At 47.9% G+C, this 72,089-nt stretch overlaps 1 protein-coding gene across 1 annotated transcript; it reads left to right on the forward strand.

The window, feature by feature from the left end:
* Positions 1 to 11,917: 11,917 nt before the first annotated feature.
* On the forward strand, positions 11,918 to 18,500 carry LOC138520065 (acidic mammalian chitinase-like). Its single transcript, XM_069632592.1, has 9 exons — positions 11,918 to 12,098; positions 13,421 to 13,477; positions 13,572 to 13,737; positions 14,884 to 15,008; positions 16,013 to 16,136; positions 16,282 to 16,467; positions 16,895 to 17,014; positions 17,122 to 17,263; positions 17,826 to 18,500. Exons 1-9 carry the CDS (start codon positions 12,022 to 12,024, stop codon positions 18,083 to 18,085), a joined length of 1,257 nt encoding a protein of 418 aa, XP_069488693.1. The 5' UTR covers positions 11,918 to 12,021; the 3' UTR covers positions 18,086 to 18,500.
* Positions 18,501 to 72,089: the final 53,589 nt, after the last annotated feature.

A 72,089-nucleotide genomic window follows, 5' to 3' on the forward strand; every position in this document is an offset into this window, starting at 1 on the left:
AGCGATGCAGTCGTGTGCAGAGCAGCCAAGGTGAACAAAAATCACAATGGCGTTTCGGTGGGATGGATGAGTTCAAGCTGCCTTCTTCAGGACCAAAAACCACTAATGGACCCTATAGAACATGAAGGAAGCATTGTCTGGGTTTGATGCAGAAATGGCATGAATACAAAAGAAATGGTTTTCCAAGTGCAACATGACACATGCAACCATGAGGAGATAAATTACCAGGCAGCGGGGAGAATCGCATAGCGCCACCTCAACCAAATTGACCCTGTGCATACTGAGCCACGTGTAGGTTCACTAAGATCACCTAAAGAGAAAAGGTGTAAAGAAGGAAGGACCTTAAAATGTGTACAAACTCATGTTTACTGTGACGTCAGGTAATTTCAGGGAAACATACAGCGCATGCATGTCCTGCTGCGCACGTGTTATGGCAATGACACTGCAAAATCAAACTCACCTCAGTTGCCATGGCGCTTGCTCTGTAATGTACGCATGTGCTGTATGTTTACCCGAGTCTGCCCGACAGCAGAGAAAACATTTGCGAAGCTGCAAGCTAATGATGGCTTCTCGGCATACAAAGAAGCACTTCAGCCTTAAAATATGCTGTTTGAGTGTACCGTGGTGCCACCACTACAGGGGGTTTTCGCAACACAGGCCCAGCAAACCCCGGCTCTGCTGTATATGAAAGTGACGACAGAAAGAAGAAACAAGATGGAGGAGGCACCCCGATGACCGGCGCAGGGTCCTCCTCCTCCCTCCTACATGGGTAAGGGGGAGGGATAAGCCTAAGCGCGCCAAAGCGTTGGGAAAGCCTGCGTAGGGCAACAAAAGAAAGGGGCGGGCCAAGCCCCATATAAGCGGCGGGTGCCTGCTGCAGGGAACTTACACACCGCAGCAGAAGGACACCTGCCGCTGCAGAGAAGGATTTTCGTTTTACACCCACCCACCCTGCATGAGGAACAGCTACGACAAGGCCTGGCCGTTGACATCGCGGGACGGCGAGGTGGTGTTTTGGTGACCAGTGACAAGAGACAGGGCCTTCGCTCTTCTCGGGACCAGTGTCTCTTGGGAGCCTAAGCGGCGGGGGCGTCTGGTGGTAGCAATGAGGGCTCAGCTTCCCCTGAATAAACAGCGCTCTCTCAGCCCAGGAACACCTCCAGGAGCAGGCGATGCTCAGACACAAAGGGTTGGGGGAGTTGGGCCTACTGTGGACTTTATTGGGAAAAAGGGGAAGCCGGTTTTGGACACGGAGCAGTCGCCAGACCTTCAGAACGATTTTCACAATTGTTTGCTGTGTTTTTTATTATGTGTGACAATAAATCTGCAGCCTTTTTATGCCAAAAGAAGACATGTCCCATTCTGCACCTTACTGGTTGGGAAAGGAAGGGGCCAAGAGGAATGAGCAAGAGTAATGAGTGTTGGCATAGTAATGGACAGATACCCAGGTTATGAACTGTGGTCATGTCTACAATGCTGATACAGTGCCCTTAGGACACTTCAGAGCTCTTCCGCAAGCTGAAGAAAGAGGCCAAGGGATGAGGGTGGAAGCAGTAAAGATGGCGTTTGCAGGAAAAGAGGAGAGAGCTTGCAGCTAGAGATTGGCCCTATGCGAGGGGAGAGGGGCTGTGGAGTACTGACGCTGCTGCACATTCATTCAGAGATTGCCCCTGTGTGAGGGGAGAGGGGCTGTGGAGTACTGACGCTGCTGCACATTTATTCAGAGATTGCTCCTATGCAAGGGGAGAGGGGCTCTGGGTACTGACGCTGCTGCACATTCATTCAGAGATTGCTGTTATGTGAGGGGGAGAGAGGCTGTGGAGTACTGACGCTGCTGCACATTCATTCAGAGATTGCTCCTATGCGAGGGGAGAGGGGCTGTGGAGTACTAATGCTGCTGCACATTCATTCAGAGATTGCACCTATGCGAGGGGGGAGGGGCTGTGGAGTACTGACGCTGCTGCACATTCATTCAGAGATTGCCCCTATGTGAGGGGGAGAGGCTGTGGAGTACTGACGCTGCTGCACATTCATTCAGAGATTGCTCCTATGCAAGGGGAGGGGCTGTGGAGTACTGACGCTGCTGCACATTCATTCAGAGATTGCTGTTATGTGAGGGGGAGTGGCTGTGGAGTACTGACGCTGCTGCACATTCATTCAGAGATTGCTCCTATGCAAGGGGAGAGGGGCTGTGGAGTACTGACGCTGCTGAACATTCATTCAGAGATTGCCCCTATGCGAGGGGGGAGGGGCTGTGGAGTACTGACACTTCTGCACATTCATTCAGAGATTGCCCCTATGCGAGGGGGGAGGGGCTGTGGAGTACTGACGCTGCTGCACATTCATTCAGAGATTGCTCCTATGCGAGGGGAGAGGGGCTGTGGAGTACTGACGCTGCTAGACATTCATTCAGAGATTGCTCCTATGCAAGGGTTGGAGGGGCTGTGGAGCACTGACGCTGCTGCATATTCATTCAGAGATTGCCCCTATGCTAGGGGGGTGGGGCTGTGGAGTACTGACGCTGCTGCACATTCATTCAGAGATTGCTCCTATGCAAGGGGATAGGGGCTCTGGGTACTGACCCTGCTGCACATTCATTCAGAGATTGCTGTTATGTGAGGGGGAGTGGCTGTGGAGTATCGACGCTGCTTCACATTCATTCAGAGATTGCTCATATGCGGGGGAGGGGCTGTGAAGTACTGATGCTGCTGCACATTCATTCAGAGATTGCCCCTATGTGAGGGGAGAGGGGCTGTGGAGTACTGACGCTGCTGCACATTCATTCAGAGATTGCTCCTATGCGAGGGGAGAGGGGCTGTGGAGTACTGACGCTGCTGCACATTCATTCAGAGATTGCTCCTATGTGAGGGGAGAGGGGCTGTGGAGTACTAATGCTGCTGCACATTCATTCAGAGATTGCTCCTATGCGAGGGGGGAGGGGCTGTGGAGTACTGACGCTGCTGCACATTCATTCAGAGATTGCCCCTATGTGAGGGGGAGAGGCTGTGGAGTACTGACGCTGCTGCACATTCATTCAGAGATTGCTGTTATGTGAGGGGGAGAGAGGCTGTGGAGTACTGACGTTGCTGCACATTCATTCAGAGATTGCTCCTATGCGAGGGGAGAGGGGCTGTGGAGTACTAATGCTGCTGCACATTCATTCAGAGATTGCCCCTATGTGAGGGGGAGAGGCTTGGAGTACTGACGCTGCTGCAAATTCATTCAGATATTGCTCCTATGCGAGCGGAGAGGGGCTGTGGAGTACTGACGCTGCTGCACATTCATTCAGAGATTGCTCCTATGCGAGGGGAGAGGGGCTGTGGAGTACTAATGCTGCTGCACATTCATTCAGAGATTGCTCCTATGCGAGGGGGGAGGGGCTGTGGAGTACTGACGCTGCTGCACATTCATTCAGAGATTGCCCCTATGTGAGGGGGAGAGGCTGTGGAGTACTGACGCTGCTGCACATTCATTCAGAGATTGCTCCTATGCGAGGGGAGAGGGGCTGTGGAGTACTAATGCTGTTGCACATTCATTCAGAGATTGCCCCTATGCGAGGGAGGAGGGGCTGTGGAGTACTGACACTTCTGCACATTCATTCAGAGATTGCCCCTATGTGAGGGGGGATGGGCTGTGGAGTACTGACGCTGCTGCACATTCATTCAGAGATTGCTCCTATGCGAGGGGAGAGGGGCTGTGGAGTACTGACGCTGCTGCACATTCATTCAGAGATTGCTCCTATGCGAGGGGGGAGGGGCTGTGGAGCACTGACGCTGCTGCATATTCATTCAGAGATTGCCCCTATGCGAGGGGGGTGGGGCTGTGGAGTACTGACGCTGCGGCACATTCATTCAGAGATTGCCCCTGTGTGAGGGGGAGGGGCTGTGGAGTACTGACGCTGCTGCACATTCATTCAGAGATTGCTCCTATGCGAGGGGAGAGGGGCTCTGGGTACTGACGCTGCTGCACATTCTTTCAGAGATTGCTGTTATGTGAGGGGGAGTGGCTGTGGATTACCGACGCTGCTGCACATTCATTCAGAGATTGCTCATATGCGACGGGGGAGGGGCTGTAGAGTACTGACGCTGCTGCACATTCATTCAGAGATTGCTCCTATGTGAGGGGAGAGGGGCTGTGGAGTACTGACGCTGCTGCACATACATTCAGAGATTTCTCCTATGCGAGGGGAGAGGGGCTGTGGAGTACTGACGCAGCTGAACATTCATTCAGAGATTGCTCCTATGCGAGGGGAGAGGGGCTGTGGAGTACTGACACTGCTGCACATTCATTCAGAGATTGCTCCTATGCGAGGGGAGAGGGGCTGTGGAGTACTGACGCTGCTGCACATTCATTCAGAGATTGCCCCTATGTGAGGGGAGAGGGGCTGTGGAGTACTGACGCTGCTGCACATTCATTCAGAGATTGCTCCTATGCGAGGGGAGAGGGGCTCTGGGTACTGACGCTGCTGCACATTCATTCAGAGATTGCTCCTATGCGAGGGGAGAGGGGCTGTGGAGTACTGACGCTGCTGCACATTCATTCAGAGATTGCTCCTATGCGAGGGGGGAGGGGCTATGGAGTACTGACGCTGCTGCACATTCATTCCGAGATTGCCCCTATGCGAGGGGGGAGGGGCTGTGGAGTACTGACGCTGTTGCACATTTATTCAGAGATTCCTGTTATGTGAGGGGGATGGGCTCTGGAGTACTGACGCTGCTGCACATTCATTCAGAGATTGCTCCTATGTGAGGGGGGAGGGGCTGTGGAGTACTGACGCTGTTGCACATTTATTCAGAGATTCCTGTTATGTGAGGGGGATGGGCTCTGGAGTACTGACGCTGCTGCACATTCATTCAGAGATTGCTCCTATGTGAGGGGAGAGGGGCTGTGGAGTACTGACGCTGTTGCACATTCATTCAGAGATTGCCCCTATGCGAGGGGGGAGGGGCTGTGGAGTACTGACGCTGCTGCACATTCATTCAGAGATTGCTCCTACACGAGGGGAGAGGGGCTGTGGAGTACTGACGCTGCTGCACATTCATTCAGAGATTGCTCCTATGCGAGGGGAGAGGGGCTGTGGAGTACTGACGCTCCTGCACATTCATTCAGAGATTGCTCCTATGCGAGGGGGGAGCAGCTGTGGAGCACTGACGCTGCTGCACATTCATTCAGAGATTGCCCCTATGCGAGGGGGGTGGGGCTGTGGAGTAGTGACACTGCTGCACATTCATTCAGAGATTGCCCCTGTGTGAGGGGGGAGGGGCTGTGGAGTACTGACGCTGCTGCACATTCATTCAGAGATTGCTCCTATGCGAGGGGGGAGGGGCTGTGGAGTACTGACGCTGCTGCACATCCATTCAGAGATTGCTCTTATACGAGGGGGGAGGGGCTGTGGAGTACTGAAGCTGCTGCACATTCATTCAGAGATTGCTCCTATGCGAGGGGAGAGGGGCTGTGGAGTACTGACGCTCCTGCACATTCATTCAGAGATTGCTCCTATGCGAGGGGGGAGGGGCTGTGGAGTACTGACGCTGCTGCACATTCATTCAGAGATTGCTCCTATGCGAGGGGAGAGGGGCTGTGGAGTACTGACGCTATGCACATTCATTCAGAGATTGCCCCTATGCGAGGGGAGAGGGGCTGTGGAGTACTGACGCTGCGCACATTCATTCAGAGATTGCTCCTATGCGAGGGGAGAGGGGCTGTGGAGTACTGACGCTCCTGCACATTCATTCAGAGATTGCTCCTATGCGAGGGGGGAGGGGCTGTGGAGTACTGACGCTGCTGCACATTCATTCAGAGATTGCTCCTATGTGAGGGGAGAGGGGCTGTGGAGTACTAATGCTGCTACACATTCATTCAGAGATTGCTCCTATGCGAGGGGGAGGGGCTGTGGAGTACTGACGCTGCTGCACATTCATTCAGAGATTGCCCCTATGTGAGGGGGAGAGGCTGTGGAGTACTGACGCTGCTGCACATTCATTCAGAGATTGCCCCTATGTGAGGGGGAGAGGGACTATGGAGTACTGACGCTGCTGCACATTCATTCAGAGATTGCTGTTATGTGAGGGGGAGTGGCTGTGGAGTACTGACGCTGCTGCACATTCATTCAGATATTGCTCCTATGCGAGGGGAGAGGGGCTGTGGAGTACTGACGCTGCTGCACATTCACTCAGAGATTGCTCCTATGCGAGGGGAGAGGGGCTGTGGAGTACTGACGCTCCTGCACATTCATTCAGAGATTGCTCCTATGCGAGGGGGGAGGGGCTGTGGAGCACTGACGCTGCTGCACATTCATTCAGAGATTGCCCCTATGCGAGGGGGGAGGGGCTGTGGAGCACTGACGCTGCTGCACATTCATTCAGAGATTGCTCCTACACGAGGGGAGAGGGGCTGTGGAGTACTGACGCTGCTGCACATTCATTCAGAGATTGCTCCTACGCGAGGGGAGAGGGGCTGTGGAGTACTGACGCTCCTGCACATTCATTCAGAGATTGCTCCTATTTCGAGGGGGGAGGGGCTGTGGAGCACTGACGCTGCTGCACATTCATTCAGAGATAGCCCCTATGCGAGGGGGGTGGGGCTGTGGAGTACTGACGCTGCTGCACATTCATTCAGAGATTGCCCCTGTGTGAGGGGGGAGGGGCTGTGGAGTACTGACGCTGCTGCACATTCATTCAGAGATTGCTCCTATGTGAGGGGGGAGGGGCTGTGGAGTACTGACGCTGCTGCACATCCATTCAGAGATTGCTCTTATACGAGGGGGGAGGGGCTGTGGAGTACTGACGCTGCTGCACATTCATTCAGAGATTGCTCCTATGCGAGGGGAAAGGGGCTGTGGAGTACTGACTCTCCTGCACATTCATTCAGAGATTGCTCCTATGCGAGGGGGGAGGGGCTGTGGAGTACTGACGCTGCTGCACATTCATTCAGAGATTGCTCCTATGCGAGGGGAGAGGGGCTGTGGAGTACTGACGCTACGCACATTCATTCAGAGATTGCCCCTATGCGAGGGGAGAGGGGCTGTGGAGTACTGACGCTGCTGCACATTCATTCAGAGATTGCTCCTATGCGAGGGGGGAGGGGCTGTGGAGTACTGACGCTGCTGCACATTCATTCAGAGATTGCTCCTCTGCGAGGGGAGAGGGGCTGTGGAATACTGACGCTCCTGCACATTCATTCAGAGATTGCTCCTATGCGAGGGGGGAGGGGCTGTGGAGTACTGACGCTGCTGCAAATTCATTCAGAGATTGCCCCTATGCGAGGGGAGAGGGGCTGTGGAGTACTGACGCTGCGCACATTAATTCAGAGATTGCTCCTATGCGAGGGGAGAGGGGCTACGGAGTACTGATGCTGCTGCACATTCATTCAGAGATTGCTCCTATGCGAGGGAGAGGGGCTGTGGAGTACTGACGCTGCTGCACATTCATTCAGAGATTGCTCCTATGTGAGGGGGAGCGGCTGTGGAGTACTGACGCTGCTGCACATTCATTCAGAGATTGCTCCTATGCGAGGGGGGAGGGGCTGTGGAGTACTGACGCTGCTGCACATTCATTCAGAGAATACCCCTATGCGAGGGGAGAGGGGCAGTTCAGTACTGACGCTGCTGGAGAGTTGAAAGTGTATTAACAGTCCAATGCTGAGTGACCAATGGCTGTGCACGTCCCTGCAGGGCCTTAACTGACAGGGCACATGAGGGACAGTTTAGATAATGCTCCTAGCATGAATTCCAGGGTGTAACCCATCTTTTTACTCAGGGATTTCTACGATGACTTGTCTTTAGTGAGTTTACACTAGAAAACAACAGCGATTCCTTGATGGGGGCATATTGGAAAACACTGATAAACACAGATTCTGAAATATTTAGAAAACACTGGAAAAACACCCCCAGAAGTAAAACGAAAATAAACTCCTAAAACTGGAAACCCCAGTGATAGCTTCATCTCGGTGCAACCTGCTTATTGGGGTGTGCTGTGCTGACACATGTGTGTAAACCATTAGGAAGATGCGAGTTGAAGGGTAAAAGGCTGGGAAGAGAAACCTTTAGTGGGATGACAGCTGATGAGGGGGGGGACAGTTGTGTAAGTCATATTCCATGGGCTCCTGAATCTTACCTTGTATGTAACACTGAAAAGCCATTCTTGGCTCTGCTACAATGCACAGTGTGTTGAGGAATTAGTAGACTCGTCAGCTGTTCCTGTGGGGCCCTCCCATATACTATGAGCTCAGGCTGGTGGCACAGACCATTGGCAACCCTATTGCTATAGTGTTGTGTGGGGTTATGCTCCAGGTCCCGAGTTCCTCAATGCAGACTGAGCTAGTATTAAGGAGTCTTGGTCCTACTACAAGGCTTTAATAATAACACGTTGACATCCTTGGGTCTGAGGACTAGTTAACTTCCTCCAATCGTGTGTCCTCTGGGCGACCGCAGCATGTACTACAGAACTCCAAGTACACACCATCGCCAGCCAGAACAAACAAATGCTTCTGTGTAGCTGATGGACACCACCATGCGATACAGCACATAGAACAGCGATAGGACCAGAGGCGGACAAGGGACCAATCAGCTGGCAAAGCTCTTTGGGTACCTAAAAGAAACCTCGGTTAGGAGGACCCAAACACTGCCAAAAAGCCTCGTGATTGACTTTCATACACAGCTTTAAGATACAAACCTGATAACATTACTTTTAGAGTTATTTAAAGGTATTAATTACACAAAGAATTAAGATAGCAAGCTACCAATTCCATAACTAATCACAAATATATCTTTGGTAAATGTTACTGCATGAAGATTAGGGGATGTGGGTGGAGCCGTGTGGTATATAGGCCGGAGTCGCCCGGCTCAGGAGCAGTACAGAGGCAAAGATGGCGAAGCTACTCTTCCTAACGGGTAAGTCCCTCCTTCCTCTGTAGCCTCTCATGAGTGCCTCCTTCCTCTGTAGTCTCTATTGAGTGTCTCCTGCCTCTGTAGTCTCTCTTGAGTCCCTCCTTCCTCTGTAGTCTATCTTGAATTCCTCCTTCCTCTGTAGCTTCTCGTGAGTGCACCCTTCCTCTGCAGTCTCTCTTGAGTCCCTCCTTCCCCTGTAGCCTCTCGTGAGTGCACCCTTCCTCTGTAGTCTCTCTTGAGTCCACCCTGCCTCTGTCGTCTCTCTTGAGTCCACCCTTCCTCTGTTGTCTCCCTTGAGTCCACTCTTCCTCTGCAGTCTCTCTTGAGTCCACCCTTCCTATGTCATCTCTCTTGGGTCCACCCTTCCTCTGTAGTCTTTCTTGAGTCCACCCTTCCTCTGTTGTCTCTCTTGTGTCCACACTTTTTCTGTAGTCTTTCTTGCGTCGACCCTTCCTCTGCAGTCTTTCTTGAGTCCACCCTTCCTCTGTCGTCTCTCTTGAGTCCACCCCTCCTCTGTCGTCTCTCTTGAGTCCACCCTTCCTCTGTAGTCTCTCCTGTAGTCTCTCGTAAGTGCACCCATCCTCTTTAGTCTCTCTTGAGTCCACCCTTCCTCTGTAGTCTCCCTTGAGTCCACCCTTCCTCTGTAGTCTCTCTTGAGTCGACCCATCCTCTGCAGTCTCTCTTGAGTCCACCCTTCCTCTGTCATCTCTCTTGAGTCCACCCCTCCTCTGTCGTCTCTCTTGAGTCCACCCTTCCTCTGTAGTCTCTCCTGTAGTCTCTCGTAAGTGCACCCATCCTCTTTAGTCTCTCTTGAGTCCACCCTTCCTCTGTAGTCTCCCTTGAGTCCACCCTTCCTCTGTAGTCTCTCTTGAGTCGACCCATCCTCTGCAGTCTCTCTTGAGTCCACCCTTCCTCTGTCATCTCTCTTGAGTCCACCCCTCCTCTGTCGTCTCTCTTGAGTCCACCCTTCCTCTGTAGTCTCTCCTGTAGTCTCTCGTAAGTGCACCCATCCTCTTTAGTCTCTCTTGAGTCCACCCATCCTCTGCAGTCTCTCTTGAGTCCACCCTTCCTCTGTCATCTCTCTTGAGTCCACCCCTCCTCTGTCGTCTCTCTTGAGTCCACCCTTCCTCTGTAGTCTCTCCTGTAGTCTCTCGTAAGTGCACCCATCCTCTTTAGTCTCTCTTGAGTCCATCCTTCCTCTGTACTCTCCCTTGAGTCCACCCTTCCTCTGTAGTCTCTCTTGAGTCGACCCATCCTCTGCAGTCTCTCTTGAGTCCACCCTTCCTCTGTCATCTCTCTTGAGTCCACCCCTCCTCTGTCGTCTCTCTTGAGTCCACCCTTCCTCTGTAGTCTCTCCTGTAGTCTCTCGTAAGTGCACCCATCCTCTTTAGTCTCTCTTGAGTCCACCCTTCCTCTGTAGTCTCCCTTGAGTCCACCCTTCCTCTGTAGTCTCTCTTGAGTCGACCCATCCTCTGCAGTCTCCCTTGAGTCCACCCTTCCTCTGTCATCTCTCTTGAGTCCACCCCTCCTCTGTCGTCTCTCTTGAGTCCACCCTTCCTCTGTAGTCTCTCCTGTAGTCTCTCGTAAGTGCACCCATCCTCTTTAGTCTCTCTTGAGTCCATCCTTCCTCTGTACTCTCCCTTGAGTCCACCCTTCCTCTGTAGTCTCTCTTGAGTCGACCCATCCTCTGTAGACTCTCTTGAGTCCACCCTCCCTCTGCACTCGATAGTAGATAGATAGATAGATAGATAGATAGATAGATAGATAGATAGATAGATAGATAGATAGATAGATAGATAGACAGGAGATAGATGGATAGATGGATAGACAGACAGACAGACAGGAGATAGAGAGAGAGATAGACAGACAGACAGGAGATAGATGGATAGATGGATAGACAGACAGACAGACAGGAGATAGAGAGAGAGATAGACAGACAGACAGACAGGAGATAGATGTGTGCAGCATCCGCTGCTTGCACTGCAATCAGTTAAAGCTCTTCCCACACTCCCTCAGCAGCCTAGGGCTGGGCACCCACTAGTGCCACACTCTCTGGTAGATTGCCACCACAGCACAGCCACTGCCACACCACTAGTAAACCTGCCTGAATGTCATGACTTTTGAATGTATTCACTTTCTGATCTGTTTTCTTGCTTCCTTAGGTCTGGCGCTCCTGGTCAATGCTCAGCTGGGTAAGTTTCCCCTGTGAAAATGTGCTTCCATTTCCCTGGGCAGGTTTTGGCCTAGAAATCTAATCTAATCAATAAACTCAAAATCAATGAGTAACAAAGCAGGTGCAATTAAGTGCTCAGGTGTAATCTGGGCCGGTAGATCCTCCAGGCAGACAAGATTCTCGCGCTAAATTAGGAGATGAGCCAGACATGCACCACAATCCTTGATGATGTATCGTGCAGGGAAATCGGTGGCTGGGCGTCTGCCTGATCCCCAAGAGTCATGTGCTTATCCTGCCAACCTTTACGGGAACCCAAGGTTGGCAGGATATGACTCCTCAATGAGGATGTGAGGGTAATTCCAGGGGACACCTGCTGCATTACCAGTCGAGGCCCCCAAACCACAAGCTCTTGGCTCTATACCTAAGTGGCTTCCAGATAAAGAGTTCCCCGGCTGTGGAGAGACTGCTCTCGGCCGTAATGTTCCACCCGGCATCTACACTAGCAGTCGAGCGAGAACGCTTACATCTGCACAGATGTGGCCCCTTCTTTCCCATTCCAAGTGTTTTGCCACCAATGGCTTCATCACAACAAAAAGGGGAGAAGAGCAAGACGTGTAAGGGTTGTAGCGTGTGGGTGGGTTCAATGGTCGCGTAGAAGACGTGTAATTAGAATATATACCTCTGAGAGGAATATTGATCCAATCACTTCCTTTTCCCATCTCTTCTATCCTATTCTGGGAGCAGAACTATGTCAATGCTTAAACCTTGGAGAGCCGGTTTTCGAATCTAGGATTTTAACTTTGCCGTCCAATAACTCTCTCTTCTTCTGACCGCAGGCTCCGCCTACCAGCTGACGTGTTACTTCACCAACTGGGCCCAGTACCGGCCCGGCTTGGGGAAGTTCAAGCCAGACAACATCGACCCGTGCCTGTGTACTCACCTGATCTACGCCTTCGCCGGCATGTCCAACAACCAGATCACAACCATTGAGTGGAACGACGTGACCCTCTACAACTCCTTCCAGAACCTTAAGAACCAGTGAGTCCTCCCTCCTCTTCTACTGCTTGCCATTTGATATCAGCACAATTGCCTTTCACAATCATGGACCAATGCACCCTCTAAACAGGGCTAAGAAAGTCAGTACCAATCGGGTCACAGGAACAAAACAACATCTATCAGGCAATGGGCGGGCCACATTTTCCCATCAACCCACATCCAATGCTTTCCCTCTATGGCATCTGATATGTATAGAAATCCTACCTCCTGACACCAAGATGCCCTCACTTCCTACAGATATGGGAATGCACTCCTTGGAAGCCACAGATACTATCCCGATTTGCATACCCCCCTCGTAGATTAATTTCAGACATTTTTATTTCGCAAAAAAATCGATTTCTGAGACACCAAACAGTCATCACCACATTCAATTTCCAGCATAACTACCCTTGACCTCCAGCTGTTCGCGCAATCAAGTGGACAACATGTGCACGAACAGCAGCACCTCAACTTCTACTGCCTCGAGACCCTGATAAACGCCCCAGTCCCCAATAAGCTTGACTATATTAACAACACTCTCCAAGGCCAACGGCTGCTACTCTCAACCTTTGAGAAAGTCCTAAACGTAGCCACCGCCACCATGATCAACGTTCCCGGCCGACATCCACCCTTCCGTAGACACCAGCCTGCTTACAGTGCAGCCACGATACTTACAGACGCTCCACATTCACCCACAGTCTCACTGGCAACAATCAATCTGCAGCGTCCAACACAACTACACCTCTGGCAACCCCACCTGAAACACAATCCAACACTGTTTATCCACCGCAAAACAGCATGCACCTTAAACAGGGGCAGGCATTTCCCTTCCTAGCACCCTAACATTTGAATACCCTTCACATAAGTCCAGGGGAGTTGCTAGGCCTGGAAAAGACCCGGGGCTAAGCTGATGTCGGAACTGTTGGGACTGGGGGCTAGCTAGCCTTTTGGCTGTAGCTCCTGAGATTCTATCCGGGGATACAACCAAAAGATCAGGGGCTATAGTCCCCTTAGCCCCCCTAGCAACGCCCCTGCATAAGTCTCACAACTGCCACCCCCCCGAGTCCTTTGGAAATAATCCTGACGCAGCGCCAACACCTGCACCTCTGCAGAAAAACACCACTGCCTCCTGCAGAGTAGGACATAGACTTCCAATCAAAGTACAACGGGAGACTTGGTAACTTTCTATGGATGGCAAAACCTTTGCAGAAGTGATGCTAAATTCAAAGCCTGGCACAAGTACCCACATGAATGTCTCGGCCCTGCTGGCAAGCATGAATATCAACAAGGCAAGCTCTGGTTTGATTGGTTGCTATTTTTTCCAGGAACGGAGCACTGAAGACGCTGCTGGCGATTGGAGGCTGGAACTTCGGCACGGCACCGTGAGTACCCACTGTCTGGAGACAGACCCTCAGGCTATTTCTAAAGACCACTCCTCGCGGTGGGCCTCCATGACACCATTGTTCTCCTCCTTAGATTCACCGCCATGGTCGCCACCCCTCAGACCCGCCAGACCTTCATCACGTCCGTCATCAAGTTCCTGCGTCAGTACGAGTTTGATGGGTTGGACTTCGATTGGGAGTACCCAGGCTCCAGGGGAAGCCCCCCTCAGGACAAGCAGCTCTTCACCACCCTGGTCCAGGTGAGAAAGCAGAAGGGCATGGAGAGGGTGCGCGAATGTTTCAGGTAGGGCAGGGACATCCTGTAGAAGGCAAAAGAGTGGTGCTGCACCCCCACCCCCACATGTAGCCGGAGCATAATGAAGGACGTTAGATAGTCCCAATGTGACCTGGAAAAACCTACATGCAATAGTAGGGTCTTGGTTAAAAGAGGGGATCAAAGACAGTTCCTCTGAACAGAAAGGGGTGGGAGAGGTACAGGTAGTGGATGGAAAAAGCATAAGACCAACCACATAATGCAATCCATGGGTTTGTGACTTGCGAGCCAAGCGGCCATGACATTGGAACACGCAGTCACTGTTTCCAGATTTTTGGGAAGCTGAGGGATGACGGACGGGTAGTACTTTGGGTACGGCTGTCTGCAAGACATACATATTTGACATATATATACAGTTTTTGTAGTCTGGATGGGTTCTGGCTAAAGGTTAAGTGGGAAACTCTATATATTATATGACAAAGGACGATTGTAGCTGGTTTTGAAGATTGCCTGCACCAAGGGCTAGTTTATATGAATTGGACCAGTCAAAGTTGCTCTAAGATAATACAATATTGTAGATTAGTACCTGGTGAGGGACAAGGCGCTTGTAACAAGAGAGCCCATTGGCCCTCGCCAAGTCGTTACCAGCTCAACAGAGCGCTTCCCCGGGCCTCATTCAATGTTCGAATGGCCGCCATGAAAAGGAAGAAGGGGATACGTGTAGTCCCTTCTTTCTGTTCCATGGCGGCCATCTTCTTTGTTTACTTTTTTCCCCACTTTTTAATGGCCGCTATGGAAAGGGAGAACGGACTATGTATCCTGTTCCATGTTTTTTTGCTTTTCTTTTTTTAGTTGCTGAACGCCAGAGCGTCTGACAACTCAAACAACCCCGGTCTAGTGGGCTGATTTACTAATAGCAATAAGCCCCTCTCTGGGGGCTTTTACCGCTTCTGATAATGTCAGGGCCTGTGTTAAGGCTGTAAATATGGGCCCCAGTGCATTACCAAATGCGGTAATGGCCTCCCGTCGCGGGGCTTGTTGCTTAAGTGGGAGACAGATCAGGAGCTTGCCGCGGCGTCTAGGACATGCTCTGGACAGGCAGTCATATGGATGTTCTTGTCGCCTTTCACAGGAAATGCTGGCCGCCTTCACACAGGAGGCCTCTCAGACCAACAAGCCCCGTCTCCTGGTGACCGCTGCGGTGGCCGGGGGCATCTCCAACATCCAGTCCGGATACCAGATCCCTGCACTCTCGGCGTGAGTATGGCTCAATGTATGGGCAAGGCTCTATCTGGCCGCCGCGGGCACGGGGGGGGGGACTCTTAACAGCAGACCAGAGAAAAACAGCAATGTAACATTGTTTGGGAAATGTCAATCAAGCCACAAAGAGAACATATAGAGCACATAAAATATACGGAATGACGCTGCATGGCAACTCTGGTCACCTAAGTGGACATTAAATAAATAAAGAAAAAAATCCAGCACTGATCCCAGCCTCATCCGAGCATTGCTCCAAATATCACGTCAGCAGTTACATCATCGACGACATCATCAGTGGGTTTATAGACAGAAATACTAACACGCAGGACCTCCTTATTAGGAATGTGTCGAAGGCGGTATAACACATTGACTGTTTTAAATGCCACTTGTTTTTTAAAATACCACTTAAGTGTGAGTTGGGTTGGAACAGGACATTTAATGTCTGAGGCCCAGAAAATTCTGCCTGGGGAAGATATAGGGAATTTACCCTATACAGAACTTTATATGTACCCCATGCTGTGAACATCCATGAGACCCCAACTCATGATCCAGTGGTATTTTAAAATAGGAAGTATTTTAGTTGCTCGATGCCTTCCTGTGTCCCTCGGCACTCATAATGAGTCCTTGATGCGGTGGGATGGACTTGATATCCCCCTGGGGATCCGCATTTAAAGAACATTTGGGTAAATAAAATCAGACAAGCCATTGAGGAAATGGAGAGGAGTAAGAAAGCCATTTGGAGTAAGTCACTGTGCTTGGTAAGAGCATGGGCGCCCCAGCAGCAAGGCTGCTCCTCCACCTGTCCAAACACATTCACACCCATGGGGAAAGTTCCTCATTCAGATTCCAATGTTAGCTCAAAACAGATTCATTTCCAGAGCAAGTGTCATGAAAGGTTCTGCCGGAGGGGAATTCCCAACACGCCGGCCTTAGATGCACGTTTCAGAGCCGAGTTGCACATGGTTAATTGCTGTGACAATAGAGGCGTATTTCCTGCACAGGGCTCTGGACTACATCCACGTCATGACGTACGACTTGCACGGATCCTGGGAGGGGTACACTGGCGAGAACAGCCCCCTGTACACCAACCCCGCTGCCACCGGGGCCAACGCCTACCTGAACGTGGTAAGTGTGATGTCCGCCACCAGGTCGGGGCACGTGCAGTGGGTGGCGGTGCCCACTGTCACGCACCCCCAGACATGTCTATTACATGATACTGACATGTCCCCTGACATGGAAACTGACGCGCGCCCCAATGCTGTCTTTGCAGGATTACGTCATGAACTACTGGCTGAGCAACGGCGCCCCCGCTTCCAAGCTCATCGTGGGGTTCCCCACCTACGGGCACACCTTCATCCTGAGCAACCCGTCCAACACCGGCATCGGGGCCCCCACCTCTGGAGCGGGTCCCGCTGGCCCCTACACCAGGCAGGCCGGATTCTGGGCCTACTACGAGGTAGGTGATTCAGGGTTAAGTCAACAGCAGACTCTGGAGCGATTGAGAGGAGGCCCTGGTTATGCATAAACACCAGGAGCGCCTGAAGGCTCTGAGCTCGGAGCTATGTATAAGAAGCCTGTACCCCATCATAATACCTGCCTGACATGTTCGCCCCTCTCTCTAATATCTGCCAGGCTAGCCTTTTAAGGTTGCTGATTGAACTCTAGTTATTGCTTCACCCTCAATATGGGAGCACTTCCTTTCAGAGCTTGTTATAAAAAGCAGAACTGGACGCTCCTTATCTTCCTGGTATTTTGAAACCGTTCACTGGTTTGAGGGTTGTGTCTGCGCCAGGCGGTCCTGTGCTACGTGGTAGGTGCGGTGCTGCCGTGGGGTTTTTCACCATTTTAACCAGAGGTGTTTCCAAATTCTCCAATTCCTGCAGATCTGCACCTTCCTGAAGAACGGGGCCACTGACGTCTGGTCCTCTGCTGAAGAGGTCCCCTACGCCTACCAGGGCAACCAGTGGCTTGGATACGACAACGTCAAGAGCTTCACCCTCAAGGTGCGCTACATCGCTTGACCAGCTATCGGGATATCTGTGTTAATGGACTGGTCCTTAAGGTCGATAACCAGTAACATGACCTAACCCTGCCCCCCTTCTTCCCACAGGCTCAGTGGCTCATGAAGAACAACCTGGGGGGCGCCATGGTGTGGGCCATCGACCTGGACGACTTCACCGGCACCTTCTGCAACCAGGGCAAGTTCCCGCTCATCAGCGCCCTGAAGGCTACGCTCGGCGTGCAGGCTTCAGGTGAGTGGGAATTGAAATATAGTGTATTCGCTCCCTCGGCCCAAATATTTCTAAACAAAAATATCAACCTTTAAAAAACCCTAGGAAGTTAGCAAGGTGACGTCCCCTTTGCCATGTAGCTTATAGCATGCCAAGCCCTTTCATGCCAACAGAAGTATGTGCCTCAAACTTCATGATTCCCTCCATAGCTCCCCAAGGTCAATCACCCTCCATCGAGGCGCTCGACTACAGTGCGGGAGGGTAGCACACATAGGATAGCTTTTAAAAGTCTCTGTTATGGAACAGCCTCCAATCTGCTCCTTTAGGCAGAGGAGACAGCCAGCTTGTGTCCTGGTGACATGCCAGTGGCATGCCGTAAGGGGAGGATAGCTACCACCCTGAGGGCAGAGAGCCACAGGTCTCTGGGAGGTTTGTGGATATATCGCTCTGCGTGCGCAGGAAAAGACGTAGGGGGCAGTAACTGGCTCCCTGGGCACTGGAGACATAACCCCATCATAAGAGTTTTAGGATCCTTGTGTTTGATAACCAAAGACATTACTGAGAGGGTCTTGGTTTCTTGCAGGTTGCTCCGCTCCTGCGGTTCCAGTGCCTCCAGTCACGGCCGCCCCGGCCCCTCCAGCCACAGCAGCGCCCTCTGGTGGTGGCAGCGGTGGCAGCAGCTCCGGCGGCAGCGGATTCTGTGCAGGCAAAGCCAGCGGACTCTACCCAGTCGCCGGGAACAAGAACGCCTTCTGGCACTGCCTGAACGGAGTCACCTACCAGCAGCACTGCCAGGCCGGCCTCGTCTTCGACACCAGCTGCCTCTGCTGCAACTGGGCGTAAACCCACACACCCACCAAAGCGAGTGAGACCAGTGGACTCCAAGGTTCTCTGATTCAACTGTGACCCACACAACCACCCAAGGCAGAGAGACCAGTGGACTCCAAGGTTCTCTGATTCACCTGTGACCCACACACCCACCCAAGGCAGAGAGACCAGTGGATTCCAAGGTTCTCTGATTCACCTGTGACCCACACACCCACCCAAGGCAGAGAGACCAGTGGACTCCAAGGTTCTCTGATTCAATTGTGACCCACACACCCACCAAAGGCAGAGAGACCAGTGGATTCCAAGGTTCTCTGATTCAAATGTGACCCACACACCCACCAAAGGCAGAGAGACCAGTGGACTCCAAGGTTCTCTGATTCAAATGTGATGTTACGATGGAAATGTCTGAAATAAAGCAATGCAGCATCCATTTATGGCTTCCTGTTACTCGGCACAGGGTCAGGCACTGAATACTTTGCTTGTTAATTATATTTCTGGCTTTTATCAGGGCGAAAAACACTCCAGCACGTTCCAAGGTAAATGGGAAACCCATTTATAGAGGCACAGACACAGAGTTCATTTTTACAGACAAAGGGGTACTTTTACCAAGTCTCCTGCCTGACTCTGGGACATCGAGTGGGTGGCAAAAGGGCCCAGGGACTTCCCAAGCTAGGGAATGTTGGGCCCTGGGGCTATAATGGGGGGGAGGGGGTGGCCCCTCTGTGCCTGTCACTATGTCCACCCCCTAAGGCAGGAGAACGTCACATGGGCAACCACCAGGAAGCTGGGACTTTAGATATCTCAGTGGCAGCCGGGTTTAAAGAGGCCTCACCCCACCCCACCCCATTACAGCAGTGCTAGGAGGCCCACTGCCAGGCACTCCCTTACTGTAAGACAGCCTCGTGATAGGGTTCGGCCCCTTTAAGAGATACATACCAGGCCTGTGGGAATGAAAGGCACCCTGCCCGCAAAGATACAATGCTTCTCACGACCCTTTATCTCCTCCCAATGTCAACTTTGTTTATAGTACTGCCCCTTCAAGGGACTTGAGCTTTGAAGCTCTGGGGGCCCTCATAGACCCCAGAGATGCGTTTAGAATTTCTCTACATGCACCGGGAAGACCTTGCATTGATCCAAACTGAAAAGGTAAATCTTTCATGCCGCCAGCTCCAGGAGCCCACGCAGGATTGTCTGTCAGCACAACTCTGGGATCTTGGACATTAACTCGCAGCCATTTCCTCCAATACTGTTCCCCTGGATGTTTCTTTTAATGAAGCAGCTTCCTAAATACATATCCTCAAACCTCACCTACATTTTTGTGGTAAAATGTCTTAACAAAAATTGAGCAGAAATTGCGAGCAAAGTGGGTAATACCATCAGCTATACCCTGATCAGGTGGATCAAATCCAACTTCCCCAGTGACTGCAGGTGAGTTGCTTAAGCCCCACTAATACCAGCCCTGGAGGCGTCACAGGGCTACACAAACAGAGGTTCGGGGTCTCACTCAGTCAGGAAAGGTGTTGGGAGGAAGAGGACGAGGATGGGGGGCTGCAAGGAGCAGGAGGGACAGCTCAAACACCACCAAGAGACCACGCAGTAGACCAGAACAGGAACCAGATCCAGCTCAGGAAATAATTGAACTATTTCTTTATTTATTTATTGTGCATTGCAGTTTAGAATACATGTTTCACACACATCAACAGCTATACATCTTCACACAAAACACTTTCATAAAACTTCTTTTAAATATTCAATTACAGCAATAATCCTAGAAATCTCACTGACATTTGAGATACAAACCCAAAGCCACTCAGTCGAAATATTATCTGCGACTGCACAAATCTAATACATTTTCTCCATTAAAACCCAACAATCAATACATGCATGTTTTAAAGTTTCTATTTTCATGTTACAGCAGCGACACCATTTATTTTCCTTGGGAATGCAAAGTCTAGCCCCTGCCACATAAAAAGTTAAAAACAAATTTACTTTAAATCCTACAACCCTAGTTCTAAAATCACGAGAGGGGTGCTTGGCTAAATACGGCGCAATTACATTATATGATTTAATTATCCACATAAATGATCATTAAAACTGTATTTTATTAACATTTCTCAACTTAAAATCCAGACTGCTCTAAATAATGTCTGCTTAGCTTTCCCTGGGGCCGTCCACAATTCTTTGGTGGGTGGCCCAATTTGTATCAAAAGCATATCACATTTTTCTTTGCATGTTTGCACCCCGTTACTAGAGGCCTCAGCTAGCCGATCTGAAGCTTTGTAAGTAAGGTTGCCTGTCTGTGGTGGTGATGAACTACGCTCGTACATTTGCACTGCTTTCCAATCCACCCAGGGTTGCAGCGAGATAGTGCCAAGCTCGAGCCGAATCGCAGCAATTGGTACAGAACCCGGCAGGGACAAAACCTTCCTCCAAATTATGGCCTCTTAACCCAAACCACCCCTTGATCAGCTGTTTCTGAGCCAAAAAGCAATTTTGGCACCAACCTTTGATTGTAGTAGCTTAAAACTGGTATAAATGAGACGTGACCAAATTTAAAGTCAATTTGTCCTACCTGCCTAGCCGCCACTTAGAAGGATGCTCGAGTTGCTTTAAAGAAGAACAATTTCCCCCTCTTAGAGTCTACATAACTACCCAACTATTTGACTTGGCTGACAACTTCAAGGTATTGACCCCAAATATACCATGTCATCTTTTTGCTTTTTGGCTTTACAGCATTCAAAAACAAAATTATGGATTTTACAATATTGAAGTGTAAATCCAAATCTAACACACATTAAGGTCCTGCAAAGACCTTTGCAGCGCAGCGGGGGTCAAATCACAGAGATCCACGTCAGCCACGCACTGTAAGGACTGCACGTGCAGGTCCCCCAGTCTTGGTGGGTATGCCTGCACCTTCTGCAAAATGTACCCTCAAATATAAATCCTAAATAAAAAGGGGGGCCAGGACTCACCCCTGTCGCAGTCCAGGATTATTATTAATCCAGCTTGTACCTCCCCCCTGCCTATTTCGTCAAATTTTAATTTGTGCCCCCTTGGCCAAGCCAACAGGACCGCCCAAGGCTAACAACTTTTACCAGAGCCTGGTCTGGATCACACACTCAAATGCCTTCGAGATATCTAAAAAACGCTGCATGGGTGCGTCTACTGTGGATTCCATTTACTAAAGAGAGATACCCGGCATCAAACCCTCTGATGGGTTCACTCTTGCCAACTTCATCAATCATGCCTTTCACAATCATCTGTCGGTCAAAGTCTTTCGACTGTACAGAGGATTTTGCAAGACCCCTGTAAGACCACTTTAACCGTTCCATTACACCTTCCCAAGGCCTCCTGGTATTTGTAGTTTCAACAAACGTGGGCTTGACCAGAGTCTCTCAAGTTAGCACCCACGTGGTGCTTGATTGTTCTGTAGCTGGTCTTCCCTTTATTCTTAGAGTTCTTTGAACTTCCCCTCAATTGCTACTTTGTGGTTCTCATTCAACACAGTTCGGTTTTTATCGGTTCTCCCCTCGACTCACCGGCTGTGGTTAACCGCTTGGCCTTTCAGCATAGCTGGAGTTGAGGTCGATACCACGGTAGTAGGTGTATCCCTCAGTCCTGCTTATCAGCGTGGGCAGGCTCCGTGTACCGTTGACATCTGTTGCAACACACTTGGGCTATTGTCCATGGCCTTACGATTCCCTCTGTGGAGATTTTGTGGGTCTGAGTCGAAAAGGGCACGTCTCTCCTTGTCTGCCTCTCGATATTTTCCACCTTTCTCCTCCTTTTAAACTGCTGGTGCTGGATAGCTGTCTCGTTGTGCTGTCTGCTGCGCTCTTGTGGAGGGAGTGTTTTTGAATGTTCTTCATCGTAGGATGGAGAAAAGGTGTTGAAAGAAGGGGATACCGCATCTCACCCATCAGTGTCCCACTCCCATTCCCCGAGGACCCCCGACCCAGGTGATCATCCCTCACTGGTCCACCTCCAGGAACTGGATCCAATAGCGATGGCTGTGTCCTGGCCCGCTGGATGACAGATCCTCAGGGTTTAGCCAGGGAGACACCTTCAGTTTCTCACATAGTTCAAAGACATCAAAATTATAACAGTTACATTCACAATATAACAACAGTCTCTCCTTATAATAGTATCCAGTCATTTTGTGGAAAGAATTCAGAGTGGTAAGTTTCACCGAGGTACAAAATACCCAAAAATACTGAAATTTGTAAATATATGTATGATATTGGGGTAAGGGGTTAAAATGGGTGGGGATGGGGTTAAAAAGGGTCGGTTAATGGAGGGATTGTGGAGGGACCCCCGACAATGAAAAAAATAAATAATAATTCGGAATTCTTTTGGTATTTTGTACCTCAGTGAAACTTACCACTCTGAGTTTTACTTTGGTAAAATCACATATAACTATTATAATCTGGGTGCATTCCACTTTTCCAGATTCAAGCAGGATTCTGCTCCACTGTTCCAAAAAGAAACAAGGAAATCCTAGTTTGCAACAAAGTTCCAACACGGTTCTTTGTGACTCCAACTTGGCAAAAGACATTGCCCACACACTTCTTGGCGGTTCCAACTTGATAACATTAAGTCTTCACAATAGAAAGTTCCAACACTCTAGTGGTTCAAAAAAAAGGTTCTTTCTCTTCCTCATGCCATAGTTAGATTCAAAATTATATTCTTTACATAAATGATATGTTCTTAGTTCATTAATAGTAAGTGTCTTTGTCAGGGTGTTTTGCCACAACCTATTATTTCTGAAGAAATATAACTCCTCTTTAGCAGTTATACATAGTTCTTATTTCAGCAACAAAATTCTGTCAAAATAACTTGCTAGCACTACTTTGCAGTACTTCATCAACTTCTACCTGGTTTACTCCCATGCCTGGCCTACTACTTCAAGCACACCTGGTGTACTCCCTTGCCAGTCCTACTACTTAAATGTTTTGCCATTCGGGTATACTTCCCTGCCCGAACAGCGATTCAAAAACATCAAGTGCCTTTGTGGTTAAGATCAGCTTACAACAGCTTCACAGTGTTCATTACTTTGCAACCTCAGGCTTGTAGCAATTCTGCAGGGAAAACAAGATTCACATTGGTGCTCTCTAGTGCCCTTTTGCACTTTCCAAAACTTATGCAAGTTATGCTCACAACCTTTTGAATAATCTTTTCCAGTAGCAAAGCCTTCTGGCCACTCTAATTTCCCCACTGCATAAGTGACCAAATACTGACAAGGATAAGGTTTTATTCTGCTTCTTCCTCGGCTTTGGCAATGTGAGTTTATACCAGCTTTTATTATATGCTTCTTAAAATATGGGCAATAAGCTTCACAACCTTTGGACCTTTCATTAGTCCCCTCCTGCCTTTGGCAATATCTGTTGGTTTTAGATTGTCTTGCATTCGCTGTCTCTTGGCTTGGGCAATGGTTGTGTGCATTAGGTTCTAATAATATAAGATCCCACAAACTGCAACTCTGGATGTTATCGAGAAACTACTATTGGCTAAACGTGTCCCGGGCATGACACCCAATTCTTTCATCTTGTGGTGCACCGTGCTGTCCCTTACTGAAAATGATTTCCACTTTAACGGACACTTTTACCAACAGGTCCACGGGACCGCATTGTGGTCGGCGGTTGCCCCGACTTTGGCCAATTTATATGTTGACTTTTTCAAACAGATGAGTATCTACAGTGACAATTATATCTTCAAGCAACATATCAGAGTCTGGAAAGATACATCGATGACGTGCTCCTAGTGTGGCACGGAGATGAATCCACTTTATTGGCCTTTTTCAATGGTTGAATGGGATTAACCCCTTCTTGAAATTCACCTTGAATTATCATAGAGAGCAGATTGAATTTTTATATCTCACTATTTTTGTCAACTCTTCTACTAAAAAACGTCAACTGTAACCATTTGAAAAGGCTACTGACTATAATTCTCTTCTCAGGTATGATAGTTTCCATCCTAAGGCCCTGAGAGACAATTTACCGTTTGGCCAATTTTTGAGGTTTAAGCGTATCAGTAGCAACAGGGAAGTTGTTTTGTCTGAGGCAGCCTCACTGAGTCACAACCTTATCCAGCGCGGCTACCCGAAGAAAATTGTGAAAAGATCTCTGAAGGGGGCATGTAACAACCATCGGGAAGCTTTGCTAGAATATAGACCCAAACCCATTCCTGGGAAGGCGTATTCATTAGTCTTTGTCAGTACCTTTAACCATCTATCTAACCAGGTCGTCAGGATTGTGAAAAAACATTGGCATATTCTGGCAAAGGCCAAGATACCTATTGACATTCCCCGGTGTGCCTTTAAAGGTGGGCACAATATTAAAGAACTGATAAGTAGGAATGATGTGAGTAACAAATGTGATGCCCAGATTACCATCACTGAGCAATGGGGTTACCCAAGCTGAGAGGTCATGCACCTTGTGGGACATGTGTTTGCAGCCAGTTTATGAATAGAACCACAGAGGTAGACATTGGGTTACCCAGACCTTGGGCAGAAGATGTTCTCGAATTGTAATTTGATGAATGTGGTATATACAGTATGGTGCCGTGCCCAAAATTGTATATTGGGAAGACTGAACGCAAAATCAAGGTCCGCATAAACGAACATAGGAGCTGTATCAGAACTAGAAATCTAACAGCTCCTTTGGTGGGACATTTCATCATACAAAACCATAGTTGTAATGATTTGAGATGGACGGTGTTAAAGAAGATCCCGACAACGAATAACATTGCAGCAGACAAACAAATCCTGTCAAGGGAAGAAATTAAACTTATTTTTTTAAGTAAGAGTCACCTGCTGGGTTTGAATGAACAAATGGACTGGAATATATAAGTGCAGCCCGGTGCTGAACAGACAGTCTCATCATGGGTGATTTCTATGAGTAGGTCTGGGCATGTGCGCAGGCTGCTTATGCTGTATGGTACAGACATGTGTATACATCACGCAGACCAGGTGCCTTATGAATATCATGTCCACACAGGCACTGGTCTCTATAGGGTGAATTTTTATACTCACGCGAACACGTGGGTATGGTGTCGTTAATCGCACCAATAAGTCATCCAACGGTGCAGGAACAGATTCACAGCTCCGTTCCTATTAGTTACTGTTAGGCAGAATCCTGTGCAGTGCCCTTAGGGACCACTACACACAATTAACACTACAGGTGGCATTACAAGTTTACCTTTGGTACAAGCCTGTAGTACTATGTTAAAGTGGTAGCAGTAGCGGAGCAGCCAGGCTTATCTCAAGAGTATATGAGCAGTAGCAGAGATTACACAAAGGGAACACAATTACTGTGACTCAAGCAAACACTGACTCAAGGTTTTAGGTAAAAAATATAAGTACATTTATTTTTAAACCATTTGTTATAAACACAAAACTTCTATTAAATTCAAAACCCCACGTAAAATACACTACAACTAACCAATTCACTTTGTATGGTATAAATCAAGGTACGTCCCTGTGTTCAAATGGACCGGTGTTATGAAACAAGACACGTTACTGTGAATACGATTGCGATCACTTTTTGACAGTTCGGTCTACTAAATAAACGCGTATCCTCGGCAAGAAATGTTACCGGGGCAAAAACACACTTAGCACCTGAGATACCCAGAGGGAGTTGGGGGCAAAAATCATAGGCAATATATGAGTTAGGCAGACAGAATCGAAGAACACTCATAGACAGGAATTCAAGAGTCAAAGGGCCGGAGCCAAAGTCAAGTGACACCGGGTGCCTGTTGTCGAGGATCACACAGTCGGACAGTTCACGATTCAAAGTAGCCAAGAATACTTTGATATTGTCAATGGTCGGAAGCAAAAGTTATAAGAAAGAGGGAAAAGTAAGGACCAGCCGTAAGGAAGAGAAATAGGGATTCACCCAAATTCCTCAAGCAGGACACAGTACCTGTCTCAAAGAATGAAGCTGGTGCCATGGCAGTTGTTCTTTTGTAATTTCCTGTAGACCCACTATTCCTGGAGCTTCGGCACGAAGAAGGATAACGAGGGGTTCTACACCACACAGGGATGAGGCCGGCAGCAGCGACAATGAATAAAAGGTGCGCTCCTTTAAAAAAAGAAATGGTGAATAAACCGCACCGGAGCCAAAAAAAAAAGTATTTGGTCAAGCGGGTTTAAGTTCGAGGCTAATACAATAGCCTACAATACTACCACATTTATATAAGATAACCGCGGTAGAAAGGTTTAGGGTAGATACCACTTCCACCAGCCAATTCTAAATGTTAACAGAGCGAAACAATGGAGGTACAGATAAAAAGGGCTAAGAGTTAACCCTTCCAGTACTCCATGTAAAATGGGGTGCACTGGATCTGTGGTCAATTTGACTAAGTAAAGTTAATGGCAACTTTACTCTTTTCTGGGGACAGTAGTCATCCTCAGAAATGGAGTCGATGGGAAGTCTGCACGACATCCCTGTGTCACTGCACTGAAGGTTCTGTGTAAGACACAAAAGAAGGGGGCCACTGAAGTGGTGCACTCCAGAGCCCACAATCATACAAACAGGTAAAAGACACATAGCAAAACATGGGTAAGAGTGGGGGAAAAGCTCACACTCTTACCAAGTGGAAAGAAATAACTCAGAGATCCAGCAAAGCTGCTGAGGGACTCACTAGGTAAGGGAAGTTAGCCATGAAATGAGAATTCTCCCTAACACTCGCCCACCACCCCCAGACTAAGGGACAGGAGGATTTAATCCACTCCTCAATGGTTCTCATACCTCTAGTCGGTTACAAACATCCTAGAGAGACCATCAGCATTTCGGTGGTGATTTCCTGCTCTGGGCTCAATGGAAAAATCAAATCCTTGCAGGCAGATCGACCATCTAATAACTTTGGGTTTTCCCCTTTCATTTGCATCAGCCATCTCAAGGGTTGGTGGTCAGTGTGAATGATGAAGGTAGATCCATGCAAGTATGGTCTAAACCTCTTCAGTGACCACACAATAGCAAAACCTTCACATTCTATTGTTGCCCATCTTGTCTCAGGATCCTTTAACTTCCTGCTGATGAAACAAATGGGGTGTTCCCTATCTTTCTCATCCAGTTGACTAAGGACTGCACCTATACCTACATTTGAAGCGTCAGTTTGTACAATGAAGGGTTGTGGTAGTCAGGAGCTCTTAGGACTGTAGCTTGACAAAGGGCTTTCTTCAGACCTTCAAAGGCTTGATTGCACTCCTCATTCCACCTGACCTTTTAGGGAATTTTGGAGAGGAGATGACATTCAAGGGAGACGCTATGGTCCCATAGTTCTCTATGAAGTTCCTGTAGTACCCAGTGAGACCTAGGAAGGCTCTCACTTGGGTTTGAGTAGTGGGGGTGCCCCAGTCTTGTACTGCCTGTACTTTGCTAAGAAATGGCCTTATTTCACCTCCTGCTACCCCATGTCCAAGGTAGACCACTTGGCTCTCACCAATTTGACATTTACTTGCATTTATGGTCAAATGGGCCTGCCCAAGAGCCTGCAAAACATATCATACGTGATCAATATGTTCTTTCCATGTAGGGCTGAAAACTGAAAATGTCACCCAAGTATGTCGTGCAGAAGTCCTCCATCCCATTCAGAAATTGATTGACCATCCTCTGAAATGTAGCAGGTGCATTCTTTAGTCAAAAAGGCATTACCTTAAATTGGTAGAGGCCTGCTGGGGTGGAGAATGCAGTTTTCTCCTTGGCATGGTCTGGCAGGGCTATTTGCCAATAGCCTGATGTTAGGCCAAATGTGCTGAGGTACTTGGCTGCACCAAGTTTGTCCACCAGCCCATCTGTCCTAGGCAAAGGATGGGCATCAGTCATGGTGACTGCAACTCCTTGGATCCTGCCTTTGGTACAAGCACAACTGGGCTAGACCATGGACTAGTAGAGGGCTCTATAACCCTGAGATCAAGCATCTTGTTTACCTCATTCCTTATATGGGATCTTACATTGTCTGACATCCTGTACCCCTTGCTTTTGACAGGCACACAGTCACCAGTGAGTATATCATGCTGTCCCCAAAGGGTTAAGCCTGGTGAAAGTGAGAACAGGGAGGCAAACTGATTTAACAGTAATTTGCACTCAACCTGCTGGTCAGATGTGAGACTGGAAGAGAGATTAACTCCTTCTACTTGCTCATCTAAAGGTAAACCTCTGAGGAGGTCAGACAGAGGTTCACTCTCCTCCTCCTCCTGAGCTGAAGCTAGAAGTAAAGCTCCTATATCAGATCTAGAGACATAAGCCTTTAAACGGTTGGTGGGAAAGACTCTGGGAGCCTCCTTAGGGTTGCCTAAATCCATCAGATAGTTCACCTCTCCAGGTTTAACCACAACCTCGAAGGGTCCTATCCATTTATCCTGCAAGTCACTCTGACTTGTGGGGACCATAACAAGAACAAGCTGGCCTTGAGTAAACTCAACCATGTTAGCCTTCTGGTCTTGCCAATGTTTGACCAGAGCTTGACCAGCCTTCAAGTTATCAGTAGCCTCTGCCATCATGTGTGACATTCTCCTCCGGAGACCTATCGCATAGTCAGTCACTCTGACTGGCTTGGGGAGGAGCACTCTCCAACCCTTCCTTAATCTGGGCAAATGGACCTCTGACTGGATGGCCATAAAGAAGTTCGAAGGGACTGAATCCTACTCCCTCCTGAGGGACTGCTCTATATGCTAAGAGAAGGCATGGCAGTAGAAGGTCCCACTTTATTCTAAGGGGTTTTTCTAAAGCACCTATCATGCTCTTCATAGTTCTGTTAAACCTCTCCACCAATCCATTGGTTTGGAGATGGTAGGCAGTTGAGAACTTGTAGGTAACTCCACAGGTTTTCCACATGGCTTGCATGTAGTTTGTCATGATGCCTACCCCCGGAGCACCAGGCCAGGCCCAGCACCCCCGGGAGCAGGCATCATGCCCCTGGGTAAAAGCCCAGCGGCCCCTTATAGGGGATCTTTGGTCTCTGTCCTGGCGCCGTTGGCACCAGGCTCATGTTGGACATCAGTCCTGGCACCATAAGCGCCAGGCTCATAAAGGAAGGTGTTTTGTGCACTTACCTGATGCAGACCATGCTGCAAGATTCAGTCCTCCCTGAGACCTGAAAGGGACTATTTTTTCATTGGGACTATTTTGCCACTCGGGCGTGGCCAGGGAAGGATACTGACCTGGAACTACTTTGGGGGCTATTTAAGCCACGCCCAGACAGTAGCTCACGCTTCGCGTTGTTCTGCATCCAAGCAGCTGAACGCTCACCGTGTCTGCTCCTGCATCTGGTCTCCAGCCACACCCGCCTCGATCCTGGAACACCTGTAAGGAAAGAAGAGAAGAGAAAGGTGAAAACCAAGAATTTGATCAAACTTCTTACCTGCATCCGGAACCTTCACGCCAGCGTTCCTGAGAAAAGACTTTCATTTAAAAGCACCGCATTGCTCGCTGCAGCGCCGCGCTTCACTCACCTGTCCTCAGGAGTTCTTCTGGCTCCACCGTGACTGTCTGCTCCGGTCGCCACATCTCTGCGCCTAGGGGAGAGAAGAAGAGACAAAAGGTGAGCAGAAGGAACATATGAGGAAAGCCTATTTTCCGCCATAACACTTACCGGTCTTCTGTTGGTGGACCATTCCTCATTTCGGGTTGGCGCCGCTTTGTTGGCAGGTACCGCACCCCGGCCCCTATGGGGAAAGGACAAAAGACATTACTGGAGGAATATAAAGACATTAAGAGGGGTCGCCCCCATCGCTTACTCACCTGAGTTTACCATTGGCAATTCAATCCCTCAACGCATCGCCTTCATTCTGCACCTGAAATAAAGGACAGATCACAGGTTAGGAAGGCAACAGAAAAGGAGGCTCAACACTTGAACTTTTGTAATCTTCATACTTACGACGTTCCGTTCGGAAAAGTCAAGTGGATTTTGCCAGCGCCATTCTGAAAACCAGTGAAGTAACTGGACAAACAAGCGCCCCTGCACCAGAAGCAGGATGGAGAGTTCATCCTTTCAAACCATAAGGTGAACTTCAACCGGGGATTTTGGAGGAAGTTAGAGAAGAACGAAGGGGGGAAAGGGGGAGCAAGCACACTATTCTGCAGACTGTTAATCCCCTTTCTCATCTGCAGAAGGATATTCCTACGCGCAAGACAAGCAAGATTTGAGGGTCCTGTTCAGTCGGTATTCCGAGTTCTGCCCATCACGCTCGAAGAGGCCACAGCAACCCAGACTAGACCAGCGCCTCCTTGGGAGTCAGATGAGCGTTACAGAATGCAAAGCCTTCCTACAAATTCCCACCCAGGCGCGATGGAAACTTCTGAGACTGATCAGTTGGCCCAACTACTGGGGGAATTACGAGCGAAGTACACGCCGCTCGTCAAGAGACTAATGCTCTCAGGAGGGAAGTGATTGTATCAAAGGAAAGAACTGATGACCTGGCTAGACAGTTTTTGCAAGGTCAAGCTGGGCACACTCCTCTACCCGGTTCCGGGGGGAACCCCGCTCCTGTGGTTCCCAGTAACCCTGTGCAGATTAATCTACCTGGAGACATGGCGCTGGCCCCACCCGAACGCTTTGCTGCGGACCCCAAACGATTCGCCGTATTCATGAATCAGTGTCGTTTGCACTTCCTATGCAGACCTGATGCCTTCCGTAATGACCAGACCAAGGTAGCCTTTGTATTGTCGTATCTCAGCGGCTGTGCTGCCGATTGGTCAGTTCCACTGGTTACTCAAGATGACCCGATTCTCCGTGATTTTCAAGGATTTCAAGCAAGCATGGAAAGGTTATTTGCTCGAAACTCTCAGGGGCAAGCTCTGGATGACGAACTCCTATCCCTGCGACAGGACAATCAGGACCTCCTATCCTACATTGCAATCTTTAATAGACTAATCATGGAAACTGGGTGGCCAGAGGATAAAAGAATCACGTTATTTTATCGAGGTCTACGCGGAGAACTTAAAGATGTCCTGGCCCAAGTTGTAAATCCGCCCCAAGAATGCACAGAATATATAGACTTAGTGGTCCAATTGGATCACAGACTTCAAAACAGAAAAGCAGATCAGTCCAAGTTTGAGACCCGGGTGTTGGTCAAGACCCACGCTAACCCCAAGGGTGCTGATGTCTCTGAGCCTATGCAAATTGGAGGGGTTAAAGGACCTTTAACTCAAAAAGAGCGTGAAAGAAAACGGCAGATGCAATTATGTCTTTATTGTGGGTCCTCTGGACACTTTCTATGATATTGCCTGGCAAAACCGCCCAAGAAGGTGGTAGGAGCCGCTGATAAAAACCATGAAGACTCTGTTTTGGGAAACGACCACGCCCGACAAGCGTAGGGGTCCGCTTGCCGAGCTTGAAAACTAACTCTCAGACCTCGCATTTCATTGTGCCAATGGTTCTCGTAGATCCGGAACAGCCTAAGCGGTTGCATGCAATAAAGGCATACATCGATAGTGGGGCCATAGGAAATTATGTGGATCGTGAATTGGTCTCTAGGATTAACCTCCCTCTGCATCCTATAACCAGCAAAGATGTCATCACCACAGTCGATGGAACCGAAATTGCCTCTGGACCTGTAACACATTCCACTGCTGAGGTGACACTTATAGGTCCGGACGGCCATCGGGAGGCAGTTGCGTTTGATGTAATCAAGGCTCCACAGTTTCAGGTTATTCACGGAATCCCTTGGTTAGAGACACATAATCCTCAAATTGATTGGCGAGCGAAGAGAATAACCTTCCCGGATTGTGCACAAACCTGCTACCCAGAAAATCTGAAGATTAGTCTAGCGTCTGTAACTTCTGTCTCCATGCAACTACCTCCGGAATACCAAGACTTTCAGGACGTCTTCCAAAAGGAACAGGCCAACACGTTACCTCCCCACAGATCGTACGATTGCCAAATCGATCTGGTGCCTGGTGCACAACCCCCTTGTAGCAGGATTTATGCCCTTACTGAACCTGAGAATCTGCATTTGAGACAATATTTAGATCAATACCTAGCCAATGGTTTAATTTGCACGTCAAAGTCTCCGGCATCCTCGGCTTTGTTCTTCGTGCCCAAAAAAGAAGGCAACCTTAGAACTTGTATCGACTATCGCGCATTGAACCAGATAACTGCTAAAAACCGTTACCCTCTGCCTCTGATCCCTGAACTCCTTGACCAGGTGAAGGACGCTTGGTATACACCAAGTTAGATCTCCGGGGGGCTTATCATCTGGTGCGAGTAAAAGAAGGCGACGAATGGAAAATGGCCTTCCGTACAAAATATGTATTATTCGAATACCAGGTGATGCCATTCGGGTTGTGCAACACGCCTGCTGCCTTCCAATTCTTCATGAACGATGTCCTTCGGGAACTCATCGATGTTTGTGTTGTCGTATATATCGATGACATGCTTGTGTACTCCTCTTCGGAATCTGATCACAGAAAGCATGTCAGGGCCGTCCTTGAGAAAATGCGCCAGCACAAACTGTTTGCAAAGCTGGAAAAGTGTGTTTTCCATACCACCGAGGTTGAGTTTCTTGGATTCATCCTGACACCTAAAGGGGTCCGAATGGACTCACGAAAAGTGGATGCCATCCTCAAATGGCCATCACCTAGTTCAGTGAAAGGTGTCCAAAGCATGCTTGGTTTTGCTAATTTTTATCGCAGATTTATCCCGGAATTTTCATGTGTGGTACAACCCGTCACTGCACTCTTGCGAAAAAATAAACGCTTCGAATGGACCGAGGAAACCGAACAGGCCTTTCAGGAATTGAAAGCTAAATTCACGTCTGCACCTATTTTGAAGCACCCGCGTCCCGATCTCCCTTATATAGTCAAAACCGACGCGTCCAGTTTAGCCATGGGAGCCGTCCTGTCTCAGAGAGACCCTGAAACCAACCAACTGCACCCCGTAGCATTTTGGTCCAGAAAGTTCTCGCCGCCTGAGGTAAATTATGCAATCACCGACAAGGAATTATTAGCCATTAAGTCCACCTTTAAGGCTTGGCGGCATTATCTTCTTGGCGCCAGGCATACCATCACCGTGATCACTGATTACCGAATCTTACAATACTTAAAAACTGCCAAGGCTCAATCGTCACGTCAGCTCCGATGGGCTTTGTTCTTTGCTGAGTTCGATTTTGTAATCACTTACTGCCCCGGCTGTAAGAATGGCAAAGCGGACGCGCTATCTCGAATAGGAATGGGAGAAATATACACAAAATCAGAACCTGTGCCGCTAATTCCCAAACAAAGAATTTTGGGGATAACCTCTTTACAAACCCTTGAAGACATTCAAGCACGGGTAAAACAACTGCTGGACTCTACAGCCTTGCAGGATTGGATCCAATGGGGGTCTTACTTTTCGGTCAACGATGGCCTACCTTACTTCCAAGGACGCTTATTTCTGCCAGAAAAGGAATTGCAAGAACTGGTTATTTCCCGTCATCATGATACCCTAATGGAAGGACATCCTGGCATTGCCAAAACTGAGAAAAAAATTAAACGACAATTCTGGTGGCCTTCCTGGCGAAAGGATATTAAATCTTTTGTGATGTCCTGTGGTGTTTGCGCCCAAAACAAAGGCTAAAAGACAAAACCCGCCGGTCTTCTTCAGCCTTTAGACATTCCACCAGCACCTTAGCACACCTTGTCACTAGATTTTATCACGGACCTGCCCCCTTCTAATGGATACAATACTATTCTGGTTGTGGTGGATTTATTTTCCAAGATGGCCCATTTTATTCTGTTGAAAGGATTACCTTCAGCTTCTGTCCTAGCCAAGGAATTCCTCGAAAATATCATCCGTTTGCATGGATTCCCGTCCATACTAGTCTCCGACCGAGGAAGCCAGTTTATTTCTCATTTTTGGAGAAAGTGTTGTCAACTGGCACAAATCGACGTAAGACTCTCAACCAGCCACCACCCACAGACCGATGGTCAGATGGAGAGAACGAACCAGACCCTTGAACAATACCTACGATGTATGTTGCACCAATCGGAGGGTAATTGGGAGGATATTTTATGGGTGGCTGAATATGCATACAATAACTCGGTACACTCTGGAACTGGACAAAGCCCCTTTTATACCCTATATGGACATCACCCTCGTACTTCAGACCTGGACTCACCTCTGAGCCTTGAAATGCCCGCAGTGGACCATTTGCATTCCACGATAACTCAAGCCTTCAAGGATGCAACTGCACATTTGCAACAAGCGAAAGGGAAATACAAAAAAAATGCGGATCTGCATCGGAGTGAGGCACCTCCATACCAAATAGGGAATCAAGTATGGTTGGCTACCAAACACTTGTTGCTCAAGGGACCTCAAACTTTTAATCCAAGGTATTTGGGCCCTTACTCGATCAAAGCTATAATTAACCCAGTGGCAGTCAAGCTCGATCTACCAGCTAACATGCGGATTCACCCCGTTTTTCATGTGTCACTTTTGAAACAGTGCAACCAGGAACCAGATTAATAAAGCCACCAGAACCTATCCAGATAGATGGGGAGCCTGAATTCGAGGTGAAGAACATTTTGGATTCTAAGATCTCAAAATCCAAACTTTTCTATCTAATTGATTGGAAAGGGTACGGGCCTCAGGAAAGGTCTTGGGAACCCAGCGACCACGTACATGCACCTCGGCTGGTAAAAAGGTTCCATCGGAATTTCCCAAACAAACCGAAACCTCCAGAGGGAACGACCTTGGGAGGGGCCTTGGGGGGGAGTGCTGTCATGATGCCTACCCCCGGAGCACCAGGCCAGGCCCAGCACCCCCGGGAGCAGGCATCATGCCCCCGGGTAAAAGCCCAGCGGCCCCTCATAGGGGCTCTTTGGACTCCGTTGGTGCCAGGCTCATGTTGTACATCAGTCCTGGAACCATAGGCGCCAGGCTCATAAAGGAAGGTGTTTTGTGCACTTACCTGATGCAGACCATGCTACAAGAAGCCTCCCTGAGACCTGAAAGGAACTATTTTTTTATTGGGACTATTTTGCCACTCGGGTGTGGCCAGGGAAGGATACTTACCTGAAACTACTTTGGGGGCTATTTAAGCCACGGCCAGACAGTAGCTCACGCTTCGCGTTGTTCTCCATCCAAGCAGCTGAACGCTCACCGTGTCTGCTCCTGCATCTGCTCTCCAGCCACGCCCGCCTTGATCCTGGAACACCAGTAAGGAAAGAAGAGAAGAGAAAGGTGAAAACCAAGAATTTTATCAAACTTCTTACCTGCATCCGGAACCTTCACGGCAGCGTTCCTGAGAAAAGACTTTCATTTAAAAGCACTGTGTTGCTCGCTGCAGCGCCGCGCTTCACTCACCTGTCCTCGGGAGTTCTTCGGGCTCCACTGCGACTGTCTGCTCCGGTCGCCACATCTCTGTGCCTAGGGGAGAGATGAAGAGACAAAAGGTGAGCAGAAGGAACATATGAGGAAAGCCTAATTTTTCGCCATAACACTTACCGGTCTTCTGTTGGTGGACCATTCCTCATTTCGGGTCGGCGCCGCTTCGTTGGCAGGTACCGCACCCCGGCCCCTATGGGGAAAGGACAAAAGACATTACTGGAGGAATATAAAGACATTAAGAGGGGTCGCCCCCATCGCTAACTCACCTGAGTTTACCATTGGCAATTCAATCCCTCAACGCATCGCCTTCATTCTGCACCTGAAATAAAGGACAGATCACAGGTTAGGAAGGCAACAGAAAAGGAGGCTCAACTCTTGAACTTTTGTAATCTTCATACTTACGGCGTTCCGTTCGGAAAAATCAAGTGGATTTTGCCAGCCCCATTCTGAAAACCAGTGAAGTAACTGGACAAACACGCGCCCCTGCACCAGAAGCAGGATGGAGAGTTCATCCTTACAAACCATAAGGTGAGCTTCAACCTGGGATTTTGGAGGAAGTTAGAGAAAAACGAAGGGGGAAGGGGGGAGCAAGCACACTATTCTGCAGACTGTTAATCCCCTTTCTCATCTGCAGAAGGATATTCCTACGGGCCAGACAAGCAAGATTTGAGGGTCCTGTTCAGTCGGTGTTCCGAGTTCTGCGCATCACGCTCGAAGAGGCCACAGCAACCCAGACTAGACCAGTGCCTCCATGGGAGTCAGGTGAGCGTTACATAGTTGTGCATAAAATTTGATCCCCTGTCAGATATCACCTCCTTAGGAAAACCTACTCTGGTAAAAATGCCAAGTAGGGCCTTAGCCACAGCCGGAGCTGTAACAGTCCTCATAGGTATAGCTTCAGGAAATCTAGTGGCATAATGCACTACAACCAGGATAAACCTGTTTCCTGAAGATGTGGTAGGGTCAAGAGGATCAACAATCCCAACCCTCTCAAAAGGAACTCCCACCACTGGGAGAGGCACTAAGGGTGCCACATTCTTGGCTCTACTCTTGCCAGAGGTCTGGCAGTGTGGCAGCATCTGCAGAATGTGTCTACTTCTGAACCCATCTTAGGTCAGTAGAAGTAAAGAGAGAGCCTTTCCTTGGTCTTCTTAAAACTTAAGTGACCAGCCAAAGGTATCTCGTGGGCTAACTGTGCTTAGAGAGGTTCAGCTTCACCTCACTGATGAGGCCCAACAAGGCTGAAACACGTGTATGGGGTTGCTGTTGGTACTCTTGTTCAGAGAGGAATTGCCATAGCATTTCAGTGCTGGACTGCCCATGTGGGTGGGACAAAGACTGATATGCAAATGGATATTTCCCATCTGTGAAAGGTACAGTGAGCAAAAAGCAGATGGCTGCAGTTATCATGCCTTGTTCTTCCGAGAGAGGGGCGCCTGCTACCTTTGTTGAATTCTTTGAAGGAACTTGGGGTTGGTCACCCTAGGTCACATGGGGGCAACCAGACGTGGACTCCCTGCTCACTGTGCTTAGAGAGGCTCAGCTTAACCTCACTGATGATGCCCAACAAGGCTGAAACACATGTATGGGTTGCTGTTGGTACTCTTGTTCAGAGAGGAATTGCCATAGCATTTCGGTGCTGGACTGCCCATGTGGGCGGGACAAAGACTGATATGCAAATGCATATTTCCCATCTGTGAAAGGTACAGTGAGCAAAAAGCAGATGGCTGCGAACTCTCAATGTGGTTAACAACCACTGAACAGGTTATCATGCCTTGTACTTCCGAGAGAGGGGTGCCTGCTACCTTTGTTTAATTCTTTGAAGGAACTTGGGGTTGGTCACCCTAGGTCACATGGGGGCAACCAGACGTGGACTCCCTGCTCACTGTGCTTAGAGAGGCTCAGCTTAACCTCACTGATGATGCCCAACAAGGCTGAAACACATGTATGGGGTTGCTGTTGGTACTCTTGTTCAGAGAGGAATTGCCATAGCATTTCGGTGCTGGACTGCCCATGTGGGCGGGACAAAGACTGATATGCAAATGCATATTTCCCATCTGTGAAAGGTACAGTGAGCAAAAAGCAGATGGCTGCGAACTCTCAATGTGGTTAACAACCACTGAACAGGTTATCATGCCTTGTACTTCCGAGAGAGGGGTGCCTGCTACCTTTGTTTAATTCTTTGAAGGAACTTGGGGTTGGTCACCCTAGGTTATCTGGGGCAACCAGGCGTGGACTCTCTGCTCACTGTGCTTAGAGAGGCTCAGCTTCACCTCACTGATGATACCCAACAAGGCTGAAACACGTGTATGGGGTTGCTGTTGGTACTCTTGTTCAGAGAGGAATTGCCATAGCATTTCAGTGCTGGACTGCCCATGAGGGTGGGACAAAGACTGATATGTAAATGGATATTTCACATCTGTGAAAGGTACAGTGAGCAAAAAGCAGATGGCTGCGAACTACAAGTTCTACAAGTCTTTTGCAGTCTCCAGGGGTTGACTCAGTTGGTTCACTGTAGAAGAGGCCATCTTCCCAGTGCAACCTATACTTCCCAGGCTCAGTCCCATTGAGCTGAGAAGCTGCCTGTAGGCGAAGACATTCCAAGGTAGGACATTCTCTCTGTCCCTTGCTGAAATCTTCCCTGTTGGGTCCACCTTCTGCCAGTAAAGACCGCATTTCAGGATGGTCAACAGGGTGAAGATCTCCACCCAGAGTAAGATCTTCTTCTATATCTGATTCCTCATTACCTAGTTGAACCATACAGGGTTGAACCTCACAATCAGCCTCAGCTGGTGGAGGAGTCACTGATGTGACTTTGGACAGTCTTGGAGATGTCTTTCTGGACATAGGAGTGCTTGCTGGTTTCTTGCTGGCAGACTTGGGTTTCCCCTTTGTCTTTTCTTGCCCTGCAATGGCAGTAAGTAAGTCCTGTGGACTTGGAGTGATAGTTTCCTCTATCATGTCCCCAGGAGAGCCTCTCAAGGTTCTCTCCCTTGCAGTCCTTGTGAGCTCCTGCTTCCTTCTGCTGGGGGGCCTGGGGGTACTAGACACAACTCCAAGAGTTTTAAGGTCATTACCCAGCAGAACCCTCCCAGGTACGTTCTTTTGCACACTTTTAGGTATTCTGACAGTCATGTCATTACACTGGATGAGAGCTGGTAACTGGGGAACCATTTGCACAGGTCCTCCAGCTAACTTGGTTAAGTGTTTGGGTGCCTTAGCAACATCCTCCACCTTGAAAAACATTCATCAACCACAGTTATGCTGTTTCCAGTGTCTCTGATGGCAAGGGTCTCCTGGCCATTCACAAGAACACTATCTTAGTAATACTCTTTAGTATTATCTGGGATTGAGTTATAGACATCTAAGTTCTGTTGTTCCCAAAGACCCAAGGACACTAAAGAAACACTAGCTGAGACTCTCATGGGCTCACCAGCTAGTAACTGAACGTTTCCACTGGTCATAGATACTTCATCCACCTGGGAGAAGGCTAAGGAGACAGTGTTGACCCCTAAAGGTTTACCCTTACACTTGGGATCTCCTTTCACATGGCCAGGCAACCCACAAACAAAGCATTTTCCAAAATCTCTCTGGAATGGGGGTTTACTCTGATTTCCATCTGGTTTGGGACCAGATGGTAGATTAGCCTGATTCGGTTTCCCTTGTGGCTTACCCTGGTTATGTTTGGGGCCCTCTTTTGGATTGGAATTATTGGAATTCTCCTTGTTGTCTTTCTTTGGCTGCTTTCCCTCATCCTTCTTCTGAGTTTCCCCAGAATCCTTGTGAGTAGCCCTGTTGGCAACCCACAAGTCAGCAACCTTAGCTAGTTTCTTGGGATCTATCTCCTTTGAATCAGCCAAGTGTTGTCTAAGATCAGGGGAGCAGGCATCAAAAATAGACTCTCAACATTACAAGATTCCTCAAACCTTCATAAGTGTTTACTTTGTAACCCTTAACCCAACCATCTAAGTTTTCAAACATTCACACACCCAGGTAGTCCATGGGGTACCATCATGCTTTTTGAGGGTACTAAACCTCTTAAGATACTGGGAAGGGGTCTTCCCAAACCTAGCTATTAATGCTAGTTTCACACACTCATAATCCTGTTTATCCTCCTCCCCCAACTCCATGACAGCATCACTTGCAACAGGGGGGAGCCTAGAGAAAAGCCAAGGAATCAACTGATTCCCTGAGATACCCTGAATCCCATGATTGGACTCAAACATTGCTAACCAATACAAAATATCAAGTTTAGTCTCATACATACCAATCATTTCCTTTGGCATAAGGGGTCTCTTAGGGCTGGAAGACCTAGAAGACTCTGCGAGAGAACCATTTTCTACAGACAATTTCTTCATCTCTAGTTCATGGTTCAGCTCCATTTCTCTGAGCCTTAACTCTTGATGTTTAATGGCAGTTTATGCATCAATACATTTCACTTCCAATTCAAGTCTCATTCTCACAAGTGCAATAAATTCAGGAATAAGTGTAGGGCCTGTGGGGGTCCCAGTGGACAGCGGTTTTGCTTTCTGAGCAGGCAAAAGAGTTGTAGGGTTTCCTAACAAGGACTCAGCTACTTCTTCTAAATCAACACTCTCAGAATCAGAAACATCAGTATCCACATTTGCTGGAGGGGTAGGTCCTTCTGACCTACTCTCCAGACTTTGTTTTCCTATTAACTTTGCAATCAATTCAGATTTCCTTCCTTTACCAGAGAGACTCCTATCCCTACACATGGTTCTTAAAACCAGCAGTGTAGTTTAAGAGACCCTCTTCAGTGTAGCTTTCCATATTTGACATGATTTCTCAGAAAAATAGAATTAGTGGTGTTAGACTTGTGGTTAGTTGAGCCCAAGCAATAGCAGCACTCTAAGTGTAATCACTCTACTTCCAAATCCTCACCGCTGTACACCAGTGTTAGGCAGAATCCTGTGCAGTGCCCTTAGGTACCACTACACACAATTAAGACTATAAGTGGTAATACAAGTTCACCTTTGGTACAAACCTGTGCTACTATGTTAGAGTGGTAGCAGTAGTGGAGCAGCCAGGCTTATCTCAAGAGAATATGAGCAGTAGCAGGGATTAAACAAAGGGACCACAATTACTGTGACTCAAGCAAACAGTGACTCAAGATTTCAGGTATAAAAATATAAGTACATTTATTTTTAAACCATTTGTTATAAACACAACACTTCTATTAAATTCAAAACCACACGTAAAATACACTACAACTAACCAATTCACTTTGTACGGTATAAATCAAGGTAAGTACCCTGTGTTCAAATGGACCGGTGTTATGAAACAAGACACGTTACTGTGAATACGATTGCGATCACTTTTTGACAGTTTGGTCTACTAAATAAACGCGTATCCATGGCAAGAAATGTTACAGGGGAAAAAACACACTTAGCACCTGAGATACCCAGAGGGATTTGGGGGCAAAAATCATAGGCAATATATTAGTTAGGCAGACAGAATCGAAGAACACTCATAGGGCCTCATTACGAGTCAGGCGTTAAGGGGTTAACGGCGCCGTAAACGGCACCGACCCTTAACGCCTGATTACAAGGTCCCTTAGCGCCATGGTGATTTTAACGCCTGCTTTTTGCAGGCGTTAAAATCCATGGCGCTAAAGGACCATGGTGCTAATTACGCCACCGTAATTTCCGGTGGCGTAATTAGCGCCTTCCCCACTCCCATTATGCCCTATTGGGCAAAAATGGGAATGGGGAAGGGTAAAATGGGAAATGGGGATTTACCGCCCCACTCACCTTGGAATGGGGCGGTAAATCTGCCATCCACCATGGTGTAAACGTAGTTTACACCATGATGGTAAGGGTACGACCCAGGCGGTAACTTACAGCCTGGGTCGTAATGAGGCCCATAGACAGGAATTCAAGAGTCAAAGGGCCGGAGCCAAAGTCAAGTGACACCGGCTGCCTGTTGTCGAGGATCACACAGTATGACAGTTCACGATTCAACGTAGCCAAGAATACTTTGATATTGTCAATGGTCGGAAGCAAAAGTTATAAGAAAGAGGGAAAAGTAAGGACCAGCCGTAAGGAAGAGAAATAGGGATTCACCTAAATTCCTCAAGCAGGACACAGTACCTGTCTCAAAGAATGAAGCTGGTGCCATGGCAGTTGTTCCTTTGTAATTTCCTGTAGACCCACGATTCCTGGAGCTTCGGCATGAAGAAGGATGACGAGGGGTTCTACACCACACAGGGATGAGGCCGGCAGCAGCGACAATGAATAAAAGGTGCGCTCCTTTAAAAACAGGAGAGGCTCTTCAGGTGGCTATCCAGACCACTACAGCAGTGTGCAGCGATTTCAACCACAAAGGGATTCCTCTGACTGAAGAAGACAAGCTGGTTATCCCCACCAAGCTCAAGGTTAGAAGACTCCGGACTGGATCTTCTCTTAGTCGTTGAAGGGTAGATAGCTCAGGAATGCAGCAGGGCTACACCGGTACAGGTTAGTTGCAGCAGTCAACCTCTCCTCCCCTTTTCTTCGGTTCCTTGTAGAATCCCCCCATTCACACAGCCTCGCTGTCAATCACACAGCAGGGGGTTGTCCAGCCCGGACAACCACCTCGGCCAATCATGAAAAAGTGTGACTTGGGTTTCCTAAGATACCCTGTGCTGGGGGTGACTACACCCATCCCTCCCATTCAGCCCACCTAGACACCCAGGGGCCTAGAGGAGGGCTTCCTGGCAGAAGCCCGCCAAAAGACAGTGAACAAAGAAGGCAAACCTGGTTTGCCGCTCAAAGTAAAACACAAGAAGGAGTTTAACAAAAAGAAATGGTGAATAAACCGCACCAGAGCCAAAAGAAAAAGTATTTGGTCAAGCGGGTTTAAGTTTGAGGCTAATACAATAGCCTACAATACTACCACGTTTATATAAGATAACTGCGGTAGAAAGGTTTAGGGTAGATACCACTGCCACCAGCCAATTCTAAATGTTAACAGAGCGAAACAATGGAGGTACAGATAAAAAGGGCTAAGAGTTAACCCTTCCAGTACTCCATGTAAGATGGGGTGTACTGGATCTGTGGCCAATTTGACTAAGTAAAGTTCATGGCAACTTTACTCTTTTCTGGGGGACAGTAGTCATCCTCAGAAATGGAGTCGGTGGGAAGTCTGAATGACATCCCTGTGTCACTGCACGGAAGGTGCTGTGTAACACACAAAATAAGGGGGCCACTGAAGTGGTGTACTCCAGAGCCCACAATCATACAAAAAACAGGTAAAAGACACATAGCAAAACATGGGTAAGAGTGGGGGGAAAGCTCACACTCTTACCAAGTGGAAAGAAATAACTTCAGAGATCCAGCAAAGCTGCTGAGGGACTCACTAGGTAAGGGAAATTAGCCATGAAATGAGAATTCTGTCTAACAGTTACTGTCAATATGGTGCAAATGCCCCATTAGACCTGGGAGATGGAGTTCTAACCAAACGTCAGGTGACTACGAGTATCACGTGATGTACACGGAACTTCGCGCAACGTGACTATCACGTGGTTGTTCACGTAGATCCCGTTACGAATATATTTCCGGAACTGGCTTTTCCTGGTCCGCTCCCGAAGGACTGCGGATGGCGTGGAGGATTGTCCTTTACCATTGTGGTAAGTGCATTTGGCACCGGCACGATGAGGGATTAGCTGCTATGCATGTGGTCAGCATACTTTACCTGGACGCCCCTAGAGCCAGATTGTTATTTGTGGCGTGGTGTCACAATGCACCTAGATAGACGCTGTAGAATTGCAACGCTCGGAAACAGAATGTCCTGAACAGTAGAATCAGGTTTATAACTTGGTTTTTTTATGCCGGGCACTTTTTTACACAGTGATTGGACGTTGCACAAATATAGAAATCAGTAGCTCTCACTGTCAAGTGACCACTGTGATAATGAGCCTGCAGGCTCTGCGGGCGCAACTGACACGGAGCGGGGCTCTCGCTCCGTGATCGTAATGCTGTCGCGGGGCGCGGGAGCTGCGCAGCAATAAATACACGGACCACCAGGTATCGATGCCTAAACCCGGACTGGCGTTCCGACGCCAGTTCCGGTGATGCCTTTATTTCCGCATCCGCCTGTAGTGTCACGTGACCCTGCTATATCGGGACACGTGACACCACATTCCTCCCCAAATTGGAGGTGAGACTCCCATGAGTTAACATAACATTTTACATAGAGTCTTACTTCTGGGTGAGTGAATGTCTCTGCCTCGGCTGTCGTCTTCCTTGGTATATTCCGTCTACTACATATCCTTGAAGGCGGGAAGATGGTTTGGGCCTTTCTCTCAGACTGTATCGGGTGCCTCTCTCTCGTGGCGCGCTTTCCGTGGCGGCCTCCACTTCACTACTTCCTACTTCCGGCACTTCAAGGGTCTGCTGTGGTGTGGGTGTTTGAGGTGGGTGTACTACTTCCTCCCTCTGGGGTGACCGTTGTTCTTCCCACATTTCTGGGGGCACTTTCCTGAAATGGGAGACGTTCCTGGTTACTGTCTCTTTTCCGCAGGTTGCCGTAATCATGCTGTGGTTAGTGGTCGCAACGGTCCACGGGCGCGCTTCGAAGTTGAGGGACATTTTCTTCGGTGGTGCCCGGTTCTTGACGAGGACTGTGTCCCCCGGGTTTATGTCTCTGTGGTGTGCTCGTCGAGCCAGGCTTTCTCGCTCATTGTGTCTTTCCCGTCTTTCTTCCATCCCGATGATGTCTGGGTCTGGCGCTGTCCAGTCTGGGTGTATCGGTAACTCTGCCTGGATGGGAACTCCGAACATGAGGGCCGCCGGGCTGACTCCTGTGGCTGTGTGTGGGGTTTGTCGATGTGTCCTCAGAAACCGATATACAGCCTTCAACCAGGGGTGCCCTTGTTCCTTTGCGATCCTGATGATCTTGTTCAGGGATCCCATGAAACGCTCTGCGTCACCGTTTGCCTGAGGCCATCTTGGGGTGATGCGTTGATGTTTGACGTTGACCTCTTTGAAAAATTCCCTTAGTTCTTGACTGACAAACGATGGGCCATTGTCACTCTTCATTTTCTTGGGAATGCCATGAGTGGCGAATATTTTCTCCAGTGTGAGGATGGTGGTTTCTGCGTTCGTCGAGGCGACATGCTCTACTTCCGGGTATCTGCTAAACTCATCTATCACCACTAGCAGGTATCCTTCTCCAGCGATGGTGCAGTGGTCCATGCTGACGGCCTCCCATCGTCTTCGGCTTCGGGGGGCGCAGCTGAGTGGTTCTGGGTTTGCTGGTCTCCGTGAGGCTTGGCATGCCGTGCAGGATTCTACGAGTTCTGTAATTCTCTGGTGCATGTTTGGCATCCACATTCGGGACTTTAGGTAGGCAGTCGACTTGACAATTCCTTGGTGTCCACTGTGGGCCAGCTTGAGCGCTCTGTCCTCAAGGGATTCTGGTAATATGATCCTGTGTCCTTTCAGTATTACTCCCTCAGGGGCCACAGATAGTTCATGTCTGATGCCGAACAGGGCTCTGAGTTTGGCTTGAGCAGTGTTTGTTCGGTGAGACATTGACATGAGGTACGTTTTCCAGTTGCCTGACTGTATGGCTGCGGCCGTATGTTTTAAGACGGTGTCCTCCGCTGTTTCTTGTACCACTTCTTGCAGTGTCAAAGCTCGTGGTCGGGCGCATGCTATCACGTGACAGACGTGTTCGTCCGTTTCTGTTGCATGGCGCTGTTCTTTGTCGGTGGCTGGCCGTGGGTGGCGGGACAGGTAGTCCGCCGGATTATCCGAACCTGGGCGGTATTCTACTTCAATGTTGTAGGGTTGAAGCTGCAACATCCACTTCTCAATGCGGGCGGGCGGATGCGGGGCGGAGCCTCGGAATATCGGGACAAGGGGTTTGTGGTCGGTGAATACTTTCGCCTGTTTTCCTAACAGGTATACCTTAAAGTGGCGACATCCCCACAGAATGGCTAGGGCTTCCTTCTCGATGTGGGCATAATTTAGTTCAGGTTTGGTGAGGGCTCTGCTGGCAAACGCGATTGGAAATATTGTGCCATCTTTATCTGTTTGGGTCAGAACGGCTCCTAGGCCAACTGGGCTGGCCTCAACAAGAAGTTCGGTCTGTCAGTCTACGTTGAAAAACGCCATGGTGGTGGAGGCGGACAGGGAGTCTTTTATTTGTTGAAAAGCCTGTTGGTGAACCTCCGTCCACTCCCACTTTTGATCTTTCTTGGTTAGCTCTCTGAGTGGGCTGGCGATGCTTGCAAGATCAGGGATAAATCGGGCACAGTATGTGGCCATTCCCATAAAGCTCCTCACCTCTGAGGCTGATTGTGGTGGTTCGAATTCTTTTATGTCCTGTACCTTTGATGGGTCTGGGGACACTCCTGCCGCACTGAAGATGTATCCGAAGAAACAGAGTTCCTTTTTGTTGAATTCACATTTGTCTGCGTTGAGGGTCAGACCGGCCTCTTCGAGTCTCTTTAGGACCGCTGCTAAGCGTTGGTGGTGGTCGTTTTTGTTTGACGCATATACGAGGATGTCGTCACTGATGTTAGTTGCTCCTTCGAGGCCTGTGATGACTTTCCGGATCTCATGCTGGAATACTTCCGCCGCCGAAGATATCCCGAAATTGAGTCTCTTGTATCGCATCAGGCCAAGATGGGACGAAAATGTTGTGATGTATCTGGACTCTTTTGATAGTTTTAGCTGATGATAGCCGGACCGGAGGTCGAGCTTGCTGAAGACCGTCGCCCCCGTGAGATCTACAATGAGCTCGTCGATGGTGGGAGTGACATGGCGCTCACGACCGATAGCTATGTTGGGGAGCCGCATGTCGATGCAAATCCTCACTGCACCTGGTTGTTTTGGTTTCTGGGCTACTACCATCGGCGAAACCCACAGGGTCGGTCCAGACCTCTTCTCAATGATCCCTGCGTTTTCGAGCTTGAGTAGTTCCTTTTCCACGGCTTCTCTCAGGTGGAATGGGATTCGCCTGTGCCGTACCGCTTTGGGTTCGATGGTGGGATCTATATGCAGCTTGACCGTTCTCCCTTTTAGGTGTCCGATGCCTTGGAACAGCTTTTTATGTCGCCCTAGGAGGTCGTGTAGTTCATCGTGCTGTGCACTGAAGGCGAAGTGTATCAGCTCCAGCTTTTCGGCTGTTTTACAGCTTAGGAGGGTTTCGCACCCGGCGTCCACCACGTAGATTCGGGCCCGGCAGCTGGCATTACTGTGAGCGAAATTGGATTTGAATGATCCTCGCACAGGTAGGGGTTTCTTTGATCCATAGGCATATAGCCTGACTTTCCTCTTCAAGAGTTCTGGTCTGGGGTTGAGACTGTTGAATGCAGTCACGGGCATGACATTTACTGTGGCACCGGTGTCGATGATAACTTTTAGTGGGTCTCCGTTGGAGAGGATGGTGCATGTTGGTCTCCTCTTCTGTCGTGATTTTCGTGGGTCCACTGCTGATATTAGGTGCACTCGGTGTATTCGCCACTTCCCTTTCTTTCTCCTTTCTTTGTCTTGCCTTTCGGGGGATGAGTCGCTGTTACTTTCGTCGCTTTCGCTTGTGGTTTGTGATCTGTGTGATTCGTCGACTGCCCTGGCTTTCCCTCTCCGCGTTGGTTGGCAGGGTTCTTTGGGCGCGAATCTCCTGCGTGGTTCTTGCGGTGGCCGCGAGTCTGCGTCCCGGTCGTTCTTGTTCGGTGGATTTAGGCAGACTGCGGCGTAATGGTTCAGGCGGTTGCATTTTCTGCATGTTGACCCCCACGCTGGGCAGGAATCCCCTTTATGCCATGGGCCTCCGCACCACTTGCACGATTGGTCGCGCCGTTGCGGTGGTTGTATTCTTGTGTTTTGTTTCGGGCGGGTGCCCTGGTGTGGGGAAATGGCCGCTACATCTTCTGTTGGTCCAGGGTTGTCAAGCGGTAGCCTCTGAATGGCTGCTTCCATTACTGCTACTTGGTCCTCTGTTTGCTCGCGGAGTCTTGCCATCTCGAGGATGCGTGATAGCCTAACATTCTTCTCTGACAGTATCGCCCTCCTCAGCTTCTCGGACGAGATTCCGTTGATGATCTGGAGGCGGATGGCGAATTCCTCGTCTGGAAATTCGCAGCCTACAGCCATTTCGCGAAGGCGAGCGTGAAACTTGTCCACTGTCTCTTTTTCCCGTTGCCTCGCCATGCAGAAGTGAAACCTCTCGTAGTCGGGGTTGAGGTCTGGTTTGAACATGTTGGAGAGGGCAGCTTTGGCTGCAGCGTAGTTGGCATCCGTACCTCTGTTTGGTGTGGCGTTAAATAGGCGCAGGGCGGCAGATCCTATGTTGAGGAGGAGAAAAGTGCGCATCTTTTTGGGCGTAGTGATATCTCTTGCGTCGAGGTGCATCTCGAACTGTTGTAACCATATCTCCCATCTGATGGCTGCTCCATTGGTAAACAGGTCGAAAGGCGGCATGAACGTGGTTAGTGAGGGGTCAGTGCGTTCCTCGGTGAGGCTCCTTCTTGACGTGGACCTGGCGCTGGTATCTGATGGGCTGGACGTCGGGTCTGACATGGTGTGTTGTGCGGCGTTACGGCGCTGTGTTGCTGCTTACCGTGTGTTGGCAGTTGGCCTGGTGAGCGTGCAGCGCGCGGTCCCACGTGCGGCGTCCTGGCAGGGTAGGCCGTGGGTTTTTCCTGCGTTGATTGCCTTTTATTTTCTTGTCATGGGGTGGTGGTTTCTGTTGGATGCAGCTGCCAGGGCTGGGGGCTGCTGCCAGGGGTGTTACCAAAATGCTGAAATTTTTTTTTTTTTCTGGGCCCTGGGCGCTGGGCCTTTTCTTTCTCTTGTTGGGGCCCTGGGCACTGGGCCTGCTCTCCGCTGCCACAGGAAGTTGAACGTGATGGTGGGCGGGGCCGGCGTTGCTGTTGTGCCAGCTCCGCGATCGTGCAAACGCGGGTCCGTGGGTGCGATGGCCTCCGTTGTTGTCGGGGCTCGCAACCCACTCACCGCCTCGTCGCCAGTGTGATAATGAGCCTGCAGGCTCTGCGGGCGCAACTGACACGGAGCGGGGCTCTCGCTCCGTGATCGTAATGCTGTCGCGGGGCGCGGGAGCTGCGCAGCAATAAATACACGGACCACCAGGTATCGATGCCTAAACCTGGACTGCCGTTCCGACGCCAGTTCCGGTGATGCCTTTATTTCCGCATCCGCCTGTAGTGTCATGTGACCCTGCTATATCGGGACACGTGACACCACAACCACCATTGTGCACGAGGACGAGCTACAGGGAGTCGCCACAGCTAGTCGCGAGACTTTCAGCATACGCGGACAATAAGGTTAGTAATACCTTGTTCCGCGAGTGAGCGAGTTCTCTGAAAAGTCAATAGACATTTCTCCATGTTGTAATGGTGTATATAATTGAAAGGATCAAAATGTGGAGTGGTAAAATGTAATTCTTATGTTTTCCTCCCTTTTTTCCTTTTTTTCCACCTTCTGTGTGGTTGTATGGTGCTTGTTTTTTCACAGCCCGTCAAACTGGGCTGTTGATAGTCGAGGTGCCGGCACCTGAAACTCCAATGAGTTGTATAACAGGCTGTACAACGCCTTGTCACGTTTGAAAGTAACGTGGTAATCAGAACTACATGGATCCGAGGGCTGTGAGTGTTGATACAACTGTTTCACTATATGGGGCACTGATGGTCACCTTTCATTTACCCTAGACCTCGGGTAGTCCTTATGATTTGCCTGGTCACACTGATCTCTGTTGGCCCTTGAACAGTCCGGTTCACCTGATGGGACATTTAGCAAGTATTGTAGTGGGAGTCAGAAATGACTGCATAGAGTTGAACCTAAACAGATGCTCGGATGTTAACCATGGAGTAATGCTTATTATGTGTTCGCCCGGTTAGATTATAACAACACAGATGTCCGTTTTTTGTTGCCCCTCATAGCACCCGGCTTATTAATTTGGCTGTAGGAGCTTATATCAATCGGTATTACTTTGTACTCAGTCCGATTGAGAATGTTTCTGCTTTTACCTTTCAGATGGGTTCTTGATGTTGTCCACACGTTTGTACCGTCATACATATTCCCTTGAAAACACCGGACCTACATATCTCTGAAGAATTTCGGCTAAAAGTACAGACAGAAACATGTTGGGTCTGGGAATTTGATGTTGTTGTAGGTTAGACTATATATCACAGTGATTAGCATTGATTGCATTGTATTTAATAACTTGTTGTGTCGCTATCTTGTGAAGATCTACTGTTCCTCATTAATTAGGACAATGGATTGTGTTTTAAAATGTTGTCTCATGTTCTAGAGTTTGATTTAATTAATGGGTGAGGCAATTGTGTTATTATGTTGTGTGATTGAATGAGTATGAATGAGGTATGTCTGTGGAGTGTTTTGTAGGAGAGTATGAGAGTGGGATGTTTGATTAGACAGGTCAACTGTCTTTTTCAACTTTTTCAGAAGTGCATTCATGTTAGCACTATGGATGATTTTTAGAAAGAGTATATTAAAAAATATTTCCTGATGTGTTTTTTCTACAATTGTTTAATACATTTTTTTTACACGTTGTTTTATGTCCAGTGAAGTGAATTTAATTGTTTCACATCATAAGTGTGTGCATATATACTGAATGATATCTGTTACCTTGTATTGGTGAGATAATGTCGCTATACACATGTGCATCAGTTTAGAACTCACCGACAGAAACATTTGTGCAATGATCTCTTATGTCTAAATAAATATATTGGTGCTTTCCAGGCTAGATCATAGCACAGAGATAGACCTGGTAACCCCTGTTACTCGTGTTTTTTGTTGTCTAATAATATTGCCCCATCTTGTTGATGGGTTCTCAATGAACTCACACGCTTAAAGTTATATTAATTTGCTTTTCAGATAGTTTGGTACTAAAAATTGCCAGTAGCATTACTTTCACTCATACGTGAGTGTTTGCTGCTCTGTAAACGCCTGCCTGGAGCACGCAAGTGGTCTCAGAGCACTCTGGGCTCGCTATCAGCTGGTGAACTCACCGGGTAAGGTGTGCGTGTCCTATCCTCTCGCTGCTCACAGGTGCTCTGCTTCAGTAGATCCTTGCGATGCGGGTAGTTGCTACTCTTGGTCTGCCGTCGCCCGTGTCATGTGTAAAAGGACCTTCCTTTGCTCGAGAGGCTCTCTGGTGCTTGCCAGCCACCAGAGAAAGCCTTTTGGAGAAGAAAGCTTTCCACGCTTCTGCTTCTTGAAGTGCAGCCTCGACAAAACAGTTCTTCAGAGGGCAAGCTTCTGCTCTTCAGGCTTCTGGACGCAAAGACCCTCCCAGGACTGGCTAATGCTTTATGCTTGACAGTGGTCCTGGCTTCTTCTCCTTAGTCCAGTTTCTGCTTCGACTGCTCACACGCTTCACACTGCTCTCCCTGCTCACCAATGACCTGCACCTCAGGGTCCTTTAAAGTCTCTCAGTCTCCCTCAGGTGTCGATCATTTCCACTAACAAGTTGACCACTCCTGCCGCATTGTTCCTCTTTAGCCCTCTTCTTTGCGCCAGTAATTCGGGAATTATGGGACTTGAAGTTCCTAATGACAAGAATTTCAAATATTTACATTTCCACTTGCGACAATCCAGTGTCAATATTATTTCTTGAGTGCCAATTCAGGTTGTCTAAAGAAGAAAGGGTCTTCACATTCTCATTTAAATAATCTACATTTTATTTGTGCAGATCCATACTGTTATAGTCATTCTCATCACTCTCTACACGTGTTTCACCCCTGTTTTGGTCACAGGGGATCTTCAGGAGAGTTTTATCATACTTTTTTTGTGAAAAACAAGAATAAGAGAAAGAGAAAGAAAATATTCAAGACCTATTCATAATGTGTACAACAAAAGCGTAAAATAGTTTGTTAATATGATCTATTTCAAGAGCATTTCAAAAGTTGATTTTTCATTTCATCAGCATTATATAATGACACTCACCAAGTAACGTTGATTCGGATTTAGTATTTTGTCAAAAGGGGAATTTACTATTTCACTCCATTTCTTAGTTTCTGCTGTTAAGGTATCTATTCTGTGCAGTTACCTTGTCTAGAATAGAAGAAAATAAGGCAGAGTTACCATTTATTAATGGTTACTCTTTGCTATATTTTGTTATTAATTACAGAGATGGGAGGGAGCGGGGGGGAATCACGGGTTTAAAGCGCTTACCTTCTGGTTTTTCTATGCGATCCGGGCGGTTTTCCCTGGCTCCTTGTTTCGGCGCAATCTGTGTTTTGATTGCGCTCGTTTATATATATCTATTTAGCGTATGACGTCATCACATACACGTTCTGTGAACGCGATGACATCATTGCGCCATCACGTGCTACGTAGCGGCCATTTTTGTTGCCCTTTCCTCTTTTATTTAAAGTATATGGAGAAGATTAATATTGAAAAATAGATGTTGCATTGTGTTGTTAACTGTTACTGAGTATTATAGTATTTCTAGGTATGTTGTAGATTGTGCTACAAATATTTACTCTTATTAGTAAGGCTAGATTTTTGCAGGCTAGATTTTTGTTTAAATTGCTACTGTTTTGGTGTTTCAAATCATCGAGACCTAATATTTTTGGGTGAAAGTTACTGTTAATCAAATGATAAATAAACTTGTGATTCAAATATTATTATAAACTGAAATGATGGTATGTTAACTATGATGATAGTAAGAAGTGCAATCAATGACAGAGATTTGTTAATCCAACATTAGATTTCCTTAAATTAAACATAACATTTGAACTTTTTAAAGCCAATTGCAAAATTCATCGTCTGAATTTAATCCAGTGTCAGAAGTGTCCATGATACAAATCCATTTGGATTCCCTTTGTCTTAGGATTTGTTCCTTATCTCCTCCTCTTGGTAATTCTTCAATTTTGTCTAAACCAAAAACTTTTAAGTTATCCATTCTGAGCCCTTGATGTTCTGTCATCCAATGGAGAGAAAGCGGGTATTTCAGATCTTGGTTCCCTATTGTGCGTAAATGTTCAAAGATTCTGATTTTCAAGCTTCTGATTGTACTTCCTATATAGATATTGGTGCAGACACATTCAATCGCATATACCACATATTTGCTGTTGCAGATTATAAAGTGTTTCAACCTGTGTTCTTTTCCATTCGGTAATTCAATATTTTTCTTTCCATTTTTTATATGTGGACATAATTTACAGTTTCCACATTTAAATGTGCCATAAATTGGCTGTTGATGTAGCATTTTTCTCATATTTGTTTTTTCAATGGATCTCAAATGACTAGGGCTCAATTTATTACAAAGTGTTGGAGCTTTCCTGTAGCATATCCCTGGGTTTTCATCAATGTGTCTTGAAAGAGTATCATCTAATTTTAACATATTCCAATGTTTTTTGAGAATTTCTCTTAGTGTGGCTGCATCTGTGCCATATGTTGTGATGAATTTTGTGTTCAATGGGGGCTTTACTTGCTTGAGTTTGTCTTGGATTCCTTAATTCTTTTCATTTCGTATCCTCTTTGTGTAAACTTTGTGATTGCTCCTTCTAAATTCAAATTAAATGCTTCAGTTGTGCGGCAGTTCCTTTTGATATGTAGGATTTCTCCATAGGGAATATTTGATATGTTATGTTTCGGATGATTGCTTAAAGCATGTAGTAGAATGTTGCCTGCAGTTGGTTTAACGAATAAATTTGTAATTAGTTTATCTTCTTCCGTTTGTATTTCTAGATCTAGAAATTGGATTTTTTCTTTACTGAGATTTGCAGTAAATTTCAGGTTAAATTAATTCTCATTAAGGTAATCAACATATCGAAAAAAAAGTCGCTTTGTTCTCCTTCACAGATTAGAAAAATTTCATCAGTTCCTAATGACAAAGTTAGTTATTCTAGCTTGATCAAAATCAGTTCTGTTCTAAATAATATGTTTTAAAGAAATATCGTAAGTATCAATCACAAGACTTTATTGTATAGAGGAATAAAGTTCTTTAGACTTGAATTGTTATTATTCTCAGACTTCCTTTCACTGTACCTTTTGGAATTATGGGACTTTATAGTGTTGTAAGTCTCCAAGGTGTTAGAAGGGTTTTTATTTCTCCAAATGTACAGGTGTTTATCATTGCTTTTACCGAATTTCAGAGCTTCAACTTGTGAAACAAAAAGGTTGTTATGACAACAAGCCATTACAGACTTTGGTATTGAGGAGATGTCGTCCCTAGAGGAAGATAAATACCACATCTCACCCCCCAGAGTCCTCTTATTCCCCTGGGACTCGTCCCCTCCCAGGTGATCCTCCTACAGAACAACACCCCCAAAATGGTGTATGAGTGCTTATGGCGGGATTGCCTGGCCTCGCAGACAAACCTATTAGAACCCCTGATGAGTTTCTATTCAGGCCAAGAATACCCATGCACGAAGAGAAGGGACAAGTGTTTCCCTTAATAATACAATCTGCCGTGGTGCGAGGAAAGGTAGTATTAGTTGAAGGATATGACGACGAGGGCAGACCATGGTGTGCGATTGTCGCCATCGAAGAAGGGTATCGAGTGACTGACGTCACCGATGATGATCTGTTCGAAGAACACCCTAACCTAGAAGAGACACGGGTGGAAGTGAGTCTCATATTTTGGGTCAAAATGATCAAGCGGGAGGTGCCGTAGAGGATGATGTTAGCGCTGGTACGCCCGGAATATTTCAATGACGACATGGCCCTAGTGCCAGCCAAAGTATGGACTGCAGGGCCTTATGATGTAGGTCTCCTGAAGCCATCATGAATGCGGCCAAGTCACACACATTAAAGCAAATGCAAAGCTTACTAGGCCTGTGCAACTCTGTCAGAGCATGGATCTTTGACTACAGCTCATATACCAAGCCCTTGTTGCTTGCCCTTAAAAAGGCCCAGGCGACGAGAGAAGAAATTGAATGGAATGAAGAAATGGAGAAAGGGTTTACAGAACTCAAGGGGGGAATTTGTAAGGCCCCAATCCTCGGGAATCCTAATTATGCTGAGGAATTCTATCTGTTTTCTCATACTGATGGCAATTTTATGACGGCAGTGCTCGCGCAGTGAACCTTGCTGGGGTATAAACCCCTAGCATATTACAGCGGGAGTTTGGACCCGGTCATGAAGGGCCACTTACCATGCAAACAAAATCTAGCCGCCGCCGCGTTTGCCATTGAGAAGGCATCATCAATTGTGATGGGGTGCTCCATGACATTATATGTTGAACACTCACTACTCGCCATACTAGAGAAGCCAAAGGGCACGCTGACTTCTCAGAGAGAATCAGCCTACGAGATGATTATCTCTAATCCATCGATCTAAGTAGTGTGATGCAAAACTGTGAATCCTGCTACGTTCATAGCTGAGCCAGTCACAGAGGGAGAACCAATACATAACTGTGCGAACTATGAGGAATTCTATGATGAGATCCCCAGGGTAAAGGAAAATGCCCTGGCGAGTGGGGATATCGTCTTTATTGACGGGTCTTCGAGAATTGACCAAGAAGACGGACAAAGGTATACAGGCGTGGCCGTGATCAAACACATGGCGAATGGAGAGTACCAAGTACTTGTCAGTGCACGAATACCATCTCACTATTCGGCACAGGCTGCAGAAAAAGTGGCATTGATACTCGCCATTGAGAATCATGCAGACCAGGAAGTAACAGTGTACAGTGACTCTGCCTATGTGACGTCAACAGTGCACGCAGGACTGGTGCGCTGGAAAAGGAGGGGCTACCTCCGAGCAGACGGCACGCAGCCCTGTTGGACAGGCTGATCAAAGCACTACAGCTCCCAGTGGGCATAGCGGTCATAAAATGCGCTGCACATACCAAGGGAACAGATTTCGTGTCACGTGAGAATCATGAAGCGGACACGGAAGCCAACCGTATGGCATCCAAAGCTGAAATAACCATGGACGTGGATGTGGCATGTACCCATGAGAGAATGATGGAAGCACGAGCCACACCAGAAGCCTATAGTAATATGGGGCAGTCTCAGTTAATGGAGCTCCAGGGAGAGGCACCTCAGGAGGAGAAAAATCTGTGGAAGGGTTGAGGGTGTTCTTTAAACCCCTCAGATGGATTGTGGAGGCAAGACAGCACTGGTAATCCAGTAATGCCTGTCGCCCTTCTAAAAGTAGCGCTAGAACAGCTTCACTACCCCATAAACATATCAAAAGAAAATCTTGCCGCAACGCTCGCCGAAGACTGGTTTATACCGAATTTAGCAGAGCATGTTGTATTCTTTATGGTAAACTGCATTGTGTGCCAACAATTTACCTCTGGGCACACTTTAAAAGTAGTAGAGGAGTCATCCCCAGACCAAATGGACCTTTCCAACACCGTCATATTGATTATGTCGATATGATTCAGGTGTGTAATGGGTACAGGTATTTACTTGTGGTGGTGTGTCCCTTTTCCAGATGGGTAGAAGCAGGTCCCTGTGCACACCCTGATGCTGCCTGTGCTGCTAAGTTCCTGGTGAGGGAGGTTTTCCCTTGATGGGGGTTGTGCGAGGTAATGATATCAGATAATGGGGCTCATTTCGTGACCGCAGTGTTCGAACAGATTAGCTTGTTGCCTGGTATAAAGCACAAGTTCTCGTTGGCGCATCATCCAGAGGGAAATGGGATATGTGAACGAATCAACGGCTTGCTCAAGGAAAGGATAGCCAAGTTGAAGCTCACATTATGAAAGGGATGGATGCACTGCCTACCACTGGCATTGTATGCACTTCGGAACCAACCAGGCTCCGACCATCATCTCATGCCACACAAAATAGTTACTGGGAGAAGGATGATGTCATGATGCCTACCTCCAAGGTGCCAGACAAGACCCAGCTACCCCAGAGGCAGACATCATGTCTTCAAGGGAAGTCACAACAGCCTCAAGTAGGGGCTCTTTGGACTCAGTCCTGGCGCCTTTGGCGCCAGGCTCATATCGGGCCACAGTACTGGCGCCATAGGCGCCAGGCTCATAAAAGGGGACTTTGTGTTAAAGGTGCTTAGTGTTAACTTACCTGATGCAGACCATGCTGCAACATCCAGGCCTTCTGAGGCCTGAATGGGACTACTTTATCTTTGGAACTACTTAACCACACGGGTGTGGTCAGGGGAGGAATACATACCTGAGAGGAAGGATACATACCTGGAACTACTTTGAAGGCTATTTAAGCCACGCCCAAGCAGCAACTCACGCTTCGCGTTGTTCTGCATCTAGCAGCTGGACGCTCACCGTGTTTGCTCCTGCATTCTGTCTTCTGCCACTCCTGCCAGCATCCTGGAACACCTGCAAAGAGAGAAGAGAAGAGAAAAGGGTAAAGAAGAGTCCTTACCTGCTAAATCCGCATTCTGGAGACATCTCGCCGACGGTCCTGAAAAGGAAGACATCCATTTAAAAGCATATCGCATCGATCGCTGCAGCGCCGCATCTCACTCACCTGTACAAGGTACCACCACGTTCTACGGCGACATCTGGACTCGCAGCCACATCACCGTGCATAGGGAGAAAAAGACAAGAATAAAGGTGAGAGGGGAAAGAAAACAAGGAAACCTTAATTTCCATTACAAAGCTTACCTGTTAGGTTATTCCAACTTCCTTTCGGGTCGGTGCCGCATCCTGGCATTTCCGGACCCCGGCCCCTAAGGGGAAAAAGAGACATCAGCGTTAGTGGGCGCATGAAAAGACGTTACCCAATGCCCATTAAAGACTTACCTGATTTCTTCTGGATTGATCTTCGTTTCGGGTCGGTGCCGCATCCAGGCATTTCCGGACCCCGGCCCCTATGGGGAAAAAAGACATCAGCGTTAGTGAGCGCATTGATACAAGGACACTGAGAGAACTCTCATCAAGCTCACCAGAGTCTCATTCTTCGGTTCCACAGCTCTTCTCGGAATAGTTTCTGCACCTGAAAAAGAGACAACAAACAATTATTATTGCGGAATCATACTCATTAACAGAATCCTTACGGTACTATACCGGGAAAACAAAACTTGAACCCTCTACAATCAAAATCCCAGTAAAGTAACTGGATACAACGCGCCCCTGCATGAGAAGCAGGATGGAGAGCTCAACCTTTCAAACCCTAAGGTGAGACTTCACGTGGGGGTCGCAGGAGGGTTCGTAGAGGGGTGAGAAGGGAGCGGGAGGCTTATACTTTCTCCCGCAGATTGTTAATACTCCCTTTTCACATACAGAAAGATATTCCTGCGAGCCAGACAAGCCAGATTCGAAGGACCGGTCCAGTCCATCTTCCCGGTCCTGCGCTTCACCATAGAAGAAGCAACAACACTCCAAACCAGACCTGCGCCTCCGTGGGAGTCAGGTGAGCGTAACAGAACGCGAAGCCTACCTACAATTTCCCACCTGGGCGCTATGGAAACTTCCAAGACAGACCAGCTGGCTCAGCTTTTGGGGGAATTAAGGGCAGAAGTACACTCCGCCCGCCAGGAAACTAATGCTCTCAAAAGAGAATTAATCTTATCCAAGGAAAGAACTGATGACCTTGCCAAACGATTGTTGCAGGGTCAAGCAGGTCAAACTCCTTTACCTAGTTCTGGGGGTAATGCCTCGTCAATGGTTTCGAATAACCCGGTACAAATCAATCTACCTGGAAACATGCCTTTGGCCCCGCCTGAACGTTTTGCGGGGGACCCCAAGAAATATGCCGTTTTTATGAACCAATGTCGCCTACACTTTCTATGCAGACCTGGGGCCTTCCCTAATGATCAAACCAAGGTAGCCTTTGTATTATCTTATCTCAGTGGCTGTGCTGCCGATTGGTCTGTTCTCTTGGTAAGTCAGGATGACCCAATTCTCCAGGATTTTCAAAGCTTCCAGGCGAGCATGGAAAGATTATTCGCTCGACACTCTCAGGGACAGGCCCTTGACAACGAACTACTATCCTTACGACAAGGTAACCAAGATCTCTTATCTTATATTGCCACCTTTAACAGGCTGGTTGTAGAAATGGGGTGGCCCGAAAAATAAAAAAATCACACTATTTCATCGAGGCCTGCGCGGAGAACTTAAGGATGTTCTAGCTCAAATAGTAAATCCATCTCAAGCCTGCGCAGAATACATAGACTTAGTGGTCCAACTTGACCACAGAGTGCAAACTAGAAAAGCAGATCGGTCCAAGTTCGAAACTCGAGTGCTGATCAAAACTCACGCTAACCCTAAGAGTACCGACGTTTCAGAACCTATGCAGATTGGCGGTGTTAAAGGACCATTGACGCAGAAGGAACGAGAGAGAAGACGGCAAAAGCAACTATGTCTCTAGTGCGGGGCTTCTGGTCACTTTCTACGAGACTGCCCGGTAAAGCCACCTAAGAAGGTGGTTGGAGCCACGGACAACAATTTAATAGAACCTGATTCGGGAAACGGTCAAGCCCGACAAGCGTAGAGGTCCGCTTGCCGAGCTTGAAAACAGACTCTTTGACCTCGCATTTTGTCATGCCAATGGTGCTCGTGGACCCGAAACAGCCTCAGCGGTTGCATGCTATAAAAGCATACATCTACAGTGGAGCCATTGGAAACTACGTAGATTGTGAATTTTAATCTTCCTCTCCGTCCGAAAGTTAACAAGGATGTCATTACTACAGCAGATGGAACCGAAATAGCCTCAGGGCCGGTAACACATTCCACTACAGAAATGACACTAGTGGGACAGGATGGACATCGGGAAGCAATTGTGTTCGATATAATCAAGGCCCCACAATTTCAAGTAATTCTAGGAATCCCTTGGTTAGAAACACATAATCCTTGAATTGACTGGCGAGCAAAGAGAATAACCTTTCCTGATTGTGAACTGACTTGTTATCCAAGAAATCCAGATATGGGTCTGGCCACAGTAACTTCCACCACGATACAACTACCGGTTGAATACCAAGAGTTCCAAGACGTTTTTCAAAAAGAACAGGCGAACACGTTACCTCCCCACCGGTCGTACGATTGTCAAATCGACCTGGTACCCAATGCTCAACCGCCCTGTAGTAGGATTTATGCTCTTACTGAACCTGAGAACGTTCATTTGCGTCAGTATTTAGATCAGTATCTTGCCAACGGTTTTATTCGCCCGTCAAAGTCTCCTGTTTCCTCAGCTCTGTTCTTCGTGCCGAAAAAAGAAGGCGACCTTAGAACATGTATTGACTACCGCGCCCTAAATCAAATTAAGAATCGTTATCCTCTGCCTCTGATCCCTGAACTTCTTGACCAGGTAAAAGATGCTTGTATTTACACCAAGTTAGATCTCCGAGGAGCTTATCACCTGGTACGTATAAAAGAAGGCGACGAATGGAAGACTGCATTCCGCACCAAATATGAGCTGTTTGAATATCAGGTGATGCCCTTCTGATTATGCAACGCACCTGCCGCCTTTCAATACTTTATGAATGATGTTCTTCGGGAACTTATTGATGTTTGTGTCATCGTATATATCGATGACATCCTGGTATACTCCTCCTCGGAATCCGAACACAGAAAACATGTCAGGGCAGTTCTTTAGAAATTGCGCCAGCACAACCTGTTTGCGAAACTCGAAAAATGCGTTTTTCATACCACAGAGGTCGAGTTTCTCAGATTCATCCTGACACCTAAAGTAGTCCGAATGGACTCGCGAAAGGTGGACGCCATCCTCAAATGGCCATCTCCTAACTCTGTTAAGGGGGTTCAGAGTATGCTTGGCTTTGCCAATTTCTATCGAAGATTCATCCCGGAATTTTCTTGAGTGGTTCAAACCATAACAGCCCTCTTACGGAAGAATAAACGTTTCGAATGGACTCCTGAGGCAGAACAGGCCTTTCAAGACCTAAAGACCAAATTCACCTCCGCCCCTGTATTAAAGCATCCGCTCCCAGATCTCCCTTACATTGTTGAAACTGATGCTTCCAGTTTGGCCATGGGTGCTTTCTTGTCTCAAAGGGATCCAGAAACTAACCAGATGCACCCTGTAGCCTTTTGCTCCAGGAAATTCACAGATCCTGAAATCAATTACGCAATCACCGACAAAGAATTACTAGCTATTAAGGCTTGGCGTCATTACCTCCTCGGCGCAAGACACACCATTACGGTGATTACAGATCACAGGAATTTGCAATATCTAAAAACGGCCAAAGCCCAATCATCCCGCCAACTCTGATGGGCTTTATTCTTTGCAGAATTTGATTTCATAATCACCTACCGCCCTGGTTGCAAGAATGGCAAAGCGGACGCTTTATCCCGGATTGGAATGGATGAAACAAATTCAAACTTAGAACCAGTACCAATTATACCCGAACAAAGAATTTTAGGCTTGACCTCTTTACAAACTATAGAGGACGTTCAAACTCGAGTTAAACAACTTTTAAATTCCACAGCCTTGCAAGAATGGACTCAAAAGGGGTCACACTTTTCCGTTAATAACGATTTACCGTACTTCCAGGGGCGGTTATTTCTGCCCAACAAAGAACTGCAAGAATTGGTCATTGCTCACTATCATGATACATTAATGGAAGGACATCCTGGTATCGCAAAAACTGAGGAAAAGATCAAACGACAATTCTGGTGGCCATCCTGGAGAAAAGACATAAAATCTTTTGTGATGTCTTGCGTAGTTTGCGCCCAAAATAAAGGTCAAAAGAAGAGACCAGCCGGTCTCCTACAACCCTTGGATATTCCACCGGCCCCTTGGCACACCTTGTCAATGGACTTTATTACCGGCCTGCCTCGTTGCTATGGATATAACACTATCTTGGTAATCGTGGATCTGTTCTCCAAGATGGCCCACTTTATCCCTTTAAAAGGGGTACCTTCAGCCTCCATCTTGGCCAAGGAATTTCTGGAAAACATAGTTCGTATGCATGGTTTTCCATCCATATTAATCTCAGACCGAGGAAGCCAATTTATTTCCCATTTTTGGAGGAAATGTTGCCAACTGGCACAAATTGATGTACACTACGCTTATCCACTAGTCACCACCCCCAGACCGATGGTCAAACCGAGAGGACTAACCAAACCCTTGAACAATATCTTCGGTGCATGTTGCATCAATCTGAAAACAGCTGGAAAGATATTCTATGGATCGCAGAGTATTCATATAACAATTCTGTACATTCTGGAACAGGACAAACCCCTTTTTACACCTTGTATGGTCATCATCCTAGAACCTCAGACCTAGACCCTCCTCAAAACCTGGAAATGCCTGCTGTTGATCATTTGCATTCTACTATAACCCGAGCCTTCAAGGAAGCTACAACTCATTTGCAACAAGCCAAGAAAAAATACAAAGAAAATGCTGATCTACATCGGAGTGAAGCACGTTCGTACCAGATTGGAGACCAGGTGTGACTGGCAACCAAGCATTTGCCTCTCAAAGGACCGCAGACTTTTAATCCCAGATACATTGGACCCTATGCCATCAAAGCTATAATTAACCCGGTGGCCTTTAAACTCGATCTACCAGCCAACATGCGAATTCATCCCGTTTTTCATGCATCACTGTTAAAACCGGTGCAGCCTGGAACCAGACTAAGCAAACCACCTGAACCAATTCAAATCGATGGGGAATTAGAATTTGAAGTTAAGGACATATTGGATTCCAAAATGTTAAAATCAAAACTCTTCTATCTAGTTGATTGGAAGGGGTACGGACCTCAGGAAAGATCTTGGGAACCAAGTGACCATGTACACGCCCCGTGATTAGTGCAAAGATTCCACTGAAAATTCCCAAGCAAGCCGAATCCCCCGGAAAGGACGACCTTGGGAGGGGCCTTGGTAGGGGGTACTGTCATGATGCCTACCTCCAAGGTGCCAGACAAGACCCAGCTACCCCAGAGGCAGACATCATGTCTTCAAGGGAAGTCATAACAGCCTCAAATAGGGGCTCTTTGGACTCAGTCCTGGCGGCTTTGGCGCCAGGCTCATATCGGGCCACAGTCCTGGCGCCATAGGCACCAGGCTCATAAAAGGGGACTTTGTGTTAAAGGTGCTTAGTGTTAACTTACCTGATGCAGACCATGCTGCAACATCCAGGCCTTCTGAGGCCTGAATGGGACTACTTTATCTTTGGAACTACTTAACCACACGGGTGTGGTCAGGGGAGGAATACATACCTGAGAGGAAGGATACATACCTGGAACTACTTTGAAGGCTATTTAAGCCACGCCCAAGCAGCAACTCACGCTTCGCGTTGTTCTGCATCTAGCAGCTGGACGCTCAAAGGGTTTTCTCCTGCATTCTGTCTTCTGCCACTCCTGCCAGCATCCTGGAACACCTGCAAAGAGAGAAGAGAAGAGAAAAGGGTAAAGAAGAGTCCTTACCTGCTAAATCCGCATTCCGGAGACATCTCGCCGACAGTCCTGAAAAGGAAGACATCCATTTAAAAGTATATCGCATCGATCGCTGCAGCGCCGCATCTCACTCACCTGTACAAGGTACCACCACGATCTACGGCGACATCTGGACTCGCAGCCACATCACCGCGCCTAGGGAGAAAAAGACAAGAATAAAGGTGAGAGGGGAAAGAAAACAAGGAAACCTTAATTTCCATTACAAAGCTTACCTGTTGGGTTATTCCAACTTCATTTCGGGTCGGTGCCGCATCCTGGCATTTCCGAACCCCGGCCCCTAAGGGGAAAAAGAGACATCAGCGTTAGTGGGCGCATGAAAAGACGTTACCCAACGCCCATTAAAGACTTACCTGATTTCTTCTGGATTGATCTTCGTTTCGGGTCGGTGCCGCATCCAGGCATTTCCGGACCCCGGCCCCTATGGGGAAAAAATACATCAGCGTTAGTGGGCGCATGAAAAGACATTACCCAAACGCCCATTAAAGACTTACCTGATTTCTTCTGGATTGAGCTTCGTTTCGGGTCGGTGACGCATCCAGGCATTTCCGGACCCCGGCCCCTATGGGGAAAAAAGACATCAGCGTTAGTGAGCGCATTGATACAAGGACACTGAGAGAACTCTCATCAAGCTCACCAGAGTCTCATTCTTCGGTTCCACAGCTCTTCTCGGAATAGTTTCCGCACCTGAAAAAGAGACAACAAACAATTATTATTGCGGAATCATACTCATTAACAGAATCCTTACGGTACTATACCGGGAAAACAAAACTTGAACCCTCTACAATCAAAATCCCAGTGAAGTAACTGGATACAACGCGCCCCTGCATGAGAAGCAGGATGGAGAGCTCAACCTTTCAAACCCTAAGGTGAGACTTCACGTGGGGGTCGCAGGAGGGTTTGTAGAGGGGTGAGAAGGGAGCGGGAGGCTTATACTTTCTCCCGCAGATTGTTAATACTCCCTTTTCACATACAGAAAGATATTCCTGCGAGCCAGATAAGCCAGATTCCAATGTCCGGTCCAGTCCATCTTCCGGGTCCTGCGCTTCACCATAGAAGAAGCAACAACACTCCAAACCAGATCTGCGCCTCCATGGGAGTCAGGTGAGCGTAACAGATGAGGACTCCCCTTACCCCCCGAGACAGAGCTAGATATGATGCCCAGACAACTAGGGAGGTTCTAGGAGAAGAAATGAAAGCTTATCTGGACTGTCTCACATCCAGTGCCACTGTCATTACAGGCCAGCTGCAGCGACGGCGGAAAGGGGACAGCACAGCGCAAACCACAACAGACAGTGCCGATGCAGGTGCAGCTCACAGCCTTTGTGCGCCTCTTGTCTTCCCTGGAGTCAGCGTCCTCGTGAGGAATTCTATTAGGAAAAGATGGGACGAGCCAAGGTTTAATGGCCCTTTCATCGTAGAGGACTGCACCCCGTCCGCTGTTAAGCTCGTGGGCAGAAGAGCCTGGACCTTCCTGAACGATATCAAGCTGTTTATAGGAGAGAGCACTCCTACTGCATCTACCGCCGAGGAATCCACAGACAACGGGGAAGGGCCTCAGCACGTGCAGACAAGGTCTATGACGAGGAAGAATGACGCACAAGCAGAAGAGACAAACTAAAGAACTTGCTGTGAAAATTGTGGCTATACACTGAACTTTTCCTCTAAGCACTGAATGAGATACAAGACTTCCAAACGAATGCAATGTGCAGCTGAAACTGCAGGCTAAAGAAGAAAACCACATATTCTGAAACCGCAGTGACACGGTTATCTTGATCACGTTGAGCCACAAAGCATTGCACATGAACTCTCAGACTCTGATAAACAGTAAAATAGGACACTCCTGTAAACTAAAACCGTTATCCTGAAGCATCCAGTATCAAGACTTTGTTCACGGACATATGATTCACCCCAGCAGAAGTCTTAAGTGGGAGGTACTCACCTTTTTAAGTTAGTAATACTGACCTATCCGTCACTCATAGGGAGAGAAACAAGTGTCACAGAATACATTCAAGATCCAGAAAATAAGAAGGTAATCAGGCAACTACTGACTGTCATCACAGAGGTCTTCGCCGAGTTACCCGAGCACAGTGAACAAAAGACTAATGCTCCCACCTCAAGCGGTCATTGATGAACTTGCCCGTGTCCAGGTCGGGAGAACCACAGATACACTGACTTTCATCAGAGATCCCCGAAATAATTACTTCCTGAATCAAATATTGGGTAAATTGAATCAAGTAGTAGCAATCCACGCAGCAGCAAAATGCAAGAACTGCTCACGACAACAAAAAGACTTGTGATCAGGACCCAGCAAAACAAAGCAAATGTCCCTGTCCCCTGCAGACACGCAACTAGCCCACAACGTCCTGATTAGGCTAGTCACAGACTATCCAGAAATGGTGGGAAGGCCTGCTGATGTTGACGTTGTCACTCTCCTTAGAGATCCAGTCAATTTCCTACACAGGAAGACCCTTCTCCATGGCATCATGCTCCAAGTGGAACTGTCCAACTTCCAGCGAGAATTCCTAAGGAGATTCCAGTGAGACCTTTTGCCGATGGACAGATCAAGGAGACAAAGACTGATCACACTGCAAGAAAGGCCTGTTACCTAAGAGACAAAGAATCATAGCAAATGTCATTAACACCTGAAGACAGTATGTATGCGTTTTGTGTTTTCTTTCATCTCATTGAAGACTTTCCAGAACTAGTGGGGAGACCCCGCAACATTGGTGTGCCCGCTTTTCTTAATGATCCAGCAAAAAATGCTCAATCGAACAGACTCCTGCGGGCTATTGCGTCACAGCTAAGAAGCAACTATGGACATCCACTGCTAAGAAGAGCCTTAGAAGGGGGAGATCCAAGATACAACTTTTCATCATCCTCCCACCGGGAACAGAGCAAGGAAGCAAAGACATAGTTCTTCATGCTGCTAACATAGGACAGATCGAGAAAAGCAAAATCGAGGATACCAACATCTTGGTCTCATTTTTCTTATTTTTTCTATTCTTTCATCATCGTTCCACAGTGGAGTAAATGAGGGAAAGAGAGACTGTTCAGCAACTCGACCTCGAAGAACCAAGTGAAAGGAACAGAGACACGAACTTCACAAGCGTGTTCACCTTTTTCAACCTTTTTCTTATTTTTTCCTACCTTCTCATATGTTCACTTTTATTTTTATTTTTATTTTTCCAATATTTTATTTGTGCGTGATTTGTCACAAATCCATCCCTTCATGGTGTCTCTGTGAACATTTTCCTGCATATCCTCAGGGCCAAGGCGAGTTGGAAGAGTGCCCTGGGAATGCGGTTCCCACAACAATACAGAATAAATATGATGTGCCGAAAAGGATAGTCTAACCTTTTCCCATAGTCTAGCAAAGGAACTGTACTCCATACTCAGAGACTATCATCATCACTCGCAAGAGGGGGGACATTGAACAGCACTTGTCACTTTAGCGTTTACTGAACTTTTGAGCGACGAGATTAGAATAAGAAGAAAAAATAAACTATTGACTATGGACTTGTTTGAAATGGGGGCCCAAAACAGTAACTTAGTCGTGCCACCAGCGGAAGGGCGCCGCCAGTTTCCTGGAAGGAGATGCTGTAAGCTGTCTTTCAAAGCCATTATATGTATATGCATAGTGACTATTGTAGTATTTTTGTCTCTAACTATCAGAACTGCATTTTTTATTGGTGCACGAAGCGTCCCATTGTCTGTGCATCCACCAGGTAATGAACGTCTTTGCCCCACAAAAGCACCCAGACCTTATATTGTCATCCCTGTCCCAAGAAAAACTGATGATAAAGCAAATAATTTACAGTTGAATGTAATCAGCAGCAACACGTACACACTTGAAGTAATGAATGGTGAGAAAAGCTGGAGAGAGGGTCAGCACGGAATGAACGGTAATGCAGCACTGTCCACAGCACGCACACATACACTGAGTGCACACGAACAAGGGCAAGAGTCAATGGCGACGCAACCACAGGCCAAAACAACTGAAAGGGAAAAGTCACCCGTAGAACAAACAGCTCCAGAAAACAGGGAACCAAGCGAGAAACCGAACAGAGATGGCATAGCAAAATCCCTCAACAGAACGGAGGAAGCCACGAAAGACTCACTGAGAAAACACATGCGGTAGTCGAGTATGTGTTTCCGCTCATACTTAGAGCAAAGAAGCTACATGAGGAGCTGGCCAAGAAAACCACTGAGCCAGTAACAAAGAGCATGCCAGCTCCAACGCCAGAAGTAACTACCGAGCCTACCACACTGCCACGTGTTGGGAGGATGATAAGCCAAATGTGGTGGGAGGAGTTCTACATAGAGTGCATGAGGGGAGGAAAAGAAATGCAAGCCCTTCCTCTGCTACTGCAGTGCAGGAAGTGAGACCTGCACCACCAAGGATAATACCTGAGAGACTACCTGAACAAAAGAGCAGCACAGACGCATTCAGAGACATAGTAATAGCCAATTACAGAAAAACATTAAGAATCAAGAGAAGCCCATATGAAACGGACAATGAACTAAACGATTACTTGGACAGCACAGCCCATATTGGACACAGCATTTGGTACCAACACATGAAAGAAGTAGGGCGAAGGCAGTCAGAAGGAGAATGTTTCGTCTGTGCACTCCTGCCGTACAGCATGGGCAAGTCCAAAATCTTTGTGGCTGTAGAAATCGATGTCCCCACAGCACACTGTATGTCACACATAGCAATGAGCAACACCAGAGGACAATTTATGGGAAGAGACGCCTCGTTGATGTGGGCCAACGAGAAGGACTACCCTGATGAAGACAGGTTTGTCCAGGACATCAAAACAAGAATCAGGGCGCACACCAAGAATCGTGTGATTAGATATGAAAACCCTGACGTCAAAGGATCAGGAATAAGGTGGGAAATAAACTCCAGACTGAACGTCCAAGGGAAAACGTCAGAAGAAGCTCAAATCTGGAAGAACCAAGGCCAAATGCAGATCTGGGGATCAGTAGTTTCCCCAGACGGTTGGGAAGAAGAGTCGTAATCTGCCAAGCTTGGATGGTCCTTGGAGACTGCCAAGAAGCAATAGAAAATTCACAAAGACTATGTAAACCACTACGGCCAAAATTGGTAAAGCTGTTAACGTGGGTCGAAGACAGAGGAGGCCCCCTGCAAATAGTACCACTGGAAATCCCGAAACTGTGCTTTAGAAGTAATGGCACAAGGAAAATGGGAGAGAACCAAAACTGCGGATGAATATATGAAGCCCCAGGGATGTCACAAGGAACCGCAGTCCTGATGGACCATTACTGGGCATGTGGATCCAAGGCCTACATAAGACTACTGAGGAACTGGGGAGGCATATGCAAACTGGTGAACGTTCACGTTCCTCCACTAGTTATTCCAAAAAATGAACTGAATTTGGACAGTTTCCCGAAAGCAGATGCTCACCTGAGGAAAAGGAGGTCTGTGGAACCAATGTCAAGGATGAAGAGAGAGAATTACTTCTCCGCCAAATCAGAGGATGCATTTTATGCCATTCCCTACAAACACAAGCTGTTTAGCCTGACTTCATCAGTATTTACAACAATACTCTTGCCGCATATCCAGGATGGTGCAAACACCAAGTGGTTGCAGATAACGAGATGGGAATTACTGCAGACCATCAATACCACCATAAAAGGATTCAATGTGATGAAAGAAGAACTAAGAGCAGTCCGGCTGATGACCCTCCAGAACAGATATGTGCTTGACATGATCACAGCGATGGATGGAGGTGTTTGTGCAAAAATTGGAGAATCATGTTGCACTTTTACACCATCACACGACAAAGAAAATTGAACCCTCACAGAGGCCATAAGCATGTTGACAACCCTAAAGAACCAGATGATCTATGAAACAGATGAAGTGGACGACGACAGCTGGTTTGGGAACCTATTCTCATGGGTCCCGCAATGGATGGCAGATATATTCAAGTTCCTGGGAGCTTTGCTAGCAATGGTGCTGCTAGAAGTCTGTGTTATCAAGATAATCATCACACAGTGCCAGAAAACTGCAAAGAAAGCCATTGGGATGAAAATGACGGTCGATGTCGAGCCAGACTGGAAGCCCAGAGACCTGACAGATGAGGAAATAAAGGACTTTGTGAAGGCCAGTGAATTTGCACCAGAGGGAACAGAATTCACTTATCCCAAGAAACGAAGAAGGTACAAAGGCAAATGGATTTACTGCAGTGCAAATGAACAATGCCAATTGATGAACTGGAACAAAGATGAGCATGTGAGAACAGCAGGAAGCTTGAAAGGGGTGATAAAGATATGGACACCAAAATTGCATACTTTCACGCCTTCTTGTGTAAACCCAGAAGACGATGAGCAAGAATCTGAGGAATCAAAGAAACTGAATATAAAGGAGGAAGCAGAAGTGGTCGATGAACCGACCAGAGGGGGGAGTGTAGAGGAGGTCCCAGATATGACCTGCACCCCTGCCCCCCATTGCGAGTTGCCAGTAAAGTACTCGCCGAGGTACGTGACGTATGAGGAGCAAATGAACCAAAAGAGAGCTGCACTGGGACTTTGCCCCGTGTACATAAGGAGATTGGTACCGGTTGAAGCAGCCATAACGTGACAACCCTGGGCAGAACGGTACCCTATCAGACCGCCGTACCAGCCGCTGATGCGAAATGAGGAATACCTGCACACGGTCCACAAGGGGACCCCTAAAGCCTTAATGGAAGGCCAATAGAAATAAACCAAGGGCCCGAGGAGCCCAGAGAACAAACAGAATTGGCTACTGAAAGCACGTATGCCAGTACTAGTAACTGCAAGGATAATTATAACGGATACAGGGGGGAGACACTGGTAAAACGTAAGAGAATGGTGCCATGAGACAAGATGGAAGCAACCGCCCTGTTGAATGTGTGTAAATAAGCTTGAAATGCAAGATGCTAAGAAATCGATACTGCCTACAATGCTTAGTAGAAGAATAGAGCGGCAAGCGCCAACCATATATCTACCTCAATACAGCACAATGTAAACATGCGACTCCATTTTGTGAAAGCAGAAATGTACCCAGGCAGCCAAAGGCCTGACAGGCCAAGTTTTGAAACCCAGCAAAGGGGCTCATGCCGGGGAAATCGAGATTGACCAGAGAAGGGGAGGAGAGCATGAGCTCACGAGACTCCAACTACAGAGCATACCAGCCGGCCCGTGAAGGTCAAGATAAGAGAGGCCCATGCAGGTGGCCAAGTGAACACGGAATTAAATGCAAAAAAGGCTGGAAACTGAAGCAGAATCATGGTGAACCAACACGTGACCAGACAGGCACGAAGATGTACCACCGCCTGATGTCTTCCAGAACCTGAGGATGCCATAACTTTTCCTGATAAGAAACTACAGATCCGAGGCCATACCCAACCCACTAATTGACACATAGCCCTAAACCACTGATTGATGGAAAGAAGGCAGGGTGAATCCTGGGGCACTAGGCACCTGGGTGTCTACTCTAAAGCTGCTAATTAAAGTGGAGATTTATGCTTAGGGGTGTAACTCGCCCAATCACAAGGGACCATGTAATCTAGGGTCCTATAGACACTGTAACCAATGAGACGTTGTACTTGTAGTGACGTCAATCACGTGTGGTGTAGAGGGATGGGCATAGATGCCCACCCGATAAGAGTTATCCAATCCACTCGCTTTATTTCTATATACAGATATAGCACCTTTCCCAACCAATTATATTGCGTGATAATTGTTTTGTAGAATTAGACGTCAATGATGATGAATTTTGCCCATAAAAGAGGCTGCTTGACTGAAGTTCGGGGAAGTCGGGGAGAGGCAGGTATTCGTGATGCTGCTGATTTCCATTTGCTAATGTGTGTATCATTAAACGGACTTCCCTTTGCCAATTTATTTAGTCTTGGTTATTGAATCCTGCTGGTGTATGCGAATCCTGCACTCTGTCCTCACATGGTGCAGCTATCTTGCATAACTGGTTTTCGAGGGTGAGTACTGACCAATGGGCCCGTCAGTAATTTCCTCTCCTCATCAACAGGCACCTACCAGCAGGCCCCGACTCATGTGCCCCCACCCACCCAGCAGTGAGGGGCACCTGCCAACAGGCCCCGAATCATGTGCCCCCACCCACTCACCCACCCAGCAGTGAGGGGCACCTGCCAGCAGGCCCCGACTCATGTGCACCCACCCACTCACCCACCCAGCAGTGAGGGGCACCTGCCAGCAGGCCCCGACTCATGTGCCCCCACCCACTCACCCACCCAGCAGTGATGGGCACCTGCCAGCAGGCCCCAACTCATGTGCCCCCACCCATTCACCCACCCAGCAGTGATGGGCACCTGCCAGCAGGCTCCGACTCATGTCCCCCCAACACGTCATCACGATCCATACTCATGGCCCTCATGCCCACCCAAATCCCACCCCACGCCACCCCAGTCCAAACAACCAAACAAGTATTCCACCAACTCCACATTGAAATCATCATGTCATGATAGATCCCAAATAAGAAGCATGCACATCAATACATGTCCGTCAGACAGACACAATGGGGGCAAGTGAATGAGAAAACCCACATAGGGACATGCACTAAACAAATGAGAGAATACCACACAAATGAAGTATGAAATCAAAATGTATTAAATACAAAACAAACACAATGAAAGAAAATCACATAAGCAAAAAATAATCCAACAAAAGGCTGGATATCCCAAAAGTTTAAAATAAATATGAATGCAGAATCCAAATAAGTCCAAATGAAAATGGGTCCAAAGGGTACATTCATCAAACAAAATTCAAAGGTAAAGAAAAAAGAAAAAAGCATTGCTCCATGGAAAAAAAAATGTAAGAAGTCAAATCCATTCTGGAACTATGTACAATTAAAAAATCCAGTGTCCATGAGCCCAACAATCCAAAGGAAACCTACAAAAAAGCCGACCGAATAAATAACTATATACAAAAATGTGGGGCATAGTCCATGCGCCCCAAAGGAAAGAAAAAAAGAAAGGAAACTTAACACTAATGAACTATATACAATGGTGGCGGGCAAGTCCAACGGCTCACTTCTTGATTCCCGGGCATCATCGAAACTCCTGTTCAATGTCCTGGAGGCGGGCCTGTTCACTGGCCCCGAGGTCTCGCAGGGATGATGCCATGTTCTCCTCCAAATCCCTGCGAATTCCCTCGAGGCACTCAGCCCGCCTCAGCGCCCTGCGCATGGAGTTCTCCGCCCTGACCATAGTGAGCCATGCCTCTTCCGCCTGCCGCCGCTCTGCATCTATGGCCTGGCCCAACCGGTGCCACATGGAAGACACTCCAAATCTAGGGTCCTCCTTCCCTTGGGCCGATGCCTGCCCCTGTGATGTTGATGGCCCCGAGCCATCATCGCTCCCACCTTGAGCCTGCTGCTGCCGTGCATGTGCCCTGCCTTGTGGTGCCTGCAC

The sequence above is a fragment of the Ambystoma mexicanum genome, chromosome 13, assembly GCF_040938575.1.
Source record: "Ambystoma mexicanum isolate Mex_15411 chromosome 13, UKY_AmexF1_1, whole genome shotgun sequence".
In the NCBI taxonomy this organism is placed as follows: Eukaryota; Metazoa; Chordata; class Amphibia; order Caudata; family Ambystomatidae; genus Ambystoma; species Ambystoma mexicanum.

What these genes read in the sequence shown, in the direction of transcription:
- LOC138520065 (XM_069632592.1), top strand. Translation starts at nt 12,022, where the DNA reads ATGTCCAACAACCAGATCACAACCATTGAGTGGAACGACGTGACCCTC. An exon ending in TCTTCACCACCCTGGTCCAG is followed by an intron (nt 13,738 to 14,883) that starts GTGAGAAAGCAG and finishes CGCCTTTCACAG; the next exon opens with GAAATGCTGGCCGCCTTCAC. An exon ending in GATTCTGGGCCTACTACGAG is followed by an intron (nt 16,468 to 16,894) that starts GTAGGTGATTCA and finishes CAATTCCTGCAG; the next exon opens with ATCTGCACCTTCCTGAAGAA.